The sequence below is a fragment of the Podarcis vaucheri genome (assembly GCF_965113315.1).
Source record: "Podarcis vaucheri genome assembly, chromosome: 13".
In the NCBI taxonomy this organism is placed as follows: domain Eukaryota; kingdom Metazoa; phylum Chordata; class Lepidosauria; order Squamata; family Lacertidae; genus Podarcis; species Podarcis vaucheri.
The window spans coordinates 1,403,881-1,471,971 of record NC_138751.1 but is presented as its reverse complement, the minus strand read 5'-3'; the positions used below and the strand labels follow the sequence as shown (position 1 = coordinate 1,471,971).

The window sequence follows — 68,091 nt, the reverse complement described above, 5'->3', positions numbered from 1 at the left end:
GGGGGAAAGGGGGAACCAGCCAGGTGACAGGACCCTCAGGTTACCACCACAACTCCTCCCTCAACCCCTCCTTTCTGTGATGTATGTATGATGTTTCTGGGGGGTGGTCTTGATCTACAGGGTGGCAATTTCAAAAGCTTTTATAAGGTCTTGCACACCATCTTTCTGGGTCCTTCCTCTCTCTTGCAAGTGAGGGGAACACCCTGTTGCAACAGATCAATCAAGGCCAAGCCTACAGGCTGCTGTTTTGCTCCAAGTTATCCTGGTTGGTGTCTTTGCTTTTGTCCAAGGGAGCCCTCGGATTTTCCCGTTAACAATGCTCAGAGGAAATCTGATTGTTTCTTACGAACACTGTAAAGGGTTCTTTTGTTAATAAAACAGCCTGGACGAGGGGGTGGCGATATGCGCTTCCTCCCAGAGTCTTGCTGGTCAAGCCTCATGTGTATTTTATTAATCGGAGTCCAATCCTTCCTTGCTTTTGGGAAGCAACATGTTCTCTCTTCCATGGGACAGCCCTTGAGATATTTGAAGATGGCTCTCTGATCTCCTCTCAGTCTCCTCTTGTCCAGGCTAAATATCCCCAACTCCTTCAACCGTTCCTCATCAGGCTTGGCTTCCAGACCCTTGATAATCTCAGTCACCCTCCCATTCCAGCTTGTCAATCTCCTTAAACCGTGGCACCCACACCAGATTCTAGTTGGGGTCTGGCGCGAAGCAGCCTGTAAACCCCCCCCCCTCTGAAAAACACACCTGTGCCATGGCTGCCTGCCTGGGTAGTTCCTGGAGTGGAGGGCATTGCTGAGCTGCCTTGGCCCCCTCCCTCCCCCAGAGGGCAAGAGAAGGGGTAAATTATGCAACGGCAGCTTTAATAGCAAAAAATGTACACCCTCAAAGAAAGACCCCCCCACCCCAAGGGCTGTCAAAGGCGCTGCCAAGTGCCACACCCCCCGCGCGGCCGGACGGCGTCGTAGATGAAGAGGCCCAGGAGGACGCAGAGGGCGAAGAGCAGCGCCACGGCCAGGACCACGTAGACGGCGGTGGTGACGGCGAAGGCGAAGAGGAAGACGGTGCGCTGGCAGAAGGCGGGGCGGCCGGCCGGGTCGTAGTTGGGGGGGTAGATGGTGTAGACCCACACGTTGCCTGTAGGGAGAACGGTGTAATAGAAATTTTGAGGTCTTAGATATATGTTCAATGTTCATAAGTGTACCAACCAAGCACGTACATAGATCAGCAGAGGAAGACCGACCTGAAGCCATTTTGACTCCCAAACGGACCAAATGATTTCTCTGCAAGGTCGAAGGAAAATGGAAAAGCCTCCCCATTGTCTTTTCCTTCACAAATCCTGTTTTTAAGGGTATGTCAGTGTATGAATAGGGTGTGAGCCTGTGACCTGGCTCAGGAACAAAGTATTTGTCATTACAAAAGACTGGCCAGGCTCCCCAGGGTATCCAATCAAGTGCGCATTAACAGGTAACCTGCCAGACATAAACAACGCACCCAGATTTCTGTTGTAGACCACCTTTTCTGTGATGTAGGTGTGATGTTTCTGGGGGTGGTCTTGGACTCCAGGGCGGGCAATTTAAAATGTCTATATGAGGGTGGGCACATCTGGGTTCTGGGTCCTCCTCCTCCTCCTGCGTGTGAGGGGATCACCCTGTTGCAACAGTTAATAAAGATCAGGCTTACTAGCCGCTTTGCTTCTCAATATTCCCTGCTTGGCCTCCGTTATTTTCTCCTCCCGATGGAGAAGCTGCAAAGGACTCTACAAGGGCTCTTGTGAGGGCAGATTTTCGTTTATTACAGCGGGAAAATAAGGGTCTTTCCCTGCCTTGCCCCCTCCCCCCCTGGAGATTTCGTTGGGGGGTGAACAAGGGATGGGGAGGGGCCCGTTGCTGACCTGCATCTCCTGCCTGCCCATCTGAGGCAAACCCACAATTCATTTGCGGGAGTTCCATTGAACCCTCTTCTGAACCCCCTTTCTGAGGACCCCTGTTCTGAATGGTTCATGGAGTCAGAAGGGGCACCCAAAGGCCATCCATCCCAACGGCAGCTAAAAAAGCCAATGCAATTCTGGGCTGCATCAATAGGAGTATAGCATCTAGATCAAGGGAAGTAATCGTGCCACTGTATTCTGCTCTGGTCAGACCTCACCTGGAGTACTGTGTCCAGTTCTGGGCACCACAATTCAAGAGGGACACTGACAAACTGGAACGTGTCCAGAGGAGGGCAACCAAAATGGTCAAAGGCCTGGAAACGATGCCTTATGAGGAACGGCTAAGGGAGCTGGGCATGTTTAGCCTGGAGAAGAGGAGGTTAAGGGGTGATATGATAGCCATGTTCCAAGATATAAAAGGATGTCACATAGAGGAGGGAGAAAGGTTGTTTTCTGCTGCTCCAGAGAAGCGGACACGGAGCAATGGATCCAAACTACAAGAAAGAAGATTCCACCTAAACATTCGGAAGAACTTCCTGACAGTAAGAGCTGTTGGACAGTGGAATTTGCTGCCAAGGAGTGTGGTGGAGTCTCCTACTTTGGAGGTCTTTAAGCAGAGGCTTGACAACCATATGTCAGGAGTGCTCTGATGGTGTTTCCTGCTTGGCAGGGGGTTGGACTCGATGGCCCTTGGGGTCTCTTCCAACTCTATCATTCTATGATTCTATAACCCTCCAGGATGCGGGAATCGCAGCCTAGGCATTCCGGCAGACCTCTGCTTAGTGACCTCTGCTTTTTGGGGAAAGGGCAGTCCACCCACCCATCCGCCGACTTCCACCTCATAAATACCCCCTTCTGCAGGGCAGCAGTTCCCACCAGATATGTGGGGAAGAGACAGGTGGGGGGCGACTCACCTGCCAGGAACCAGATGCAGAGGAAGAGGCAGCAGGCGGCCCGGAAGCGCTGTGCCCAGGGGTTGGGTCGGTCTGTGCCATCTCCGCAGGGCAGGCAGCTGAGCAGCAGGAGGAGGAGGACACCCGCACTCAGGACGATCAGGTAGATGGGGATGAGAGGCTGCTGGGGGCACTGGCCCAGGTAGACTGCTCCTGCAGGTGGAGGCACAGAGGGAGAGGCTCAGCACCCGGGGACCCCAGACTCTCCCCCTACGGGGCCACCTCTCCTGGTCTGCCCTGCCGAGGACCTTGAGGTCCATGAATAATCATAGTTTAGAGGTCCCTAAGGAAGTCAGATTATCCTCCCCCAGGGCCAGGGCCTTCTCAGTGGTGGCTCCGACCTGGTGGAATGCTCTGTCCCAGGAGACCAGGGCCCTGCAGGATTGAACCTCCTTCTGCAGGGCCTGTGAGACAGAGCTATTCCGCCTGGCCTTTAATTTGAATTCAGCCTGATCTTCTTTTTCCCTTCCCTCCCCCTCCACTTTTATGAAGATCACCCGCTCTGGGATCCCACAGTGAATTCTCCCCTGGTCTCCTCGCTGGCCCAAGTAGGACCAATTCAGCCAGCTAGCCCTGGGGATTATCTAATGCTTATTTCCCCTAAACTGATTATTGAATATTTTATGGTTATTCATGTTTTTATACTGTATTTTATGCTGCTTTTATAATTAAGTGTTTTAAATTTGTTGTTAGCTGCCCTGAGCCCGGTTTTTGAACGAGGAAGGGCAGAGTATAAATAAAATATTAATTATTATTATTATTATTATTATTATTATTATTATTATTACTAGCCGCAGATGTGGACCCCACTGCCACTGCTGCTTCCCAGTGCTCAGAGTTGGGAGAGACCCCCTAGTCCAAGGTATCACAGCTGCCGACCGCCCTTCGAATGCAGCCCATTGCCAGGGTGGGGAGCCAGGAGGCGGCGCCCCGTCCCAAATGGCAGCCCCAAGAGGCAGCATGGCTTAGTGGTTGGAGCGGCTGACTAGGACCTAGAAGAGACCAGGGTTCGAATCCCTCTGCTCAGCCATCAGATGCCAAAGAGAAAAATAGGTGTGACATTGCTAGGTGTGACATTGGGGTGGCGGTCTGCCTCGCAGGGTGGTTGTGGGGATTAAAAGAGGAGGGTAGAGAACCTCGTATCCCGTCTTGAGCATAAATAAAGCAAACATAATCCTATTATGGCAGCAGCAGCAGCAGCAGGAAGACTCGCACCCGGCTCCAGGATGTTTGCCAAATAATCAGAGTTGGGGGAGAGCTATGCAGGCCACATGCAAAACCCCAACCAACTAGCTGAACAGCCACCGATCAGGGAGTTTTAAAGTTGGGATTCCTTTATTGCAGGGGGTTGGACTAGATGACCCCTGGTGTTCCCTCCCTAGTCTGGCTGAGCCTCTTAGCAACACTGGCTGCTGCCCAGAGCTTCCCTGAGCTGAGCTGGAGCTGGGTGCAAAACACTTCCCTCGCTTTGAGCTCAAGGTTTTTCTGCTCTTATCGCTTTCAAGGCCGTTTCCTTTGGTTGCATCCGTACTTGCAATTCTGAGCTGTCACAGATTGCAAGATAGCTATTGATTTCCCGATGAAGGTTTTTGCACGTTGCGGAAAAACAATACAAACTGTAGAAAAAAAACCACCATTAAACACTGGTAGAAATATATCTATACCCGTGCACAAAAGCTGTTTAAAACATAATAGATGACAATAAAAACAGCACAGCTCCAGTCCTTTCTTTAAAAGCAGCCTGTTCCCCAAACAAGGAAATCTCCAAGTCTGGCTTCTCCAGGGAGAGAGAGGCCAAATCGTGGAACTGCAGAACTGGAAGGGAACCCAGGGGTCATCTAGCCCAACCCGCGTCTGCAATGCAGGAATCTTTTGCCCAAGGCAGGACTCAAACTCAGGACCCCAAGATTGTGAGCACTTAGGTAGAAACGCTTTGTGCTGCAAATCCGCTCGCCCTGCAATGCTCTCTAGCGGAATCGGATCGGGTTAATGCCGCCTTCTTTTAGTGGGGCGTGCAAGCAGCTCAATAATGCTTTTGTGCGCATGGTTTGGGGATGTTGGGGTGAGTTTCTAGAACTAAGGGGAGGCAAGGACTCAAAAAAAACTGGGGAATCACTGGTCTAGTCAGTAGCAATGCATTAGCAGGTTAATCCGGGTTAATGCATTTTAATGTTGTATTTTAATCTTGTTTATTAAGCTGTGCTTCAATCAATTGTTTTTATATTTGGTGTTAGCCGCCCTGAGCCTGGTTTTGGCTGGGGAGGGCGGGGTATAAATAAAATTTATTATTATTTATTATTATTAATCCACAGGTGCAGAGACAGACAGGCAGACAGAGATCAAGTCTCTGCGCAAGGAGAGCATTGCACATTATTTTTCCGGACTCACCTATAACAATCCCGGCAATGGTTGGGGCAGCGAACAGGATCTTCACCAGAACTGAAAGGAAGAAAAAAATCTGAAATAAGAGATTTAATGACGGATTGGTAAACGATCACCAGGTAAACGATCTCTTTAGCAGCTAATCAAAGTTTGGGTTCTCTTTTGTTGGGGGCTTCCATCTTGTTGCACCTGGTGGCAGGTGGGAGTTGTGATAGGAATTTTGAGGTCTTGGGTATATGTTAAATGTTCATAAGTGTACCAACCAAGCACGTACATAGATCAGCACAGGAAGACCGACCTGGAACCATTTTGATTCCCAAACCGAGCAAATGTTTTCTCTGCAAGGTCAAAGTGGGAAACCTCCCCATTGTCTCTTTCATCACAAATCCTGTCTTAAGGGTATGTCTGTTTATGAATAGGGTGAGGCTGTGACCTGGCTCAGGAACTAAGTATTTATCATTACAAAAGACTGGCCAGGCTCCCCAGGGTATCCAATCAAGTGACCATTAACAGGTAACCTGGCAGACAGGAGGTAAACAAGGCACTCAGATTTCTGCTGTAGACCATCCTTTCTGTGATGTATGTATGATGTTTCTGGGGGTGGTCTTGATCTACAGGGTGGCAATTTCAAAAGTCTTTATAAGGCCTTGCAGGACATTGTTCTGGGTTCCTCCTCCCTCCTTCGTGTGGGGAGTGAGGACCCTGTTGCAACAGATCAATAAAGATCAGGCTTACGAGCTGCTTTGCTTCTCAATATTCTCTGGTTGGCCTCTGTTATCTTCTACTACCAATAGGGAACCTACGTAAGGACTCTATATGGGCTCTTGGATACCCCATAAGGGGAAAAGGGCAGATTTTTGTTTACAACCGTATGGGGCTTCCATCTTGTTCCACCTGGTGGCAGGGGGGAGTCCTGTCTGACAGTCTTCAATCAAGACCAAGCCGAGTGGCTCCTGTTTTGCTCTGGGATTCCTGGCTGGGGCCCTTGTTTTTTTGTCCAAGGGAGCCCTCAGATTTCTCCGTTCACAGCAGGGAGCAGGGTCCAGGGAGAAGAATCATAGAATCCTAGAGTTGGAAGAGACCCCAAGGGCCATCGAGTCCAACCCCCTGCCAAGCAGGAAACACCATCAGAGCACTCCTGACATATGGTTGTCAAGCCTCTGCTTAAAGACCTCCAAAGCAGGAGACTCCACCACACTCCTTGGCAGCAAATTCCACTGTCAAACAGCTCTTACTGTCAGGAAGTTCTTCCTAATGTTTAGGTGGAATCTTCTTTCTTGTAGTTTGGATCCATTGCTCCGTGTCCGCTTCTCTGGAGCAGCAGAAAACAACCTTTCTCCCTCCTCTATGTGACATCCTTTGATATATTTGAACATGGCTATCATATCACCCCTTAACCTCCTCTTCTCCAGGCTAAACATGCCCAGCTCCCTTAGCCGTTCCTCATAAGGCATCGTTTCCAGGCCTTTGACCATTTTGGTTGCCCTCCTCTGGACACGTTCCAGTTGGTCAGTGTCCTTCTTGAACCTCGCATGATGGTCACTGCTCACAGACGCATCACAGGGGGTGGGCTGGATGACCGCTGGGGGAGCCCTTCCAACTTGACAATTGGCAAATTTGGGAAGGGAAGAGGCAGCGACTCACCCATCAGGACGGAGTGGAGCGTGGACTCCTCTGTGGCCTCCAAGAGGGCCGAACGGCTGCCCTCCAGCAGCGGGGTCTCCTCGGGCATGGTGTCAACAGAAGCTGTGAGCCTAGGAAATAAAAACCGGGCAGGTGGAAAGAGCAGGAGCATCTCTCTCTCCCCCCCCTCCAAGCTTTAAGTAGCCTTTGCTTCTCTCTTAGGGGCTGCTGGGACCAGGTGTGGCCTGGCCTCACCTGCACCTGGGAAAGAGATAATTGTGCTTTTGCCCTTGCAGGATCAGGCCCCGACATCCCGCCTGCAGTCAAGGGAAGGGAGGGCAGGTGAGCTGAACACTAAAAGACAATAACCTATTAAACATTAAAAACTTCCCTAAACAGGGCTGCCTTCAGGTGTCTTCTGAATGTCAGGTAGTTGTTTATTTCCTTGACATCTGGTGGGAGGGCGTTCCACAAGGCAGGCGCCACCACCGAGAAGGCCCTCTGCCTGGTTCCCTGTAACCTCACTTCTCGCAGGGAGGGAACCGCCAGAAGGCCCTCGGAGCTGGACCTCAGTGCCCGGGCAGAACGATGGGGGTGGAGATGTTCCTTCAGGTATACTGGGCCTTTGAGGCCGTTTAGGGCTTTCAAGGTCAGCACCAACACTTTGAATTGTGCTCGGAAACGTACTGGGAGCCAATGTAGGTCTTTCAGGACCTGTCTGGCTGCCGCATTCTGGATTAGTTGTAGTTTCCGAGTCACCTTCCAAGGTAGCCCCACGTAGAGCGCATTGCAGTAGTCCAAGCGAGAGATAACCAGAGCATGCACCACTCTGGCCAGACAGTCTGCAGGCAGGTAGGGTCTCATTTTGCGTACCAGATGGAGCTGGTAGACAGCTGCCCTGGACACAGATTTGACCTGTGCCTCCATGGACAGCTGTGAGTCCAAAACGACTCCTAGGCTGCACACCTGGTCCTTCAGGGGCACAGTTGCCCCATTCAGGACCAGGGAGTCCCCCACACCTGCCTGCCCCCTGTCCCCCAAAAACAGTCCTTCTGTTTTGTCAGGATTCAACCTCAATCTGTCAGCCACTATCCATCCTCCAACCGCCTCCAGACACTCACACAGGACCTTCACTGGTTCTGATTTGAAAGAGAGGTAGAGCTGGGTATCATCTGCATACTGATGAACACCCAGCCAAAAACCCCTGATAATCTCTCCCAGCGGCCGCATGTAGATGTTAAAAAGCATGGGGGAGAGGACAGACTTCAACGGAAGGATACTCTTGGCATGCTCAGAGGAACTCCCGCTGTAATTATCCCTTCCTCGGTTGTGGCCGAAGCCTGCCGTTATGCCCCCCCCACCCAGGACCCCCTCCCTGGGCCCTGCTGGCACCCTGAACTCAGCATCCAAGCTCTGCGGTGGGATTCAGGAAACCCTGTCTCTTTTCCTGCCCTAGTGCAAACTGGAGGAAGGAGCAACCAGGGGGAGGATGGGGGCAGGAATTCTGGGGGGAGTGGGGGGGGGGTTGAGCTGGGAGATGGGGCTCTGGGGCCCTTCCACCCCCGTAATTAATTTTTATTATTTTCTTTACATATTCTTTTCTTACAATTTGTCAACGCACACCCATGACATCCCTCCCTTCAGCTGGTATCCCATATGCCATCCATTCGCCTATTTTATCTTTTCATTTCCTATCCTCTACATTGCAGGAGTTCCTTCAGTCCTGCTGGTACAACTACCCTTTAAGCAAACAGTAAATTTACTCCAATTTCCTTGGAATCTCTGATCGTCCTGATCCCGAATTCTTCCGGTCGGTTTGGCTAACTCTGCGTATTCAGTCATTTTCGCCTGCCGCTCCAAACTTCTTTCGATTTCCAATTTTGGGCCAACAAAGTCCTTGCGGCAGCTGGGGCGTAAATCATCTTTTATCTTAATCTCCTTTCCCATCGAGCCGAGTAAAAGAGCATCCAGCTTTTTGGGGAAGGTATATTTTAATATTTTCTTAAATTCATTATAGACTGGGGGGCTTTTCTGGGGTCGGGGTGAGTGCGCTGGGTGCTCAAAAAACGGGGGCCCACCCTATAGAGGGTATGAGATAGGGGGCCACCCACCGCCCTGCCTAGCCACCCTAGACCCTCCAGGAGACCCCAAAGTGTGCCCAGCTCATCTGCCAAAGCTCCCCAAGCCCACACTGCAGGGTCAGGGTTTCCCCCAGGGCCGAGGGAAGAGGGTCTGCCCCTCTCTCTCTTTTACCTGCGTCTGGGGAAACTGTGCACAAAGGACCTCGCAGCCAAGAGACCCCGATTTTGTGGGGAAACCTCACCCTTCATCTGCCACCCGCAAGGACCAGCTGACTCTCCCCACTTCCTGCCTCTCCGTGGGGTGGGCATTGGGTGGGGCGGGGGACCCTGGTGACGGAGAGACCCCATGACCTCTTCCTGCCCACGCTGGCCCAGCCCAGCCCCTCTTATCATCAACCTTTGCTTGGGCTCTATCTCAGAGCAGAGGGAAAGAGGCCGGTGACGCAAGAGGACTCGGAGGCGGAAAAAAATGGTTTATTGTGGCTGCTCTGATTCGGAAGGCAGAGAGAGAGTGAGAGACGGAGGGCAAAGGTGCTCCTCTCGCTTCGACACAGAAGCACCGGATTGCAGTGAAAGAATCACAGAATCGTCATGTTGGGACCCCCGGAGGTCATCCAGCCCAACCCGCTGCAATGCCAGGAATCTCAGCTAAAAATAAATCACGGGACGGTAGAGGGGGAGGTCAGGAAGCCAGCGTGGGATCAGTGGTAGGTTTCCTGGAAAGACAAAAACAAGGCAGAGCGTGAATGTGGGGCGGAGGAAGGGGCTTTCTGTGGGGAGCGGGGCAGGCCGCAGGCTGCCCTTGCCAATGCTGGCTTTGCAAACTGGGCCCAGTCCAGCTCAGCGGCACCGCCCCTTTGAAGGACCACAGGGACACCCCTCTCTAGCTGGCCAATGGGGGCCAAGGCACAGCTACGGATCGTGTGGAGTTGGCGGGGACACCAAAGGTCATCTAGCCGAACCCGCTGAAAGGCAGGAATCGCGAACTCTGCCCCGCCCTCACTTTAAGCTCTCCATCTCGTCACTGGGACACGTTGGTTAGGGCAGCAGCAGCAGGAGGAGTTGGAAGCAAGGAGGGCACCCAGGAAGCCCCCAGAAAAGAGGGGGTCTGCCCCAAACATGCCCCATGGCTGCCTCCTCCTCCAGAGAAAGGGGGCTGCAGGAGGTTCTCCTGCGTCTCCCCCCGCCTATCTTCCTGCGAGGCCTCTGCTCACAGGGAGCCGCAATCCCACTGAGTAAATGAATAACTAAATAATAAAACCGTATTTTTCTGTGTACAGTGGTGCCCCGCACGACGAAATTAATTCGTTCCGCAATTTTTGTCGTCTAGCGAATTTTTCGTCTTGCGAAGCATGAAATCCCATAGGAATGCATTGAAAATCAATTAATGCGTTCCTATGGTCAAAAAAAGTCCAAACAAAGCCAAATTTGGTACAACAACAGTTTATTAACTGCTCTTTAAAGTCACACATACTGTAAAGAGCAGTTCAAAAATTTAAGGGAAAATAAATTAACTTTATAAACAAAACATGTCTTTGTTTTTAGTCAAAGAAAAAAAGTCGCGAGACGTTTTTGTCTTGCGAAGCAAGCCCATAGGGGAAACTCGTCTTGCGAGGCAAATCGCGAACGGAAAAAACTTTCGTCTAGCGAGTTTTTTGTATTGTGAGGCATTCGTCTTGCGGGGCACCACTGTATAAGACGCCCCCTATTTTGGGGGACTCCAAATAGAGAAAACGGGGGGAGATTGTATCCAAGGATAAGATGACCCACAATTTTGAACACTATTTTAAAATTAAAAAAACCCTGGTCTTACACACGGAAAAGTACGGTAATTGTTTTATTATTAGCTGGATATTAATTAACTAGCTTTGCATACCACCCTTCACCTGTAGATCTCAGGGTTGCGGCTGACGACATAAAGACACAAGCACAAAATACCAGAAAGAAGAACAAGTACAGACCGATAACTAACCCCCCCTCCATAACGGGGGGTTGGTCTAGAGGACCTTTGGGTTCCCCTCCAGCTCGACCGTCCTGTGGTTCCAGGAGCTCAGCGGGGCTTCCTCCGCAGGGCTGCTTGCGACTGGGCTCCCCCCCCCCCAGGTTGGGCTAGGGAGGCGGCTGCCTTGGGGGGGGGGCCTGCAGCGAACCCACCATCTTCCCATCTTCCTCGTTGCAGGTTCCGCAGACGCAGCCAAAGAGCCCGTTGAGGATCTGCAGGGCGCAGAGGCAGAACTCCACCAGGCCGGAGGCCAGGATGATGGAGAAGAGGATGACGTTGAAGCGGGTGACGCCGGGGGGGTCCCGGCAGACGTCCCACAAGCTCGTGTCAAAGAGGTAGTTTTTCTCGCTGGAAGAGAACGGGGCGGAGAAGAGATGGGAGGCCCCGTCACGCTCACAACTGTCTCCCTCGCGCAAGCCCTGCACCCCTTTCCTTCGCCCCTGAATGAGAGGCTGTGAGGGCCCCCAAACTGGATGGCGAGAAAGATTCGGGGAGGAGGAGAGGGCTATGGAGGGCTGCTAGCCCCTAGGGGGTTAAGCTTCTGGAAACCGCAGGAGGGGAAGAGTTGGTCTTGTGTTCGAATCCTGATTGCGGATCACCTGCGAGAACAAACGGGGATGCTGGACTAGGTGGGACCCAGACTTAGGATGGGAGAAAACAAGGAGGGCCACGGCAGGGCCCCACCCTGGGTTAAAGGTAAAGGGACCCCTGAGCGGTAGGTCCAGTCGTGGCCGACTCTGGGGTTGTGGCGCTCATCTCGCTTTACTGGCCAAGGGAGCCGGCATACAGCTTCTGGGTCATGTGGCCAGCAGGACGAAGCCGCTTCTGGAGAACCAGAGCAGCGCACGGAAACACCGTTTTCCTTCCCGCCGGAGCGGTACCTATTTATCTACTTGCACTTTGACGTGCTTTTGAACTGCTAGGTTGGCAGGAGCAGGGACTGAGCAATGGGAGCTCACCCCGTCGCGGGGATTCGAACCGCCAACCTTCTGATCAGCAAGCCCTAGGCTCTGGGGTTTAAACCACAGTGCCACCCGCGTCCCTGGGTTAGGAAGAGACAAAAAGAGCTTTAAGTCAGCAAAGCTGATCTTGAAGGGGCAGCCTCTCTTTGCCTCCAACGACGCTGTACATAAATCAAATACCAACAAAAAATGGCTTTGTGCCTCCAGAGCTCTTTCCTTCAAAGGGAGCCTGGTTTGCTCAGCCCCTGGAACTCCCTGCCACTTGAGACGCCCGGCGCGAGTAATGTCTCCTTTAAAATAAATCAGAAACACCGCTGTGCCTGCTCTGAAGGGTCTCCCATGTGCCGAAACTGGAGGTAGCTGAAGCCGCTCCCCACAACACCCTCCAGACCCCTCGCTCACCTGAAGTCCTCCAGGCTGCTCTCAAAGGGGCGGCCCCACTCCAGCGTCCCGTTGGCCAGGGGGTACTGACACATGGGCCCGTGAACAAGGCCCAGAGAGGAGGTGGCGACGGCGTAAACGCCTCCCAAGGCCCCCACAGCTGCGAAGATGATCGAAAGGCACATCTGGGGAGGAAATGTGGGGCGGGGGTTAGTGGCCAGCCCAGGGAAACAAGAGCCCTGAAGGTGGGACCTGGTTCTGGGTGGAGCACCAGTTCCCCCTGCTATTTAATAATAATAATTCTATTTATATCCCGCCCTCCCCAGCTGAAGTCGGGCTCAGAGCAGCCAACAACAATAAAAGCAACACAGTTCACATAAAAGCACAATCAATCAATTGAAATACATTCTAAAATCAATTCATTTAAAATCAATTCAAAATCAAATTAATGGCAACCATTGGGCTAGAGTTCTGTGAGGATTACCAAAGGAGGGGGTCAGGCTGTGCCTTGGCCAAAGGCCTGGTGGAACAGCTCCGTCTTGCAGGCCCTGCGGAAAGATGTCAAGTCCTGCAGGGCCCTAGTCTCTTGGGACAGAGCCTTCCACCAATCGGGGCCAGTACTGAAAAGGCCCTGGCTCTGGTTGAGGCCAGCCTAACCTCTCTGTGGCCCGGGACCTCCAAGATGTTTTTGTCTGAAGACCGTAAGGTCCTCTGTGGGACATACCAGGAGAGGCGGTCCTGTAGGTACGAGGGTCCTAGGCTGTATAGGGCTAATATTGTTATGAGTTTCACCCCCTAAATTCCTGGTTCCAGTAGGTGCTAGGATTTAACCCGTGCTTGGAGTTGCCAGTCCTGAGATTTAGCAAGTGTTTCCAGCATGTTCGCACTCCTGTCTCACGGATGCTGGCTTGGCCATGTCCATGGAAGAGGGCAGGATCTCGCAAGGATATGCTCTACGGGGAGCTGGTTTCTGGTACCAAGACTCTTGGCAGACCAACTCTGCACTACAAAGCTGTCTGCAAACGTGACATGAAGACTGGCAACATCAACCCCGCCATGTGGGAATCCCTTGCAGGAGATCTCAGTGCCTGGAGATGGGTAGCTAAGTCCATAGCAATGAGCAGAGAAGAAATGACCGCCATAGCGTCAGATGTGCCTCATTCCCAAAAGGAAACACGGACGGAAGCGCCTGGAATCTCACGCCGCTCGGAGACTGGGGTGGAGTGCAGCAATATATATATTTATTTGGGGAGGGGGCTTTGAAATAACAGCATGGGAGTGCAGAATGGGGAGGGTGCCGAGGTGAGAATGGAGAAAGGGGACGTTTCACGGCACTGCAGGGGGCCTGGACGAGGATGACCCGTGCGTTCCTTGCCACTCTACAGTTTTATGAGGTTTTGCCTGGGAGTTTGTGGCACTTTGCCCGCCCCCGCTCCACGCTGGCATGTGCAAACAAACAAGGGGGTGGGGAAAAGCAGAAGTTTCTGCCCCACATCTCACCCCGCAGCGGTTCCCACAGCAGCCTTTGCGCCCGGTGGCCTGGATGTGGACGGCTGGAACCATCACCTGGGGAGGGGAGAAGACCCGTCAGCTCAAGAAACGTGATCAAAATGCCCCCCCGAAACACACAGATACAACCCCCCCTGGTTTTCCTGCTTCCCCATAACCACAACATTCTCTCTCTCTCTCCCCCCCCCCCCGTTCTGAACCCACAGCCCAGCTGTTGGCACTGGGCATGAACAGGGCAGCCAGCCTGGCATTCAGATCCCATTTCTGCAGGAGACAGATCATGCCTTCTCCGGTAGTCCTCACCCACCTGCCGCAGGGGGAATTCTTAATCTGTATGGCATGTGGCCTGCTTTGCAGGGTTGGCGTGCAGCTGATTAAGAACTGTTTCTCAGCTTTACTCTACTTATCACACACACACACACACACAGTCATGAGGTGGCCGCAAAACCCACTAAAGGCAATTCTGCACTGGGGTTGGACTGGATGACCCTTGCCTTGCCCGGGGTTGGACTGGATGACCCTTGGGTCCCTCAGGCCACGATTCTCAAAACCTCTCAAGGCAGCTTGCTAGCAAAATGCAAACACCCCAGGAGGCGAAACTGCCCAGGGTCCTTCCCTTAAGGGCCGTTCATCCTGCTAGTGTCCCAGAGAGAGTTGAAGAAGGGGGAGTAGGAGAGAAAGAGCCGGGTTTCTGCACAGCCACCCCCCCCCCATATCCTCTGCCAGATTATTCCTTCTGTTGCAAAGACCGTACAGGATTCCTAAGAGCGGCTCCCTCTTGCCGTGGAACCTTACCATGACGCCCCCTCCGATGATCCCGCCCAGGTAGAGGATTTCGGGGGTCAGGTACTCTCCCCAGTGGTGGACATACTGGGTCTTCCAGTCCGGGAAGGCAAGGACGATGTTGCACACAATGCACAGGAGAGCGAAAGGCCAGAGGGCAGCCCCCAGCACACGGGAACAGGCCCCCGTGCACATGACAACGCCGAAATGGGGCTCTGCGGGGCAAGAGGCAGCCTTATACGCCCGGGGGGTGGCGGGGGTGGCACCCAGTAGACTCAAGAGGAGGAAGTGGGGAAAGTCTTTGGACTTTCTCAGCGCAATTGGCTCGTAAATGCCACCTTTGCCCCCTCGAATGCCGTCCAGCACGTGGGGTGAGCAGATAGTGGCGCTGGGGGCAAGGAGTTCCTGGCGTGGGCAGAGCCCTCTCCTCCAAAGCATGAGTCAGAGAGGCATAGAGGTGGAAGGGACCTCCAGGGGTCATCCAGTCCAACCCCCTGCAAGTGCAGGAGTCGCAGCTGATGCGATGGCCACCTGACCACTGCTTAAAAGGAAGTAGAAGCTGCCCCCTTTTGAGGTCACAGAGTGATAGAGCCGCCTTTCTCTCCTAAAATCTACATCCTGCATTACTGTAAAAAAAGAGAAAGACCTCTCACAGCAGTTTCACAAAAGGAAAAAATGACCAAGAAACATTTTCAAGGCTTTAACGTACCCAAAGTTAAAAGACTGAACACTTTCTAAGCATCTGGGACGGCTTGTCTAAACAAGGAAGTTTTTTGAGAAAGAACAGAGCAGGTTCCTGCTTGATATCATTCGTATCAACAGGCAGGGAGTTCCAGAGTGTAAATGACCCGCTTCTTACAAATGTGGAAGGGGTATTGTGCCAACTCCTCCAACCGGAGCCGTCAGTCTTGCAAGTTAAGGGCTTTTTGTGTACTAATAGTAATGCCTTGAACTTGGCCCAGTAGCAAACCGGGAGCCAGTTCAGATTTCTGGCACAGGTGTTGTGCACCGACAAGGCCTCCGTCCCGTCAGCAATCGTGCTGCAGCGTCCTGCACCAGCGGCAGCTTCCAGATCAAGAGTACGGGAAGCCCCACAGTGAGCGCACTGCAGTAGCCCAGCCTTGAAGTAACGAACACATGAATCATTGCTGAGTTGGGAAAACCCCTGAGGGCTATCTAGTGTGGGATATACAGCTGTCAGTCAAGTCCAACTTTCTGAGAGGACTAACTGCCTCTGTGTGGCAGGCAGTTTTGTCAGTTGGTTGGTTGCTGCAAGGAGCGTTAACTGGTAAGCTTCTCATGACTCACGACTATCTAGTATATAGTTTATATATACTATATACTCAAGACTATCTAGTATATAGGCTTCTCATGAGTCACAACTATCTAGTATATAGTTTATCTGTTATGTCACCTAAGCCTGCCTTCAGGAACAACTCTGTAAAACCTGAATGAATCTGATAATAAAGCAGTTTATGTTAATATGATTCAGATTCATGTGTGTTTCCTTTAAGAGGGACAAAAAGGGATTATCAACCAGGAAGGTATTGATAGGACTCCAATGAGTTAGCAACCCGCTTGATGCTGCATAAACTCAAACAGGGGACCGTTTAAACTCTGCTAAATTATATAAACGTTCCCACATCTAGTACAACCTCCTGCAACACAGGGATCCTGCGTCCTGCCCACCACCTCCAGACCACTAAGGGGATGCAAACAGGAAGCAAAGGAAGAAGAGCCAGAAGAGGCTCGAGCAAGCTAGCCAAGGCGCATCTGGCAGGGGAGTGTAAAAAAAAAAAATCAGGGTCACTAAACAGAGGGAGGAGGGTCTTCTGTGGCCACTGTCAAGGTGTTTCTGGGCGCAATTAGTACAAGGGCTAGGTAAAGGTAAAGAGACCATGACCGTTTGGTCCAGTCGTGACCGACTCTGGGGTTGTGGCACTCATCTCACTTTACTGGCCGAGGGAGCCGGCGTACAGCTTCCGGGTCATGTGGCCAGCATGACTAAGCCGCTTCTGGCGAACCAGAGAAGCGCATGGAAACGCTGTTTACCTTCCCGCCGGAGCGGGACCTATTTATCTACTTTCACTGGCGTGCTTTCGAACTGCTAGGTTGGCAGGAGCAGGGACTGAGCAACGGGAGCTCACCCCGTCGCAGGGATTCAAACCACTGACCTTCTGTTCGGCAAGCCCTAGGCTCTGTGGTTTAACCCACAGCGCCACCCACGTCCCTTAGTACAAGGGTTAAAAGCCCAGAATTAATTGGAATTCAGGTACTTGAAAATATTTATTTATTTCATAGAATTGTAGAATTGGAAGGGACTCCCAGGGTCATCTAGAAACCTAACGCAGGAATCTCAGCTAAAGCATCCATGGCAGACGGCCATCTAACCTCTGCTTAACACCCCCCAATGAAGGAGAATGTTCCACACCCCCCCCGAGTTTCCACTGTCAAACTGTTCTCACCATCAGAAAATTCTTCTTGAGGCTGCGTCGGAATCTCCTTTCTCGGAGCTTGAAGCCATCGGTTCGAGTCCTACCCTCTGGAGCAACAGAAAAGACGCTGGCATCTTCTTCCATGGGGCAGCCCTTGAGATATTTGAAGTTGCCTCTCATATCTCTTCTCCTCTTTCGCAGGCTAAACATCTCCAGCTCCCTCAACCGCTCCTCACAAGGCTTAGTTTCCAAACCCTTCATCCTCTTGGTCACCATTTTTGTTGGGGGACGCAGAGCAGCTCTGCAGCTCTTGGCTGGGGCTGTAGAGTCCACCCAGACCCTCCCCTCGAGACCCACCTCCTTCCCTGAAGACTTGGAAGGGTCCCCCATGCCCTGGCACGATGAGGTCCGCCATGCCCAGGGCACGGGCCCTGCTCCCTGCCTGCCGCGCCGGGTCCTCGCTAAGCGGCTGCCACTCTCCTTCGTCTCCCTCACGCTCAAACAGGTCTCCGGCCACCAGGACGTCCCCCAGGGAAGTGCCGCGGACCAGCAGGCTGACGTCGTTCCCCGTGTGGCCGGGGGTGGGCAGCACCTCCAGGTGACCCGCGTGGAGTGGGTAGGGGAGCCCCCGGCGCAGATCCGTGGGGAGGTAACATCCATCAGGCCGGCTGACGTCCGTGCCCACGACCAGCAGGGCCTCGGGGAAGAGGTTGAGGTTGCCTACGTGGTCCGAGTGGCCGTGGGTGCAGCTGGGGACCCAAGACCAGAGAGACGGTCCCCTCCGCTCGGGTGGTGCCGTCGCAAAGCTCCTCCGAAAAGCCCTCCTGGAGGACCAGCACCGAGTAGGGGGAGCCGGGGATCAGCCGTGCGGGGAAGGGGGCTGTCCGTGGCTTCGAAGTGGTGGAGGCCGGGGAGCAGAGAGCCATGGAGAGGGAGATCCGGAGGGGAAAGGGTCCGGGGGGGGGGGTCCTTTCTTTCTGTCTGGTGGCGGGACGGCTTGAGGGCAAAACGCCCGGCGGGTCCTGGCAAAGCAGATCCTGAAGACCTTTAAGAAACAGGATAAGGAAGAGTTAGAAGGGTCCCCCCAAAGTTCATCTAGCCCAGGGGTCAGCAACCTTTTTCAGCCGTGGGCCAGTCCACTGTCCCTCAGACCATCTGGAGGGCCGGACTATATTTGGGGGGGGGGGAATGAATTCCTATGCCCCACAAATAACCCAGAGATGCATTTTAAATAAAAGCACACATTCTACTCATGTAAAAACACGCTGATTCCCAGACCGTTGGCAGGCTGGATTGAGAAGGTGATGGGGGCCGCATCCAGCCCATGAGCCTAAGGTTACCTACCCCTGATCTAGCCCAACTGCCTGTGACACAGGGATCCTTGACCAGGGGCTGGGGCAACTTTGGCTCTGCTTGCCAACCTGGCAGAGATTTCTGAGGCTGCCCTTTGCCAGGAAAGGATCAGACAGGAAAATAATAATAATAATATTTTTTTTTATTTGTATCCCACCCTCCCCAGCTGAGGCCGGGTTCAGAGTGGCTAACATCATAAAAACAACACAATATGCATAAAAACAGACATCAATTAATTAAAATACACTAGCGTTGCTAGTGGCCCCCCAAACCCCCGGGGAAATGAGGACACAGCACCATCTATGGCAACATCAGGGGTGAAAGGATGCCAGTAGAAAGGAGACCCCCCCCCCGCCACCCACCTGGCCCGGGACAACGGACCAGGTGCGTGCAGGTGTGCCCCCCCCAGCCTCCCTGCGGCCTCCGCTGAAGCCAACACCCGTCAGGCTCATCCAAGAGGAAGAGAAGGCAGGCTGGGGCTGGTAAGAGGTGCCACCGCAATGGCCCTTTCCTCCCTTGACTTTTGGGGGCAGGAAAGGTGCCCTGAGAGGCCCGTGCCGGGAATCCGGGGCGGGGAGGAGGCGGCTGTGGCGTTGACCTCCCTCCCTGGCAACGGGAGAACGGGGCCTTCTCTGTGGTGGCTCCCCGTCTGTGGGATGCTGCTCTCCCCAGGGAGGCTCCCCTGGCGCCTTCCTTCCCCTTCCGCCAGACCTGGGCTGACCCGCCTGCGTCTCTCTCTCTCTCTGGCTCTTGCTCCTTACGCATTTCCCCCCCCCCACCTTTTTCTACCGTAAACCACCCTGGAGAGACGCAGGGGAGTTTAAGAAATAAATAATTTATTCATACCTGTCAAACCACCTTTAGCAAAGAAAAACAAAACCGAGAACCGCTAGAAAAATACGAAAATTGGGGAAAAAGAGCAATTAAATTGCAAACAGTGACAGAATTAAATACACCTGTAGACTGTTTTTTCTATTTCCCACCTCGTGACGTCACGTCCGCCGCACGCGCCGGAAGTATGCGCGCCCACGCAGGCGCCGCTCTAGCACCTCCTCCTCCTCCTCCTCTGTGCTCTTGCCGCAGCGTCTTCCTCCGCCAAGCCTGAGAGGAGGAGTGCGCATGCGCAAGTGGATTAAAAAAAAACCACCCCCACCAACCAGGCGCCGGGGCGAGGAAGGAAGCTCCGCCCACCTCCTCCTTCAGCGGCGCCCTTTGGGCACTTCCGGTCGGGGCTGTGGGCGGGGCTTGCGTCTCCCCGTCGCGGGGCAGGGGCGCCGTCGGATGACGCCGCCTGGGTCGGGCTACCGTATATGCGGATGTAGGGGCGCCGCCCGGAGGGGGCTGTTACCGTATTGGCGGCCGTGGCCAGAGAAGCCTCCGCCGGCGGTAAGTGGCGCGCCGCTGGCTGCGCTCTGCACATGCCCCGGGGGCCGCTCCTCCGGGGTTGCAGCGGGCGAGCTGGTTCCTGCATGGCCGGCGGGGGGTTGGACTAGATGGCCCCTGGGGGTCCCACGTCTGGCCGCTTGGCCGTTCCTTCTCCCCCCGGGGTTCCCGGGCACCGAGAGGCTGAGCCCGCCGCCTCTCCGTCCGGCTCCCTCGCTCAGGGGGCGGGAAGGGGCTGGGGCGCCGGGGCTGACATCCCGCTGCACCGGCCCCCCTCGTTTCCCGCTGCTAGGCTGCTTCTGTTCCGCCCCTTGAAGGAGCCCAGGGTGGCAAGCCACTTCGCAGGGCAGGGGGACCTCGGGTTACGGACGCCTCAGGTTACGGACTCCGCTAACCCAGAGATAGCACCTTGGGTTAAGAACTTTGCTTCAGGAGGAGAACAGAAATCGTGCTCCAGCAGGAGGCCCCATTAGCTAAAGTGGTGCTTCAGGTTAAGAACAGACCTGAACGAATTAAGACCTGAACGAATTAACCCGAGGTACCACTGTAATAATAATAATAACAACAACAATAATAACAATAACAATAATAATATTTTATTTATATCCCGCCCTCCCCAGCCAAAGCTGGTCTCAGAGCGGCTAACAACAGTAAAAACAACACCAGCCCTTGGCAGCCCTTCTCTGCATACCTTCCAGCTTGTCAATACAGTTGACATACAGACTCCGCTAACCCAGAAATAGTGCTTCAGGTTAAGAACTTTGCTTCAGGAGGAGAACAGAAATCGTGCTCCAGCGGCAGCGGGAGGCCCCATTAGCTAAAGTGGTGCTTCAGGTTAAGAACAGTTTCAGGCTAAGAATGGACCTCCGGAACGAATTAAGTATGTAACCAGAGGTACCACTGTAATAATTTATTATTCATACCCCACCCACCTCGCTGGGTTTCCCAACAGAATCTCAAAAACACGATAAAACGTCAAACATTTAAAACTTCCCTAACAGGGCTGCCTAGTGAGGGAGAGATTGTGGGCAAGTACAGTGGATGCTCAGGTTGCGAACGTGATCCATGCGGGATGCACGTTTGCAACCCGCAGCGTCTGCAACCCACAGCAGCGCGTCTGCACACGCGCAGGTTGCAGTTCAGTGCTTCTGTGCATGCACAAAGCGTGATTTATCACTTCTGCTCATGCATGACCGCCAAAACCCGGAAGTGACCCATTCTGGTACTTCTGGGTTTCGGCGGTCCACAACCCAAAAAAACGCAACCTGAAGCATCTGTAACCCGAGGTATGACTACATTGCAGTTCAGCATTGGGGGTCTCTGGCCTGCAATGCGTAAAACTACTTCCATTTGTTACCCAGATTACCATCTCCATATCTTCTTGGCTTTCCTCAGCTGCCTCTGTTTCTTTTCCGTGCTCCAAAAAATAATGAGTTCACAGTTAGGTTTTGTTATGTCGGTTTTGTTTCTTAGCATGTACTTCTTACGTGTCCACAGAAATCTCCATGAAAATCAGTTGGCAAAGCAATAGTAGCGGGGAACGCAGCAATACGTCTCCAGGGAGGGCGTTACGCCAACGGGGAGCCACCACCAAAAAGGCTTCGCTATGGGTTGGCCAATGTTGGGGGCTGGGAGGGTTGAGGCAGAAGTCTGCCTGGAGCGAGGGATGCCGGTGACCAGAGCAGATCTTTGTGGTCTTTCCACCCGCAGGGGCAGCCGTTGAGCCAAGATGGCGGAAGAGAAGAAGATGAAGTTGAGCAACATGCAGCTGCCCACCGAGTCCATGAAGGTCATGGCCGAGTCGATGGGCATTGGGCAGGTTCCTGAGGAGACCTGCCAGATGCTGGCGGACGAAGTCAGCTATCGCATCAAGGAGATTGCTCAGGTCGGTACCTCTTCCCGCAGGACGGAGTTCAACTGCGGAACTCCCTTCCACAGGAGGCAAGACTGGCCACCAACTCAGATAGCTTTATAATAATAATAATAATTTATACCCTCCCTTCCCCAGCCAAGACTGGGCTCAGGGCGTCTAACAACCGATTGATTGAAATACAACTTAAAAACAAGATTAAAGTACAACATTAAAACATTAAAATGCAGCCTCATTTCAACAGAAACTCAAATCAAAAACTTTTTGGGGATGAAAACATCAGGTCTTCACCAAGGCTAGCTTTGAAAGAGGATGAGCAAACCAACCAACCCCTGTGTTGCAAAATAGGAATCAGCAATATCAAAAGCAACACGATGGCCAGAAACAATTACAAGGTGGAAAACTTTATGGAATAATTCAAAACATCAAAACTAAGAAAATGAAGTCCCTGCAAGTCCTGTTTTGTTGAATTCTTCATCATGCATGAGCCCTGTTCCGGAGTACTTTTCATTCTCATGTATATTATATCTATTAAAAAAAAAGATTGGTTAATGATGAAATTACATATCTTTCTACTTACGAGTGTTGAACTAATTGGCTGATGAAGAATTCAACGAAACATGTCAAAATATTGTTCTAAACATGACATGTTAATAGGCTTAGAGTAAAAAATGTAAGCAATAACAAAACCAATAAAGAAAGAAGGAAAAATCAGAATTTAACAAAAATAACTTATTATAGAATGCAAGGGGGGAAAGGTAGAAAGAAATATAAAGAAGTCAAATTGCTGTGGAGGGAAGTAGAGGACGGGGGGGGGGGGTTATAATTAAGTGTATAACTATGCAGCTGTTGTAATCTAGGAATTATATTTTATGTGAGGGAATCATTGGGAATTTTGGTTATTATGTATATATGTTAAGTTGCAATAAAGATCTTTGAAAATTTAAAAGAGAATTCAACGAAGCTGTAGTTGTTATCCGTAAACACTGTTGCAGAGTTCAGAGTTGGACATCAGAATTGGACATTTGCTGATTATACAAAGCTGTTCACAGCTTGCTTTCCGCCGGGTAAAGTCTGGCCCCGTGATTCACTTAAGGACTTGCAGAGACTTTCAGGGACTTCAGCTTGTTAGTTTGGATGTTTGGAATTATTCCCTAAAGTTTTTCACATTGTGATTGTTTCTGGCCATCGTGTTGCTTTTGAAAGATGACAGAGAAGAGGGCTTGGAAGGGCTACCAGCCACGATGGCTACGCTCTGACGCCAAGTTTGGAGGCAGTAAATGCTCTTCTCATGCTCACGTAAAGATTCGGGGGACCCCAAAGGTTTGTGGGGCTGTGCGATTCATCTCCGCTCACCCTGCTTGACTTCCAACTGCGCAGGGCCCAGAAAGCGTCAGTGTGACATCGGTTGATTGGCAGGCGGTTGCCCTGCAGGGTTTGGGGAGGTGGGGAGGTAGGGGAAGAGGGAGCTTTGGCCTCCCCTCTTTGAGGCGCACCCAACCCTTTGCCCGGTCTCTCTTTTTCCCTCTGCAACTTCCACCCTCTCAGGATGCCTTGAAGTTCATGCGCATGGGCAAACGCCGGACCCTCACGACGGGGGACATCGACTTGGCCCTAAAGTTGAAGAATGTGGAGGTGAGTGTTGGGGTGGGGCGGGCAATTTCGGCAGGGCTGGGGGTGTTTGTGTGGAAGCAGAGCCAACTTCTTGAGCTGCGTGTTCCTGCCTTGCAGGGGGTTGGACTAGATGACCCGTGGGGTCCCTTCCAACTGTGATTGTGTGTTCATTGCTGCCTCAGAGAAATTGGCATAGTGGCTAAGGGGTGATCCCACCTCTATCTGGGGGTTGTTTTTATTAAACATACAGGTGAAACTTGAAAAATTAGAATGCCGTGGGAAAGTTAATATATCTCAGTAATTCAGCTTAAAAGGTGAAATATATTAAATAAATTAAATATATTAAATATATTTAAATAGCTTAAATATATTAAAACTAATATATGAGATAGATTCGTGACATGCAAAGCGAGATACATCAAGCCTTTATTTGTTATAATTGTGATGATCATGGCGTACAGCTGATGGAAACCCCAAATTAACAATCTCAGAAAATTATACAGTGGTGCCCCGCAAGACGAATGCCTCGCAAGACGGAAAACTCACTAGACGAAAGAGTTTTCCGTTTTGGAGGTGCTTCGCAAAACGAATTTCCTATGGGTTTGCTTCGCAAGACGACAATGTCTTGCGAGTTCCTGCTGGTTTTCCCCCCCTCCCCCCTTTTCCTAAGCCGCTAAGCCGCTTATCAGCTGATCCGATCAGCAGATAAGCCGCTAATAGCGCTAATCCACTAATCCGTCAATGGGCTTGCTTCGCAAGACGAAAAAACCGCTAGACGAAGAGAATCACAGAACGGATTCTTTTCGTCTTGTGAGGCACCACTGTAATATTGTGAAAAGGTGCAGTAGCTATTCAATCCATAACCCCTGCAATGGGTTCCTGAGCCTTTAAATGGTCTCTCCGTCTGGTTCAGTAGGAGGCGCAATCACGGGGAAGGCTGCTGACCTGACAGTTGTGCAGAAAGCCACCCGTGAGACCCTCCATAAGGAGGGAAAGCCTCAAAAGGTAATTTCCCACAATATTCTAATTCTTCGAGTTTCCATCGCAGCCACATGGGTGCCAAATTCCTTACATTTGGCGGCATCTGTAAACGGACAAGACCCTTTTGCTTATTTCACTGCCTCTTTCGTTGTGTCAGTTGTGTTTTCATGCTCCATGTACAATTGTGTCCGTTTCATTCTCCCCAGATTTTGACCCTGTTCTCGAAAGCTCCTTGTGTTGAACCTTTCCCATCATTATTTGCTTTTTCTCCTGGTCCGTGTCATAGGAAAGAACTAAAAATAAATGAGCGATCCTAGATTCATAGAATTGCAAAGCTGGGAGGGACCCTGAGGGTCATCTAGTCCAACCCCCTGCAGTGCAGGATTATTTTGCCCAACGTGGTGCTTGAACCCTCAACCCTGAGATTGAGAGTCTCCTGCTCTACCAGCTAAGTCAGGGTTGTGTGCCAGGCAGCATTTTGAGTTGGATTCAGGGAGGGAGGCAGCAGGGCCTTATCCAGGGCGGCCCCTTTTGTGTCCTTGAACCACTTTCTTCCTCTGTTTCCGCCACAGCCGCTGTACGGCTTCCACGCCCAGGAGTTCATCCCCTTCCGCTACGCCAGCGGTGGGGGGCGCGAGCTGCACTTCTACGAGGAGAAAGAGGTGGACCTAAGCGACATCATCAACACCCCCTTGCCTCGCGTGCCCCTCGACGTCTGCCTCAAAGGTGAGGGGCGGGTGGGAGCCCAGGGGCCGTGTGGCGCTCAGATCCAGGGTGGGCTCGGAGAAGGTGGGTGCCCTCTGCTGGCAAAGCAGCGTTCATGCAGGAGGAGAGGGCGATGGAGGGCAAGCAGCCACAAGGTTTTAATGTTGTATTTTAATCTTGTTTTTATTATTGGTTGTTAGCCGCCCTGAGCCCAGGCTTGGCTGGGGAGGGCGGGGTATAAATAAAACTTATTATTATTATTATTATTATTATTATTATTATTATTGATGGCTACTCACTGCCCTCCACTGTAGTGATCAGGCGGGATGGCTAGGAGGAATTATAAAAAATATGGAGCAAGCCATTTGTGCCAGCAATGAAAGCATTGATTTGGTTTGAGCCATTCTGAGAAGATTTCTGATCAATCCACGCCTCTGCATCCCTGTCCAATTTCTCTTGCTTGGCAAGTCACGTACACAGACCAGTGGCTTCACCGGGCGTCCTCCGTACATGAAGATAGTAGGTTACTTTGATGTAGTAGTTACTGTATTTTTTGCTCTAAAAGACTCACTTTTCCCCTCCTAAAAAGTAAGGGGAAATGTGTGTGCGTCTTATGGAGCGAATGCAGGCTGCGCAGTTATCCCAGAAGCCAGAACAGCAAGAGGGATTTCTGCTTTCACTGCGCAGCGATCCCTCTTGCTGTTCTGGCTTCTGGGATTCAGAATATTTTTTTTCTTGTTTTCCTTCTCCAAAAACTGGGTGCGTCTTGTGGTCTGGTCCGTCTTATAGAGCGAAAAATACAGTAGATCTTAAGGGCCAGGAAGAGAGTTCACAAGGATACTGCCATCCTTGTTATTATAATCCTTGTTGTTATTCATGTTTTTATACTGTATTTTATGCTGCTTTTATAATTAAGTGTTTTAAATTTGTTGCTAGCTGTCCTGAGCCCAGTTTTTGAACCAGGAAGGGCAGGGTAGAAAATAAATTTTATCATTATTATTATTCTTGACCCTTGGCAGTCCCTTCTGGCCCTGGTGTGAGGGACCTTAGAATTGTAGACTTCGAAAGTACCCCAAAGGTCATCCAGCCCAATCCCCTGCAATGCAGCGATCTTTGAAGAGGTGTTTTCCAAGTGTCTAGGAGAAGCGACTCTTGAGATCCGCGCTGGGATCCTCAAGCTTGTGGGTCGGCAGCTGAGCAAAAGCGTGCGGAGGTTTGCCTCTCTCTTTGTCTCTGAGGTTTCTTTTCCCTTCTCTCGTAGCCCACTGGCTGAGCATCGAGGGGGTCCAGCCCGCCATCCCGGAAAACCCACCCCCAGGTGAGTCGCCTGCTTTGGTTGATGCCGTGAATCTGATGGGGCACTTTCTTTTTTAAAAAAATCATTTTTATTAAGTTTTCCACTTTAACAATCCAATCCAATCACATTAAATATTCCAAGTTATACATATACATATCCAATAATCCAAATATTCTGCCAAATTATATATTTTTTAATGGGACTTCCCATGTTAGGAGTGTTCTCTCTGTTTGGTGCACGTTAGGAAGTCAATAAACGAAACTTCATTTACACAAAGAAGAAGCAGACCCTGACCTCAATCCATCTTTTCCCCTTCCTCTCCAGCCCCGAAGGAGCAGCAGAAAACAGAGGCCACCGAACCCCTCAAGGCAACGAAACCAGGACAGGAGGAGGACGGCGCCCTCAGGGGCAAAGGGCAGACCACCGCAGCCCCCGATGGCAAAGGTCAGGTCCTGGCAGGGCAGTGCTGCTCTGTATTTTGATAAATGTTTGCCCATTTATTTTTTTGATGGAGTTACCAGCTTGGTGGATCAGGGGAACGCTGTGCATGTAGTATATCTTGATTTCAAGAAGGCTCTTGTCACAGTCCCCTGTGATATTCTTGCAGAGAAGCTGCCAAAATGTGGACTGGGCAAGGTACCGTATTTTTCACTCCATAAGACACACTTTTTTCTTCCTAAAAAGTAAGGGGAAATGTCTGTGCATCTAATGGAGCGAATGCGTAGTCCCTGGAGCCAAATTGCCCAGGGGTGAAAAGCAGATCATGCTCTCTTTTTTTGAAAGAGGGAAGGGGGTATTGAAAGGAAGCAGCTGATCGGCAAGCGATCAGGGAGGGAGATAAGGGACGCTAGAGATAAAGGAGGCTGCCTGGGAGGGGGGAGGTAAAGACAGCAAACTTGCAAGGAGAGGAGACAGGAAGATTAAAGCAATGAGGAGAGAAATTAGAAGAAAAGGGGGAGCAAAAAACTGCTCCAGCTAAGGAAAAGACACTAAGGCAAACAAGAGGGAAGGGAGTGTTGAAAGGAAACAGCTGATCTGTGCTATCGGGAGAGAGATAAGGGAAGCTAGCAATAAAGGAGGCTGCCTGGGAGGGGGGAGGCAAAAGCCCATGGATCCTCAGGATTTTTGCACTGGGTCACCCCAAATTCACCATCAGTTCACATAGCATGTCCATGGCTACAGCCTGCACCAAAAAAATCACGCACCCACTGTTGCCTGGGACCGCAATGGCGCAAAAGCCTGGTTACAAAGCACAGATCCACATGGATCCTCAGGATTTTAAAGACTTTCAGAGACTTTAAGAGTTCATTTTGAACTTGTTGTTGTTTGAAGGAATTCTGTAAAGATTGCCTATTAGGTATGTATATGGTCGTCGTGTTGCCTAAACTTTGTTGACCTGCGTAAGGAAGCTGGAGGGGTCAGCCAGATGGAGACGTCCGTTGTCAACCAACCTGGCGCCCACAGATCTCCAGCTGGTCAATTGGACCTTCACCAGCCGCCAAACCCTTTGCTGCCCCTCTGTGACCCTGCCTTCTTTCCCTCCCTGCCAGGCAAAGAGAAGAAAGGCCCCCTTTTGGAGGGAGCCCCCCTGAAGCTGAAGCCCCGGAGCATCCATGAGCTCTCCGTCGAGCAGCAGCTGTACTACAAGGAGATCACGGAGGCCTGCGTGGGCTCCTGCGAGGCAAAGCGGGCGGTGAGAAACCGTGGAAGGGAACCCCCGAGATCCTCTAGTCCAGTCCCATGGCAGCAGTCGCAGGAGTTGGGGACCTGCTCCTGCCCAGAGGAAAGCCGGCTCTGAATCCAAGCTCAGCTGGCTTAGGGTACAGGAAGAGCCTGGCAGCAGGATCAGGCCAGCGGTTGCCCATCTGGCCCAGAACCCTCTTCTTGCAGTGGCCAGCCAGGTGCCCGTTATGGGAAACAGGCAGCAGGATCTGAGCATGTGCACCCTCTCCTCTCCTGTTGTTGCCAGCAACTGGGATTCAGAGTGTCTGCTGTTGTGGCAGAGCCCTCGCTCCTTCATTCATTTGCCTAATCCTCTTTTAAAGCCAGTTGGTGGCTGTCCCAGCCTGCTGTGGCAGGGAGTTCCACAGCTTAACCCTGCGCTGCATTAATAATAATAATAATAATAATAATAATAATAATAATAATAATAATTTATTTGTACCCCATCTATCTGGCTGTGTTTCCCCAGCCACTCTGGGCGGCTTCCAACAAAGACCAAAAATACACTAAAATGTCACACATTAAAAACTTCCCAGATGTCTTCTGAATGTCAGGTAGTTGTTTATTTCCTTGACATCTGCTGGAAGGGCGTTCCACAGGGCGGGCGCCACCACCGAGAAGGCCCTCTGCCTGGTTCCCTGTAACTTGGCTTCTCGCAGGGAGGGAACCGCCAGAAGGCCCTCGGAGCTGGACCTCAGTGTCTGGGCAGAAGGATGGGGGTGGAGACGCTCCTTCAGGTCTACTGGACCTTTGAGGCCATTTAGGGCTTTCAAGGTCAGCACCAACACTTTGAATTGTTCTTGGAAAGGTACTGGGAGCCAGTGTAGGTCTTTCAAGAAGTGCTTTTATTTGTCCTGAATCTTCTTAGCTCTCCCTCCACCACCGCAGTGCCTTGGAGAAGGGGGAGTGAGGGGCTCGTTTGGCCAGTTTATACAGTAGTATCTCTTTGTGAGTCTGCCCCACTTGGCATCCATTTCGTGGAACGACCGCAGCAAACCTGGAAGTACCAGGATGGGTTACTTCTGGGTTTGCCGCTCGCCCAAAATAGCGCTTTGTCGAGCGTCCAGTTCTCCGGAACGGATCCCGGACTCAAAACAAGGTGCCACTTTAATCCCACCCTGGAGCCCTCCTGCTGGTGACTTGAACTACAACTCCCAGCAGCCAGTATGCCCAGCACTGATGCATCATGGGAAGTGGAGTCTTTTTGAGGCCGGTGGCTGGAAACCACAGGAAAGGAGACTATTGCTCTGTTGCTCGGAGTTCCTTTTGGGGTGTCTGGTTATGAGACCAGGATGCTGGCCAAGTGTCCTACGATTCCCACGTGGAGCCTCCATGGACAAAGCCAGTCTACCTCAGAATGGCAGAGAACAAGAGTGGGAGGAGGCTGCTCATCCTCCTTGGGGGCTTTCTTCCCTTTGGGGCAATGGGTCAGCCACTGTGAGGATGCCAGTGGCCTGATCCGGCTGCAACGCCCCCTCCCTGATTCCTGACGTTCTGCCTTTTTTCTGCAGGAGGCTCTTCAGAGCATCGCCACAGACCCCGGCTTGTACCAGATGCTGCCTCGCTTCAGCACGTTCATCTCCGAAGGGGTAAGGGGTTTGAAAAGTCTTTCGGAACCAGATTAAAACTCTCACCCGCTTCCTAAGCATCCAGACCGGCTTGCCTAGGCGAAGCATATTCTCAGTAGGCGCCGAAAAGAGTACAGCGAGGGCGCCTGTGCTTGATGCCAAGAGGCAGGGAGTCCAGGCACCGCCACACTAAACGATCAAGTTCTTGCAAATGTGGAATGGGTGTCGCACGGCACCTGTGGCAGTGCCCCTCCTGCTGTTGAGTTGGGCGCATGTGGAGTTAGGCGATCATGCAAGTAAACGGGTCTCGAGCTTTTAAAGGGCTTTGTATCCTGATAGCGAGGCAGGTGGGTTAAACCACACAGCCTAGGACTTGCCGATCAGAAGGTTGGCGGTTCGAATCCCCGCAACAGGGTGAGCTCCCGTTGCTCGGTCCCTGCTCCTGCCCACCTAGCAGTTCGAAAGCACGTCAAAGTGCAAGTAGATAAATAGGGACCGCTTTATAGCGGGAAGGTAAACGGCATTTCTGTATGCTGCTCTGGTTCGCCAGAAGCGGCTTAGTCCTGCTGGCCACATGACCCGGAAGCTGTATGCCAGCTCCCTTGGCCAGTAAAGCGAGATGAGCGCCGCAACCCCAGAGTCGGCCACGACTGGACCTAATGGTCAGGGGTCCCTTTACCTTTTATCCTGATAGTAGCAGCAGCACCTTGAACCTGGCCCTGTATCGGATCAGACCCCTCAGCAACAAAGGCACACAGTGCAGGCAAGGCCTCCTTGCTCCTGTCAGCAATCGGGCTGCAGCATCCCACACCTACTGCGGCCTCCGGGTCAGGCGCGAAAGAAGCCCTGCATTCGAGGGCACATTTTATTTTTTTTTAAAAAAATTTTTTACTGAGTTTTTGATAATGTTATACATATTGTCAGGGTTGCTTCCAGATCCTAGCTCACAGAGGATCACGCCAGCCAGCGATCATTAAGTAAAAGTCTTTATTGAGTTACAGTTCCCATTCTCAAGCTGCTGCGTGCAACTCTACGTCTTATGCTTAGATCGGCGAAGCTCCGTCTGAGTCTCCGCCCCTTGCGCACCAACTTAATATCCTAGCCCTGCTCCACCTTTTCCGCCTGACAGTTCTCCTCTGGGTCCCTCTGCCCCCCTGGGTCTCTTCCTTCCGGGATTCTTCTGACGCTGACCCCCCGGACCCTTCTGTCTCCTTGCGCCGGGCTTTAGGACCTGGCTCCCTTTCCGGGCTGCCTACTGCGCCACCTTCCTGTGCATTTGAACTTGGCGCGCGCGCCCAACCTTCCACTTTCCGTCTAACCGTCACTTCGCTCCCCGATGAAGGTGTGGCCACTCCTGACTCGTGCCCTCCCTCCTGTTGTGAGCTGCCAGCGCTTGATCCCTGGCGCCCTTCCTCATCCCTGCTCTCTGGCGGTGACGCTGGTCCCGATTTCCAACTGCTCCCCTCTGAGTCCCCTCTGGCTCTATCTTCCTGGGGTGTCCCCCTAGTCTCCCCCCTTGCCCTGGCCACTGGTGCTCCTTTTTGTGAATCTTCTGATTCACTGGAAAGACTCGGAGATCTCGGGTCGTCGTCATCACTCATCTTTTCTTCTGCCTCCTCCCCCTCGCTCTCTGTTTCCTCCCTTTCCCTCGCCTCTGCTCCTGAACCCCTGACACATATGAAACAAAACCATTTCAAACATTAAAATACAAGGTTCTTTCAAACCTCCTTCCCTCCCTGCATGGGTTCCATGTTTAAATTTAAATTTGTTGCATCTTTTACCTTTACTAATCCATTATATAACCATAGTGACCATAAATAGTTCCACATTACAAGTGTCCTTACATCCCTGCCAAAGATTTTAACTGTTTACAGTGGTCTTTTAAACAAATTACAAATTTACTTCCGTCTTTAGAAAACACTTGATCTTTCTGGTTTCGGACCTTCCCCGTCAGTTTCACCATCTCTGCCTTCTCCATCAGTTTCATCTGCCATTCTTCTTTCATTGGTACTTCTCCTTCCTTCCATCTCTGGGCTAGTAGCATTCTCGCTGCTGCCGTTGCATACATTAAAAGTCTTTTATCTTCTTTTGGAAACTCTATTATACCTAGTAAAAAGGCTTCTGGTTTTTTGACAAATGCATTTCTAAACATTTTTTGTTCCATAAGACGCCCCTAGCTTTTAGAGGAGGAAAACAAGAAAAAAAAATTCTGAATGAAACCGTGGATATATCATTTTTGTGGTTCAGGCTGTAGCCATGGACATGCTATGTGATCTGATGGTGAATTTGGGGTGACCCAGTGCTAAAATCCTGAGGATCCATGGGCTTTTACCTCCCCCTTTATCTCTCTCCCAATCCCACTGATCAGCTGTTTCCTTTCAACACTCCCTTCCCTCTTGTTTGCCTTAGTGTCTTTTCCTTAGCTGGAGAGTTTTCCCCTCCTCCTTTTCTTCTAATTTCTCTCTTTATTGCTTTAGTCTTCCTGTTTTCTCCCCTTTGCAAGTTTGCTGTCTTTACCTTCCCCCTCCAGGCAGCCTCCTTTATCTCTAGCATCCCTTATCTCCCTCCCAATCGGCAAGCGATCAGCAGCTTTGTTTCAACACCCACTTCCCTGCTTCAAAATAAGAAGCATGATCTGCTTTTCGCCCCTGGGCAGTTCAGTTCCAGGGACCACACATTTGCTCCGTAAGAGGCACAGACATTTCCCCTTACTTTTTAGGAAGAAAAAAGTGCGTCTTATGGAGCGAAAAATACGGTATGCCATTTCCCAGAAAGCCTTTACCAATGTACATGTCCACCATATATGGAAAAAGGTGCCTAGAGGCGTAACTCTGTAGCTGCCGGCTGCCTTTCCAGTCTGATCTGGAGCCCCTCACCTGAGGCCCCTGTCTCCCCATCCCTCCCTCCAGGTGCGGGTGAACGTGGTACAGAACAACCTGGCTCTGCTGATCTACCTGATGCGGATGGTGAAGGCCCTGATGGACAACCCCACCCTCTACCTGGAGAAATACGTGAGCCCCTCTCTCTTCTCTCTCTCTCTCAGGGATGGAGGGACCATTAAGCAAAATAAGCCCCTTCTTAGGGCATCAGAGTAAGGGGGAAACCACAGACAGGGTCCATGGGCCATGTGGTGCAGCTGAACCAGGTTCCCCTGGGGGGGGGGCGGGGGAGAAAAAGGCTGAACTTTATAAAATAAGTGTAGAATATATTGAGCATGCCTCATCCAAACCCTCTGGTATACAGTAGTACTTTACGAACTTAATCCGTTCCAGAAGTCTTAAGAATGCTGCAAACCCAGAAGTAGGTGTTTTGGTTTGTGAACTTTGCTTTGGAATAAGAACATGTTCCGCTTCCTGTTGAGTGTGTTCCATTTGTAAATAGAGTCCCCCGCTGCTATGGGAAAGCATGCCTTGGTTTAAGAACGCTTTGGTTTAAGAACGCTTTCCCATAGCAGCCGGGGACTCTATTTACACTCAACAGGAAGCGGAACGTGTTCTTATTCCAAGGCAAAGTTCACAAACCAAAACACCTACTTCCGGGTTTGCAGCATTCTTAATCCAAGCTGTTCATAAACTAAGCTGTTCTTAAACCAAGGTACCACTGTATTTGCCTTGGTGTATTTTTAACAAGAACGGTCACAAATGGCTCCGCTGAGCGTTCCTTTTCTCAGCTAGAAGTCCCAGCAGAGCAACTAGGCAAGCCGGACACCTGTTCTCGACAAAGTACAGAAGCAGGTGTGTTACGTAAGATTAGTTTTGAGGATCCGATCAAGGTGAAAATTACCCTAACCCACACATTCTTTTATAAGCAGTTGTTAACAGTCTTCCACAGGTTTACCATACCCCTTGAGTCAATCCCCCATCTCCCACTACCCTTCTGAGAAAAATCCCACCCCACCCTCCCACTATATACAAGGGTCTGGTGACTTCTGTTTCAGGGTATCTGAAGAAGTGTGCATGCACACGAAAGCTTTTACCCAGAGCAAACTTAGTTGGTCCATAAGGTGCTACTGGACAATTTAAAAAAACATTTTCATTCTTTTATAAATTATATTTATTATCTGAATAAATACAAAATGTAGCAGGCTATTAATATTTATGTAGCAAAATGTAGCAGGCTATTAATATTTACGTATCAACTCATTCCAGATAATCGCCATACAGCGGTACCTCTGGATGCGAACGGGATCCGTTCTGGAGCCCTGTTTGCATCCTGAGTAGAACGTAAGACATGACTGTGTGTGGGGGGGTCGCGTTTTGCCGCTTCTGCACAAGTGTGTGACGTCATTTTGAGCGTCTGCGCGTGCGCGAGTGGCGAAACTTGGAAGTAACGTGCTCCGTTACTTCTGGGTCGCCGTGGAGCGTAACTTGAAAACGCTCAACCTGAAGCACATTTGTATTGGGACGCGGGTGGCGCTGTGGGTTAAACCACAGAGTCTAGGGCTTGCTGATCAGAAGGTCGGCGGTTCGAATCCCCGCAACGGGGTGAGCTCCCATTGCTCGGTCCCTGCTCCTGCCAACCTAGCAGTTCGAAAGCACGTCAAAGTGCAAGTAGATCAATAGGTACCACTCCGGCGGGGAGGTAAACGGCGTTTCCGTGCACTGCTCTGGTTCGCCAAAGTGGCTTAGTCCTGCTGGCCACATGACCCAGAAGCTGTATGCCGGCTCCCTCGGCCAGTAAAGCAAGATGAGCGCCGCAACCCCAGAGTCGGCCACGACTGAACCTAATGGTCAGGGGTCCCTTTACCTTTACCTATGACTGTATTGGTCCAAAAAAAGTCTCTGTCTGCAAGCAGCTCGGGTTTTTATTATCCTTTGAATTAGGTATATACAGGGGCACCAAAATCTCTTTGAGTGCGAAAGGTCTTAATCCAGCCCTGCTCTCTCTGGGGGGCTGGGGGCCACTGGGCAGGTGCGTGAGCCTCTCCCTGCTGCTAGCGGGTCTTAGCCTCTGGCTGAAACGGCCCTTCCTCTTCCTCGTCCAGCCCTGGGTGGGGGGTGTCTTGGGGTGCCCCAGAGTGAATCGGGAGCGGGCGCTGACCTTAACGCCACGGGCATCTTTTCTTCCCCACCCCCTGGCAGCTCCACGAACTGATCCCGGCCGTCATGACCTGCATCGTCAGCCGCCAGCTGTGTCTTCGGCCGGACGTGGACAACCACTGGGCGCTGCGGGACTTTGCCGCCCGGCTCATTGCCCAGATCTGCAAGAACTTCAGCACCACCACAAACAACATTCAGTCGCGCATCACCAAGACCTTCACCAAGGTGCATTTTAACGCCGGAACACGCGGGCCTCCAATGGAGCTGAGCGTGGGAAGGTTGAGTTGGACTGGGGAACTCCCTGCCACTGCAGGCAGCGAGGGGCACCGTCTTGGATGGCTTTAAAAGAGGGTCGGGGAATTCATGGCAGGGCTATCGAGGGCTCCCAGGACGTTTCTGAGCACTATTCAAAGTGTTGGGGCTGACCTTTAAAGCCTTAAACAGCCTCAGCCCAGTATACTTGAAGGAGTGTCTCCACCCCCCATTGTTCAGACACTGAGGTCCAGCTCCGAGGGCCTTCTGGTGGTTCCCTCCCTGCGAAAAGTGAGATTGCAGGGAACCAGGCACAGGGCCTTCTTGGTGGTGGCTCCCACCCTGTGGCACACCCTCCCACCAGATGTCAAGGAGATAAAGAACTATCTGACTTTTAGAAGACATCTGAAGGCAGCCCTGTTCAGGGAAGTCTTTTATGTTTTATGGTGTTTTTAATATTCTGTTGGGAGCAGCCCTGAAGGACCAGCCGGGGAGCCATTTTGGACTCACAGCTGTCCCTGGAGGCGCAGGTTAATTCTGTATCCAGGGCAGCTGTCTACCAGCTCCATCTGGTACGCAGGATGAGACCCTCCCTGCCTGTGGACTGCCTCGTCAGAGTGGTGCATGCTCTGGTTATCTCCCGCTTGGACTACTGCCATGCGCTCTACGTGGGGCTACCTTTGAAGGTGACCCGGAAACTACAACTAATCCAGAATGTGGCAGCCAGACTGGGGACTGGGAGCGGCCACCGAGACCACATAACACCAGTCCAGAAAGACCTACATTGGCTCCCAGGACGTTTCCGAGCACAATTCAAAGTGTTGGTGCTGACCTTGAAAGCCCTAAACGGCCTCAAAGGCCCAGTAGACCTGAAGGAGCGTCTCCACCCCCATCGTTCAGCCCAGACACTGAGGTCCAGCTCCGAGGGCCTTCTGGCGGTTCCCTCCCTGCGAGAAGCCAAGTCACAGGGAACCAGGCAGAGGGCCTTCTCGGTAGTGGCGCCCGCCCTGTGGAACGCCCTCCCATCAGATGTCAAGGAGATAAAGAACTATCTGACTTTTAGAAGACATCTGAAGGCAGCCCTGCTTGGGGAAGTCTTTTATGTTTTATGGTGTTTTTAATATTCTGTTGGGAGCCGTCCAAAGTGGCTGGGGAGGCCCGGCCAGATGGGTGAGGTATGTCATTCATAATAATAATAATAATAATAATAATAATAATAATAATAATAATAATTGTTGTCAGGATGCCTCTGCTTTGCCTCCCCAGTCGGGGGCAGCAATGCTTCTGAATCCCACTTCCTGTAAAACGCAGGAGGGGAGAGTTGCTCTTGTGTTCGAATCCTGCTGCAGCTTTCCTATAATAGGCACTGGTTGGCCGCTGTGAGAACAGGATTCTAAATGAGCCCCCTTCGGCCTGATCCACCAGCCAGGCTCTGATTCTGTTCATATAATAAATAACAATAATAATAACTTTTATCCGTATCCCGCTCTCCCCAGCCAAGACCAGGCTCAGGGCGGCTAACACCAGATATAAAAGCAATTGATTAAAATACAACTTAAAAACAATATTAAAACACAACGTTAAAACGCAGCCTCATTTCAGCAGAAACTCTAAAACTTTTTTGGGGATGAAAACGTCAAGTCTTCACCAAGGTTAACTATCGAGACTGGTCCTAAAGGTAAAGGGTAAAGGGACCCCTGACCATTAGGTCCAGTCGTGGCCGACTCTGGGGTTGCGGCGCTCATCTCGCTTTACTGGCCGAAGGAGCCGGCGTACAGCTTCCGGGTCATGTGGCCAGCAGGACTAAGCCGCTTCTGGCCAACCAGAGCAGCGCACGGAAATGCCGTTTACCTTCCCGTCGGAGTGGTACCTATTTATCTACTTGCACTTTGACGTGCTTTCGAACTGCTAGGTTGGCAGGAGCAGGGACCGAGAAACAGGAGCTCACCCTGTCACGGGATTCGAACCGCTGACCTTCTGATCGGCAAGCCCTAGGCTCTGTGGTTTAACCCACAGCGCCACCCGCGTCCCTTCCAGACTGGTCCTACATGGGCCAGAAAAAAGCCAGGGAAGACCCCAAATAGGAGTTCCATCACAGGAAAGGAGAAAGGATAGAGGGGAAGGGGATCAAATTGGCTCCAAGCCAAAGACCAGGCGGGACAACTCTGTCTTGCAGGCCCTGCGGAAAGAAATCAGATCAAAATATGCATTTTGGGAGTCCGCTCCTCTCCCCCTGACTCCTCTCTCTCTCTCTCTCTTCTTCCCCCACTAGAGCTGGGTGGACGAGAAGACCCCCTGGACCACGCGCTACGGCTCCATCGCAGGGCTGGCTGAGCTGGGGCACGACGTGAGTAGCCTCAGAGCTGGCTATGGGCACAGCAGGGGCATCCCGGGGGCAGTCGCTGGGCCTCACTCTCTCTCCTCCTGCCTCCCCAGGTCATCAAGACCCTCATCCTGCCCCGGCTGCAGGTGGAGGGGGAGAGGGTCCGCTCCGTCCTCGAGGGGCCGGTCGTCAGCAACATCGACAAGATCGGGGCCGACCACGTCCAGAGCCTCCTCTTGGTAAGGGGGCAGCCAGCGGGGGTGTGTGGGGCTGCTGCCGAATGGCTTGCGTGCGTACAGAGAAAAAGCTGGTCCCAAGCACATGGAGAAGATGTGGGGAGGAAAATATAGGTCACCCATGTGGGGTAATTGATCGGCTGGAGCCCTAGATCCAAAGTGTGGGGCTGGACAAATCTCTCCAGCAAGAGGGGAGCTCCCAGAAAAGTATTAAGGTCACAGAATCACACAGCACAGTGATGAAGCATGAGGAATACAGTAGGATTGTTTGGAAGTTACACCAAGGGTCATCTAGTCCAACCCCCTGCAACGCGAGAATCTTTTGAACCCACAACCCTGAGATTAAGAGTCTCATGCTCTGCCAACTTAGCTGCCCCCTATATAGGCAGTTGGATCCTTTAAACATCCCACTTAGTCCACTGCCCTTCTCTGCCCCTCTGGCAACGAACGGACCACACCGTTAGGAAGTTTAAACGCTTTACTTACAAACTTCAAAGGTCAGATTCATGCGTTAGTGCATGCAGCAAGGAGAAGAGCATGGGTGGGAAATTCAGAAAAATATTTCTGAGCGCATGGTCTGGGCAGTGCATCACTCTCCTCCTGTGCAACTTCCTTGCGCTTGAATCCTGCTTGTGGGCTTGCCAAGGGCGTCTAGTTGGCATCTGTGAGGGCAGGACGGTGGAATAGGCGGGTCCCCTTTTTGCCCGACCAGCTTCTGGGCTCTTCTGCTCTTCCGATGGAACTTCCACATCCAGGGGCAGTCTTTCTCGATTCCCGGGCTCTTAGTGGCTTACGGCTGCCGGGCTTGGGTGGTTCTTCTGAAGTCTCTCCTACGTCCTCCCCCCACCGCAGAAACACTGTGCTCCGGTCCTGGCGAAGCTGCGCCCCCAGCCCGACAACCAGGAGGCCTACCGGGCGGAGTACGGGGCGCTGGGCACCCTCCTGTGCACCCACGTGGTCAAGGCTCGTGCCCAGGCAGCCATGCAGGCGCAGCAGGTGAACCGGACCACCCTCACCATCACCCAGGTAAGGGGGGGGCAGAACCCCCACCCCCAAGCACCCACGGGCTCCGGGTCTCTCCCTGGGCGGCCCCACTCATGGCTGCGGTTCCCCTCTCCCTTCATAATAAATTTTATTAATTTTATTTAAATAAATTTTAAATATTTAAATTTTATTTAAAGAGGCAGCCCTGTTTAGGGAAGCTTTTAATGTTTAATAGGTTATTGTATTTTAGTGTTTTGTTGGAAGCCGCCCAGAGTGGCTGGGGGGACCCAGCCAGATGGGCGGGTATAAATAATAAAATTTTATTATTACTATTATTATTATTATCATTATTATTATAAGGGCCTGGAACAAGGGCCTGGGGTCTGTGGTGTGCATGCCTAGGATGCATTAGGAAGACTGGGTGCCATCTGTGCATGTGCAGAGTGCATTTGCCCCACCGCTGAAGAAACTCGCACTTGGTAGTGGCGTCCGCCCTGTGGAACTCCCTCCCACCAGATGGGAAAAAACACCTACCAGACATCTGAAGGCAGCCCTGTTTAGGGAAGCTTTTCATATCTGAAGGGCTGTTGTATTTTAACATTTTGTTGGAAGCCGCCCAGAGTGGCTGGGGAAACCCAGTGAGATGGGCGGGGTATAAATAAAAAAATATTATTACAGTGGTACCTCGGGTTAAGTACTTAATTCGTTCCGGAGGTCCGTACTTAACCTGAAACTGATCTTAACCTGAAGCACCACTTTAGCTAATGGGGCCTCCTGCTGCCACCGCGCCACCAGAGCACAATTTCTGTTCTCATCCTGAAGCAAAGTTCTTAATCTGAAGCACTATTTCTGGGTTAGCAGAATGTGTAACCTGAAGTGTATGTAACCTGAAGCATATGTAACCCGAGGTACCACTGTATTATTATTATTATTATTATTATTATTATTATTATTATTATTATTATTATTATTATTAATTTCTCCCCAGCCAAACACCAGCTATAAAACAATTGATTGAAATACAGTTTAAAAAACAAGATTAAAATCTAACCCCCCCTGTGATCCTCTCTCTCTGTCTCTCTTTCTCTCCGCAGCCTCGCCCCACGCTGACCCTGTCCCAGGCCCCCCAGGGGGGCTCCGGCAGCGCCTCGCGGGCCCCCAGCATCATCAAGATGCCCGGCTCCCTTGCCCTCCCCATGCAGACGCTGGTCTCTGCCCGGCCGGCCACCCCCACCCAGCCCTCCCCGCCGCCCACCAAGTTCATCGTCATGTCCTCCTCGGCCTCCGGGACGCCCACCTCCCAGCAGGTGATCACGCTCAGCGGGGGCCCCGCCTGCACCTCCACCTCCCCCGTCACCACCACCGTGCCCAGCACCCAGCCCCTGGTCAAGCTGGTCTCCGGCGGGCAGGCCACCCCCAGCCCCCCCGTCTCCGGCAGCGTCCAGAAGTACATCGTGGTCTCGCTGCCCGCCGCCGCCGAGGGCAAAGGAGCGGGGGCCGCCCAGCTCTCGCCCTCCTCCTCGGGGGCCGGCGGCTTGGCCCTGGCGGGGGGCATCAAGCAGGAGCACGGCGAGAGCCCCCCGCCCCCCGGGAGCAGTGCCAGCACCTCGGCCGCCACCGCCTTCCTGGCCAAGGCCAACGGGGCACAGGGCTTGGTGCCGGAGTCCCCGCAGACGCCCTCCCTGTGAGGGGGGCCGGGCACGTCCCTGGATCGCAAGACGGCTGGGGGGCCGCAAGACAGCACCTCCCCTTGCCCACTGCGTGCCAAGGAAGGGGGGCGACGGCGGCATCTCAACAGCCTCTGCGTGACGTTAAGTCTATTCCCTCCCCACCTTTGGAGCAACTTGGGGGGCAGAGGAGAAGGAATCGAGACTCTGTGTTGTTTTTTTCTTCCTGCGAGCAGCAGGGCCAAATTGGGGTGTGTGTGTGTGTGTGTTTGTGAACATTGGGGGGGGGTCCCACGTTTGGTGTTGTAGAAAAAGCCCCCCCTGTCCTTTCGTCTGTGTCGCAGAACTGTAAATAGATACTCTTTTAAGTTCCAATAAACTCGACTCTTCTACCTGTCTGTGAGAGTGGTGTTCGCCCTGTTCCCTTGTGGGATCCCCCCCCCCCAAATCTAGGACACAGTAAAAGGAACCCCCTTCCTCTTGAAAGGCCTGGGGAGATGGTGACGGCCAGCTGGTCTTGGCAGGGTAGGCCCCACCCAAAGCAGGCAGCTGTGAGTGCGGCAGATGCATCTCCCATCAGAGAGTCCTAGACTTGGAAGGGACCCCGAGGGTCATCCAGCCCAACCCCGAAATAATAACGCAGGAATTGCAGCACGGGAATCCCCAGCAGGGGTCTCTGCTGAGAAACCTCCAAGGAAGGAGAGCCCCCCTTTTTTTGAGGGCGCCCGGCCCTCTCTCCTACCTTCAGAAAGTTCTTTCTAACATCTACTTGGAGAATCTCGCTGGGGTGGAGGACACTGCAGGGAGCCCAGTTCTCCATCTGCTGCTGCCGTGTGCATATGAAGCCCTTGCTTTTGCTGCATCCTGGCGCTTTCTTGGCACGCCAGTCCAGGGCGTGGGGGATCCGGGCTCCCCAACTGGTTCTGCCAGCTTCCCGTTGGGGCTCCCTGGTAGGTCTGGATGTGGGCCTGCCCCTCTCTGCAAGCTCCAGCCTGCGCCTCCCGCAAAGAGGAAGCTGCGCTGGACCCGCCGGGAGGAAGCAGGTAAGAGGCCTCACCTTTGCCCACCTGTTGGGAGGTGAGGGGAGGAGGAGAAGTCCCTTGGGTGGGACCAGAGGCAGAGCGCCAGGCCTGGGAAAAGGGCTTGTGTAAAAGCAGCCATGCCAAAAAAGAGCCTGGGGCAGAAGCGAGAAAGGGGTGCCTCTGGAAGAACTTTCTGAGGGCCAGATTGACAGAAGTTGGTGGCCTCTCCTTCCTGGGTTCTTAAAGAAGGGTTTGGGTGGCCAGGGATTCCCGCAGCGCATGGGGTTGGACTAGATGGCCCCTGGAGGTGCCTTGCAGCTCTGTAATTCCAGGGTTGATTTTGAAGCGCCACAGGTTGGACGCCCTCGCTGCCTCCGGAGATGGCGAGTGCCACCACTTTTGGCTGGCAAGGGTCCTCTAGTAGTCCAGCCCCCTGCGACGCACGGTGCCCCTCGCCTCCTCCTGTCGAAGAGGGGCAGGATCCAGCTTGCCTTTCCCACGGATCCCTTCCTAGCCCCGCACCAAGGCCGTTTTTCGGAGGCGAGGCTTCCAGGACGCGCGAGTACCCGGGCGCACGGCGGCAGCAGCCTCCGCTCCCCACAAACACGCGGACACGTCTGGGGCTCACTTCGCGACTTCTTTACTGACCCGGGCGGGCGAGACCCCCCCTGGCCGGCTGACGGGGGGCGTCCGGCTGCACAGCTCCCGGAGCTGCTGGGGGAGCAGCGTCGCCTGTCCGCCCTCGCCCAGGACGCAGGGGAGCCAGCGCGCGTCGTAGACCACCTGCCCTCGAGGGCCGCCGCCGCAGCTCCCTTTGGGGACTTCGCCCTTGGAGTCCGTGCGCAGGATCAGGATCTTGGAGGGGCAGGGCGCGCGCAGGCGGCGCTCCCGAGGGGACGGCGAGCGGCTCGCCACCTGCTGCCCCGAGCGCCGGTGCCGCCCCGACGCCTCCTCCAACTCCTCCGGTTGCTGCTGCTGCTCCCGCCGCCGGGCGCTGCTCGACGGCTCGGGGCGCTTCCCGTCGGTCCCGTCCCGCCTGGAGACCCGACGGCTCAATCCGCTGCCGCCGCCGCCGCCGTCGAGGGCTCGGCTGGAGCTATGTCTGTGCGTCTGGGGAGCCGCCTCTGGACGAGAGGAGGCGCGGTGGGTGCTGCGCGCGTTCTTGGGGCGTCCACCTTCTGCAAATTGGGGGGAGAGAGGAAGAAGAGGGTGAGGCCCCAAGGAGGAGGGTCCCCAAATTGCTGCTCCCTCTCTGTGCGCCCCGTCCCAATTTGGGGCCTCTCTGGACGCCCCGATCTGCGGACCTTTCCGTGCGCCAGAGGCATTCGGCCGTTCCAGTACCCAAAGTCACACCGGCCCACCGAGGGGAGATTTTTATTTCATGAGATTTTTTTTGGAACTGCCTGTTTGTAGGAAACGGCGACAGCAACGCCCTCGAGCGCTTTACCAGAAAAATATACCGTTACCCAGGGAAACGGGGAATAATTTGCAACCCGACTTTAATGCGCGCAGGACAGAATGCAATTTCTAAGTACCTGGCGCCGGAAGTAGTGCCGTTGAAGGCTCCTGCCTGGTGTCAAAACGCAGGGAGTTCCGAAGTTGTATGTACTGCCACACTAAAATATAGATTTCGTGCAAGGGAAGCCCCTCCAAGGGAGCATTGCAGGAAGGCACTCTGCACATGCTTGAGAGCAGTCTGCCCTATGCGCCTAACTCCAGCTGCTACTGGGCTGAGTTCTGCTGGGGTTGCAAGCGGAGGAAGCAGGGGCTGGTGTTTTCCTGCCTCAAGCACAACAGCAAAGACTCTCTCTCTCTCTCTCTCTCTCTCTCTCTCTCTCTCTCTCTCTGTGTGTGTGTGTGTGTGTGTGCATAGCAGCCAAAGTCAGCCAAGTCTTGGAGATCCCAGGCCACAGGGAGGTCAGACTGGCCTCAGCCAGAGCCAGGGCTTTTTCAGCTGTGGCTCCAATCTGGTGGAACGCTCTGTCACAAGAGACCAGGGCCCTGCGGGACTTGATATCTTTCTGCAGGGCTTGCAAGACGGAGCTGTTCCACCAGGCCTTTGGCCAAGGCACAGTCTGACCCCCTCCTCACAGAACTCTAGCCCAATGGTTGCCATTAATTTGATTTGAATTGATTTTAGAATGAATTGATTTTAGAATGTATTTCAATTAATTGACCGTGATTTTATGTAAACTGTGTTACTTTTACTGTTGTTAGTTGCTCTGAGCCCAGCTTCAGCAGCTGGGGAGGGCGGGATATTAATAATAATAATAATAATAATAATAATAATAATAATAATAATAATAAAATTATCATCATCATCATCTGAGCTAGAGAATCCTGCAAGCAGCGGGTTTTCTTTCCCTTTCCCTTACTTTTTAAATGCAACTATTAAAATTCATTTTCTCAACACCCCAAAACCAGTCGCCTGAGGTGGCCACCTCACTCTGCTGAATGGGAGGGCTGGCCCTCTTGGGTGCAAGTGACTCTGCCCCCCAGCCACGAGTGTAGCCAGGAATCTTGTTAGGTGGGGCAGGACTTTTGTTGGAGGGGGGGGAGAACCAATGTGGTTGGTAAGTTAATTAAGTGTTTCTATTGTTTTGCTGAAGACAGGAGGGCCTGGCGTGCTCTGGTCCAGGGGGTCACGAGGAGTCGGACACGACTAAACGACTAAACAAACAAAATTGTTTTGTTTGATGGGGGGGTGGCTGCCCCCTGCCTCCCCCCCCGGCTACACCCATGCCATCTCCAAGCTGCCCGGCCCTTAAATCCAGTTGTTCCTTGACTCTTGATTTGCACCCTGTCTTGGACCTAAAAGCAGAGAGGGAAGAGAATCTCCCACCCCACACACCGTGGGGCTCCCGGTACCACCTCCAGCTGAAAGGGGGGGCTGTAGCCTTGGGTTCAGCCCCCCACCCCTGACAACACACCCAGCTAGGCCTGGCAAACCCCAGAGAACCACTGCTGCTGCCGGCCCGTGCAAACAGTGCTGATCTAGACGCACCCAAGGGGGTCTTGGATTATCCGTGGGTTGGGGACATCCTCATCTGGGATGGGGCGAAGAGACAGGAGGAGCCTCAGATCCGCTTTAAACTGCAGTGCAGACAAGCCCCGGAAGTTTGGGAAGGGGCTTCTCTTGGCGGGAAGATGGGCAAAGGGAGGGAGCCTGGAAGAAGCTGCCTGGTGCTCCAACTCCCCTCACCCCCTACCAGCTCGTGGTTGAGGGAGGTGGGAATTGCAGTCCAGGCAACACCCGAGAGCCCAAAGTCAAAGAACAGGGCCCTACGCCCACTGGCTGGCCGCAGCTCTCCTTGGGTTGCCAATCTGCCTGCAGATGCCGTCAGGACTCGAACTCAGGGCCTGCTGCAGACAGAGCAACACAGGCCATCCTGGACTGTGCAGAGTCCAGGCAAAGATCCATTGTGGGGTCCCTGCAGAGTCTGGGGGAGAGCATCTTTCAGGGGCTGTGATGTGAATGGGGATCTTGGTCCAAGGCTGCCCTGCGTTGTTCCTCCCCCCCCCCGCCTCTGGTGGCTCCCCAAGTTTTCTCATCCCACAAAAAAATGACTCCCCGACCTCGGCTGCTTGTCGGCTCCAGCGCCTCTTTCTCCTCCTGCTCCTGCTTCTCTCTCTTGCGCTTGCTCCGGGGAACCTCTTTGCTGCTGAAGGGCGGCGGAGGCAGGCAGAGCTGGGGTGTGTGTGAGAAATAATAATATTAATAATAATTCCTGGTTTCCCCAGCCACTCTCGGTGGCTCCCAACAGAATAATAATAGCGATCAAAGATCAAACATTAAAAACTTCCCTAAACAGCGCTGCCTTCAGGTGTCTTCTGAAAGTCAGATCGTTGTTGATGTGGGTGTTCCAGGCAGGCGCCACCACCAAGGAGGCCCTCTGCCTGGTTCCCTGTGACCTCACTTCTCCTGACCAAGGCGGTTCCAGTCCCATGATGAGGCCTGAATCCTGACTCAAAGGGATCCAGATGGTCCGCATCCTCCAGGTGTGCCTGGAGTCGCTCAGCAACCACCCGCTCAATCACCTTGCCCAAGAATGGAAGATTTGAGACTGGGTCTGGGAAGACAGAGGAAAGCATTCCCCACCCCACAGAGCCCATCGCCCAGCCCCTCCCTGCTCACTTTTATGAGGCCAGGCCAGCAGGTCCAGTGAGCGGGGCATCAGTCCCAGCTTCAGGTGGGCCAGCTGGGCTTGGGTCGTTCCTGCATTTCAGGGGGTTGGTCTAGATGACCCTTAGGGGTCCCTCCCAAAATCTACAGGTCTACAATTCTTGAATTTCCTGCCCCAGAGCCAGAGGGAGGAGGTCAGGGGTGGGTTCCGGCACCCCTAGCTGGCCACTGTTGGCAGCTGGAGACTTAATATTTGGGGATGTTAACGGAGAAATCTAAGGGCTCCCTTGGACAAAAAAACAAGGACACCAGCCAGGAATCCCAGAGCAAAACAGGAGCCAGTAGGCTTGGTCTTGATTGAAGACTGTCAGGACAGGACTCCCACCTGCCACCAGGTGCAACAAGGTGGAAGCCCAGAACAAAAGAGAACCCAAACTTTTATTAGCAGCTAATCACCATGTTAAAGGTAATGGGACCCCTGACCATTAGGTCCAGTCGTGACCGACTCTGGGGTTGCGGCACTCATCTCGCTTTACTGGCCGAGGGAGCCGGAGTACAGCTTCCGGGTCTTGTGGCCAGCATGACTAAGCCGCTTCTGGCGAACCAGAGCAGTGCACGGAAACACTGTTTACCTTCCTGCCAGAGCGGTACCTATTTATCTACTTGCACTGGCATGCTTTCGAACTGCTAGGTTGGCAGGAGCAGGGACTCAGCAACGGGAGCTCACCCCGTCACGGGGATTCGAACCGCTGACTTTCTGATCGGCAAGCCCAAGAGGCTGTCTAGGACCATGAAGGTTGGCATGCCAACTGGGAAGGGCTCCTGTAGACGTGTTGGCATGCTCAAGGGATTATGGCTGCCCTGTATCAAACCACCCCCCTTTGATAGTTCTTCCTTCATAGAGGAAAATAAAAGTGGAACGGTACGGATCCGATGCACGGGTGATTTTCTATGAATTTATAACAGAAGTGTCGCGTATGTCATGTGTGAATGTGTGTGAGTGTGTCAAGTTTGTACAAACTGAATGATTGGGGGGTGTTTTTTACTGCAACACCTGTGAGCCTGTACATAGAGACATTTATCAGTGAATTCTTACATTTGGTATCGTGCAGCAAAGGCCCTTTGAATAGATAGGAAGAAACTGTGATGAAGTGTTTTGTGGGGACAAGTCACAAAAGTCACAAAAGTGATTGTGCTGGTTTTGGTAGTGGGCTGCAGGTGCATATCTGCTGGAGGGGCAACCCCCCCCCACCTATGCATAAATTCCTGCAACAGGGGGCTCTGGCTTAGTAGGGGATTACTTCCCCCGCAAACCCCTCGCCTGTCCTCACCAGAGCAATGACGTTGTTGGCTACGCAGAGCAAGACCAGGCCGCCCAGAAACTTGATGGCCAAGTCCCCGACCTCCTGGCAGGAGCTGTGTTTGGAAGACATGGCAGGAGGTGGGCTGCCATTGCAGACTGAGGACCAAGAAACCAGCCGGTGGGGGGGGGGCAGGGAGGAGAAGCCATTGTGAGCTCACAGTAGGAGAGGAGGGGGCAGCGAAGGCCTGGCATTGTGTGGGGTCTTCCATCCCTGCCCTATAAGCTCCCCGTTGACCCGCGAAAGGCAAACTCTCAGGAATTTTTAAGGAATTGACAGGCTGCGTTGATTCCTGTGTTGCGGGTTGGGATGGATGGCCTTTAGGGGGTCTCCCTTCCCACTCAGCAATTCCGGGATTAGATTTCAAAAGAATAAAAGCCAAATCTGCCTCCTATTTTTTCTTCTTCCTGTTTTATTCTGTCGCTTTGGGGGCTGCTTCTTCTTCTTTTCGAATTTGCATTTTATTTCTTTGTTAACATTCTTATATTACATCGGTAAACGTTGTCCTATTACATTACAGGACTTACTGTAATATAATTTCCAACATGTATACAAAAATGATATACAAATTTTATGTACCTAGAAAGAAAATGAAAAACAAAAAAGAGAAAAAACAAAAACCAATTCCCCCCCAAATCATATACATACCAACACACTAGACTTCCCGTCTTTTCCATTGTATATTCCTTTTTTTGCAAATGAATGTACGATACAATACGATTATCTTTATTGTCATTGTCCCATACAGAACAATGAAACTGAAAAATCTACATAAGACATTCAAAAACCCCTAAAAACTCTGAAACCCCATTTTAAAATACAATATACTGCTATAGAGACTCCTTATACTGGGTTTAAAACCAGAATTGCATTTGGGTAGAAACTGTTTCTCAGGCGGCTAGTCCTAAGAGAATGTACTCTTATTATTGTATATTTCTTGACATATTATCTAATACATTCCTAGATCAATAGGTGCTCTTAGTCCTGTTTCTCAACTCAGTCTCCCTCCAATGTCAGTCGAATGCTAGCTATGCAAATCTGCCTCCTAACCTGTCTATTTGTTCCCTTTCCCCCCTACCCCCATAATTCTGACCCGGGGGTCCCTCGTCCCTCCTCCAAGGGCTGGAGCCCCCTGCCCTGTGTGTCCCCCCCCCCTTGCTTCCTCTCTAGGTCGCCATGCCTTCCAGGCTGAAGTTCTTCCGGGGACAGCGCTACCAGCACCTGAAGAAGCGCTGCCTGCAGCAGCAGACCCTCTTTGAGGACCCCGAGTTCCCGGCCACAAACGCCTCCCTCTTCTACCGCAGAGACCCTCTGCAGGGAGTCTCCTGGAAGCGCCCTGGGGTGAGCAGGAGACAGGGGCGCCTAGTGGTAGGAGCGCTGGAGAGGCCAGGGTTCGCATTCCCCCACTCGGCCCTCGTGAAGCTCCCTTGGGGGCCGGTCCCCGCCTGGCTTACCTCGCAGGGATTATTGAGAAGGGGAGCCCCCCCGAATCATGGAATTGCAGAGTCTCAAGGGACCCTCAGAGGCCCTCTAGTCCAACCCCGTGTGCAGTGCAGGAATCTTTTGCCCGGCGTGGGGCTCGAACCCACAGCCTTGAGATTAAGGAGTCTGCCAACTGAGCTATCCTGTGTTAGGAGGAAAAAGTGGGTTGGGAATTAAATGAATACATAAATACGGGGTCTTGGGGTGGGGTTGGTGAATCCTACTGTACCCAAAGGACTTCAGCTCAGCAGATCCCCATAGACTTGGGGTCCCCTCCACGGGCAGGGTGTGTCCTTGACCCCAAAGGGGTAGGAGAGAGTGGGGGCCTGGGCAGATGTGGGGGACTCCCTGGTTCTGAATGGGGTCACTGTGCCCCTGAAGGACCAGGTGCGCAGCCTGGGAGTCATTTTGGACTCACCACTGTCCATGGAGGCGCAGGTCAGTTCTGTGTCCAGGGCAGCTGTCTACCAGCTCCATCTGGTACGCAGGATGAGACCCTCCCTGCCCGCAGACTGTCTGGCCAGAGTGGCGCATGCTCTGGTTATCTCCCGCTTGGACTACTGCAATGCGCTCTACGTGGGGCTACCTTTGAAGGTGACCCAGAAACTGCAACTAATCCAGAATGCGGCAGCTAGACTGGTGACTGGGAGCGGCCACCGGGACCACATAACACATACACTGGCTCCCAGTACGTTTCCGAGCACAATTCAGAGTGTTGGTGCTGACCTTCAAAGCCCTAAATGGCCTCAAAGGCCCAGTAGACCTGAAGGAGCGTCTCCACCTCCATCGTTCTGCCTGGACACTGAGGTCCAGCTCCGAGGGCCTTCTGGCGGTTCCCTCCCTGCGAGAAGTGAGGTTACAGGGAACCAGGCAGAGGGCCTTCTCGGTGGTGGCGCCCGCCCTGTGGAACGCTCTCCTTTCAGATGTCAAAGAGAACAACTACCAGACTTCTAGAAGACATCTGAAGGCAGCCCTGTTTAGGGAAGCTTTTAATGTTTGATGTATTATGGTATTTTATTATTTTGTTGGAATCCGCCCAGAGTGGCTGGGGAAACCCAGCCAGATGGGCGGGGTATAAATAATAATTATTATTATTATTATTATTATTATTATTATTATTATTATTATTTTATATAAAGCGCGAAAGGCAGGAGTGTCATTTCCCACATTGCCAGGGTTGGACTAGATGCCTCTAGGTGCCCCTTCCAGCGCTATGATTCTGTGCGCTGCTGCCTCTGGCTTCTGCTGCTTCAGCCGCAGACCTGGCAGGGCTGTTTCTCAGGGGGAGGTGGGTGGGGAGAAGCCCCTTGGCTCTGCCAGGTCCTGCCCTATAATGGGGGGCGTTTGGGGTTCCAATGTCCAGAAAGCCTCTCTCCCTCCTTTGGCCAGGAGCTGTGCGCTGACCCCCGGCTCTTTGTGGACGGCATCAGCCCCAGGGACCTGCACCAGGGCAGCCTCGGGAACTGCTGGTTTGTGGCGGCTGCCTCCTGCCTGGCCAGCGAGCCCAGCGTCTGGAAGAAGGTAGGGGCCCCTCCTCTGCCCACCCCCTTCCCCCCTTCTCTGCCCCCTCTCTGCCCAAGCAGACACCAGCCTCTCTCTCGTTTGCAAGCGGGATCTAGCCATGATGTGAACCGGGGCTGGTTGGTTCAGGCCAGGGTGCCTCTGGTCATGTGCAGAGTGCCCGAAAGAGAGATGCAGCCCTGTCCAGAGGGCTGCCCTCTTCTGAGGGGTGCCAGGGTGCCAGGCCTGCTGTGCCCAAGCAGAATCCAGTTCTTCTCTTTTTATTTTTTAAAATTAATTTATTTAACATAATTATTACAAAATATAAGCTAAATATTGCAAATACATACATATATATTTCAGATAAGCACACATATATAAAAAAAGAGAAGAGAAGAAAAAAGAAGAAAAAATAAAGAGAAACTCGCTCTTTTTTTAAAAAAACAAAACAAACCCAGAACCTAGCTGTGATTCTGGCTTCTTTGAGTGCCTCTGGGCATGTGCAAAGTGGCAAGGATCCATTCAGGGTTCGGTCAGCCAGCCAGCTACAAATCCACCTAACAGCTGCCTGGCCGCACTCCCATTTTACCAGCTTCCTCGCGAGAATATCCTGGGGGACGTTGTCAAAAGCCTTCCTGAAATCAAGATAAACTATGTCTTCAGCATTCCCCTGATCCACTCGTTTTGTATCTCAGCCTTTCTCTTTGGCCTCCTCCTGCCGGAGTCCAAAGCCCTTCCTGCTTCTCTTCCCTCAGGTCATCCCCAACCCCCGGGAGCAGGATTGGGACCCTGGCCGGCCCCACGCCTACGGCGGCATCTTCCGCTTCCGCTTCTGGCGCTGGGGCAGCTGGACGGAGGTTGTGGTGGACGACCGGCTGCCCTGCCGCCAGGGACAGCTCCTCTTCTGCCGCTCGGCCGAGCCCCGCGAGTTCTGGAGCGCCCTCCTGGAGAAGGCCTACGCCAAGTGGGTGGGGCAAAATGGGTGGGGATTGGGTGGGGGGGGTCTTCTCAAGGGCGTAAGGAGAGACCTGCTACTGGATCAGGCCACCTGGTTCAGCTTCCTGGCCTCAAAATAGCGGAAGGACCCCAGGATCCTAGGTAGCGAGATATATTGGCAAAACCTATTGGTGTTTTGCAACTTTCCGACTCGTTGCAGGACCTCAGCCAGACCTAGCAGAGTCAACGCAGAATCCACGGAAGCAATTGGCGACTTGGCTGCAGACAGGATAGACGGAGCAGGAACCAGGAACTTGTAGTTAGGTGTTTATTATATACAGCGGACTATTTACAGGAACACCGGGACGCGGGTGGCGCTGTGGGTTTGGCAGACAGCCAGAAGGTCATGTGAAGGCGTAAGTCTGCCTGGTGATAACAGAGACATGGAGACAGCTCCCTGATTGGTCAAGCTCTCTCAAGGGAGCGATAATTAATGGCCTACTAACAGGAATGTGTTAGTTTAAAAGGAAAATTATCTGGAGGCATAAATCCAAGTTTGGGTAAAAGTACTTTTGGTGATGGGGATGCAGGTGGCGCTGTGGGTTAAACCACAGATCCTAGGACTTGCCGATCAGAAGGTCGGCGGTTCGAATCCCCGCAATGACAGGGTGAGCTCCCATTGCTTGGTCCCTGCTCCTGCCAACCTAGAAGTTCGAAAGCACGTCAAAGTGCAAGTAGATAAATAGGTACCGCTCCGGCGGGAAGGTAAACGGCGTTTCCGTGCGCTGCTCTGGTTCACCAGAAGCAGCTTAGTCCTGCTGGCCACATGACCCGGAAGCTGGACGCCGGCTCCCTCAGCCAATAAAGCGAGATGAGCGCCGCAACCCCAGAGTCGGTCACAACTGGACCTAATGGTCAGGGGTCCCTTGACCTTTACCTATTTACAGGAACAGAACACGGACCTTTTGCTAGCTCTCTTTGACACGACTCACAACTCCTACACTCACTGACACACTGAACCACTGAACCCTGAACTAACACATTCCTGTTAGTAGGCCATTAATTATCGCTCCCTTGAGAGAGCTTGACCAATCAGGGAGCTGTCTTCATGTCTCTGTTATCACCAGGCAGACTTACTCCTTCACATGACCTTCTGGCTGTCTGCCAGACCTTCATTGACTCTGTGTGAGTAGCTACACGTACATAGTTTCCCAACAAAATAGACTGCCTCTGCTGGATCCGGCCAATGGGGGCCCATCTAGTGGCCAAGTGGGTGCCTCAGTGGGGAAGCCTGTGGTCAGGATTCGAACACAAGAGCGCTCCCCCGTCCCGCGATTTTCTGCAACTGTGATTCAGAAGCTTTGACTGTGGACGCAGAGCAATAATCGATAGCTCTTTCCTCCCCCATGAATTTGTGTGATCCTTTTTTAAAGGCATCCAGGTTGGCTCTTGTAGCAGGGAGTTCCGCAGTCGCAACGCAGGAATCGCGGCTCAAGAACCCCTGACGGACAGCCGTCAGATCTCATGTGGCTCTTTTTATAATATTCCAGAGTACTTTAAAAAAATCTAATCTAGAAAAACAAACAGGAGAAGGGGGAAAGGAAAAATAGAAAAAGATGAAATAGCTTCTGATTCTCTGTCTGCCAGCTAAATATACTAAAATATTCACTCAAATTAATATCCAGCTATTCTATTTTCTATCAACCATTATTTTTTGCCAGTTATTATTATTTATTATTATTTAATTTTATTTATACCCCGCCCTCCCCGACCAAGACCGGCCACAGGGCAGCTAACACCCGGTATAAAAACAATTGATTAAAATACAACTTAAAAACAAGATTAAAATACTACTTAAAATGCAGCCACATTTCAGCGGAAGCCCAGATCGAAAACTGTTTGTGGGGAGAAAACGGCAAATCTTCGCCAAGGCCAACTCTCCAGACTGGTCTTATGTGGGCCAGAAAAGTCAGCGAAGTCCCCAAATAGGGGTTCCATCACCGAAGGAAAAGGAAGTTAATTTAAAGTCTGCTTTTAGTCTTAATCAATGTCAATAGTGGGCTTCGCAAGTGTGGGGAGGGCGGCTGGGATTCTCAGACCCTCCTCCTGACAGACTCTCCATTGGGGCAGCTGGCTGGCTGTATTCCCCCCCCCCAGGGCTGTGTGGTCGAATGGTTAGAGCAGTGTTTCCCAACCGGTGTTCCGCGGCACACTAGTGTGCCGTGAGACACCGGCTGGTGTGCCGTGGGAGGGAGGCGGGCGAGTCGGGCGGCGAGAGGCGGTGGCGGCGAGGATCCGCGTCGAGCCGGGGGCGGCTCCGCGGTGGTGGTGCCGAGCGGCGGGGCAGCGCGCGCAAAAGGGAGGAGCGCGAGACAGCGGAGGAGGAGGAGGCCGGCATGTCCGGGCAGCAGCAGCAACAGCAGCAGCAGCAGCAGCAACTCCCGGCGACGGCTCCTCCTCCGCCCACTATCGCCGCCACCACCACAACAGCCGCCGCCGCCTCAGCTGCCGCCGTCCCTCAGTCCCTCGCTCTGCTGCCTCCTCCCACCCCGGCAAGGGGAAGGGAAAAAACGTTCACTTTTGTGCGTCCCTCCCGGCGTGACGCTGCGCGCTGACGTCACGGGGCGGGGCTTTAATGGTGGTGTGCCGCGAGATTTTTTTCCGGTAAACAGGTGTGCCGTTGCCCAAAAACGTTTGGGAAACACTGGGTTAGAGCACCTGCTCTGACGATGGGCCTTGTTCCTTTGCCCAAAAGACCGGTCATTGGGGAGTGACCAGCCCACCCCGGCCCCAACTTCAGCATTGGGGGGTCCCCCTCCCTGCTAACCACTGGGCATTCCAGCCCACCCACCCTCTTTCCCCTCTCCTCCCCAGGCTGAATGGGTGCTACGAGGCCCTGGAGGGCGGCAACACGGCCGAGGCGCTGGTGGACTTTTCGGGGGGGATTTCGGAGCCCCTGGCGCTGGACGAGGGGGGCTTCGGCACGGACCCCGAGAAGCGGAAGGAGCTCTTCCAGCAGCTGAAGAAAGCCCACGCCCGGGCGGCTCTCGTCAGCTGCTCCATCCGGGTGAGAAAAGAGGCCGAGGCGAAGGAGAGGCAGCGCGGCGCAGTGGTTAGAGCGCTGAAAGAGACCAGCGTTCGAATAATCCCAATTCTCGCTTGGTGTGACCCTGAAAGCCGGACTCTGTCTCTTGGCTTTCCTCGCAGGGCTGTTGTTGGGGACTGAATGAGGAAGGGGAGAGAGAGAGAGGGAAAGGGTTGGGATATCAGTGCAATAAATAAATTAAATAAAGATAAACTGGCCATTAGAAGTAAAAAGAGAAGCAGGGGAGAAGCATTCTTTCTCTCCCCCCCCCCATTTTTTTTCCTGCTTTTCAGATATATACATTTCACTGATTTTACAATCCTTTTGACATTTCAGAACTTGACTTCCTTCCCCTCTTTCTGCGGCTCCTTAAATTTATTTTTTTAATATCTTCTGCATATCCAAATTCACTTAACTCGCTCGTTTATCTTCTTCCAATATTTACTCTTACGTAACTGCAGGTTATTACAATAATCCTACCAGTGTTTTTTTTTATATCTGTTTGCAATTTACCTGTAAATAATTCAATAAACCATTTCCACTCTTTTATATAAAAAAGTTCGTTATCTGGATTTCTTATTCTTCCAGTAAGTTTTGCCATTTCTGCATATTTTTGTATCCATTCTTCCTTTTGCTGGGAATTCTCCTTTCCCTTTTTGGGCAAATAACATTCTTGCCGCTGTAGTAGCAGACATGAATAAGTTTCTGTACAATTTAGGCAGTTCCACCCCTATAATTCCCAGATGAAAAGCTTCTGGGTTTTGTTTGTTTTTTAACAAATGTTGCTTTAAACATCTTTTTCAATTCATTGTATATCGTTTCCCAGTAAGCTTTAACTTTACTGCAAGACCGCCCATTATGATAGAAAGTAACATTCTCTTTTTTAAAAAAGATATTTATTAAAAGTTTTTAAAATATAACAAGAAAAATGAAAAATAAACATACAAAATAAAAAAACAGTTAAAAACACACATTAATTTTCAATAACATAACTTCCATACACTTATTTCCTCGGACCTCCTCATACCTCCCTTCTTTGTATTCCAGTTCGATTTGTTAGTTCAGCAAATCCTTACCATTAAACTTTTACCCATTTGTAAAACCTCTTTTTTTTCATATCTCTTAAAGCATTACAGCTGGAAACCCCTTAGTTTCTATCCAACATCCTTCTAACATTCATTAATTTTACAATGTTTCTGTAAGTAGTCTTTGAATTTCTTCCAGTCTTCTTTCACCGACTCTTCTCCCTGGTCTCGGATTCTGCCAGTCATTTCTGCCAATTCCATGTAGTCAATCAGATAGAAAGTAACATTCTTGCTGCTGTAGTTGCAGACATGAATTAAGTTTCTATACAATTTAGGTAGTTCTGTCGCTATAATTCCCAAGAGAAATAACATTTACGAATGTTATTTTGAACATCTTTTTCGTTGCATTGTATATCGTTTCCCAGGAAGCCTTAACCTTCCTGCAAGACCACCACAGGGCGTTCTTCGTCTTGCATGGCCGTTCTCTCAATCTGTGTTTGCTGTGTGTCCCCCCCATAGTCCCTCCTGGGCGAGGGGCCCGAGGCCGAGCTGCCCTGCGGCCTGGTCAGGGGCCACGCCTACGGGGTCACGGCGGTCAGGACCGTCCACCTGCGCAGGAGGAACCTGCTGGAGCTCTTCAAGGTCAAAAAGCTGCAGCTGATTCGCATGCGGAACCCCTGGGGGACGGTGGAATGGAACGGGGCCTGGAGCGACAAGTAAGGGGGCACGCGGGAAGGCTGCCTTTGGGGTGGGGGGAGAAGTCAGCCCCCTTAGTCACAGAATTATGGACCTGTAGAGATAGGAGGGGGCACCAGTGGTCATCTACTCCAACCCCTCAATGCAGGAATCTAGGGGAGAAGTCAGCCCCCTTAGTTGAAGAATTATGGATCTGTGGAGGTAGGGGACCCCAGTGGTCATCTAGTCCAACCCCCACAATGCATGAATCTGGGGGGAGCAGCCAGCCCCCTTAGTCGCAGAATTATGGACCTGTAGAGATAGGAGGGGATCCCGGCGGTCATCTAGTCCAACCCCCACAATGCAAGAATCTAGGGGGAGCAGCCAGCCCCCTTAGTCACAGAATAATGGGCCTGTAGAGAAAGAAGGGGGCACCAGCAGTCATCTAGTCCAACCCCCACAATGCAAGAATCGCAGTTGAAGAATCCCTAAAGAGATGGTTGCCTGATCTCTGCTGAAAAACCTCCAGCAAATCTTAGAAGGTAGAGTGGGAAGGGGAACCCAAAGGTCATCCAGCCCAACCCCATGCAATGCAATGTGGTGGGGTCCCCCTGGAGGGGAAAGGAGACCGGGTGGGCTCTGGGGGGCTGTTAGAGAGGGTCCTGCTCGAGGGGCGGAGGCTTTTGACCTGTCTCACTTCAAACCTCCCCCCCCCACACTTCAAAGGTCCCCAGAATGGCAGAAGGTGAGCCAGCGAAACCGGAAGCAAATGGGGGTAACCGTCCGGGACGATGGCGAATTCTGGTAAGTTGGGGTTTGGGGGGGGTCTGCATTGGTCTCTCTGTGATTGTGGTGCCCCTCAGGGTCCGATCCTGCAAGACTCCATTTCAGGGGTCAGCTGCAGGTTTCTAGGACAGGCATAGGCAAACTCTGGCCCTCCAGATGTTTGGGAACACAATTCCCATCATCCCTAGCTAACAGGACCAGTGGTCAGGGATGATGGGAACTGTAGTCCCAAACATCTGGAGGGCCGGAGTTTGCCTATGCCTGCTCTAGGATGTGGAAAGACCCCAAGGCAGGCTGACCCCTCTTTCCCTCTCCATGGGGCAGCCCCTGCAGCCCCACTCCCAGCCTGCCAAGACCAGACTCGTGACAGCTGATGGATTGATGGATTGATTGACTGACGGATAGTATTTCTGTTCCGGTTCAAATGAGTCCCAGAGCAGCTCACAAGCAACAAATAAATGCACAACGTCAGTAATTGCAACCGATAAAACACTATATTAGCAAACCAGCAAACTAAAATATAGCTGGACGTCACAATTGGAGCATGACACACCACCTGATTAGCAAACCAATAAGGCGTTTATAATCTCTGAAGCGATTTTCACTAAATTGCAGCTAAAAAATAAGCTGCAAAGTCTACACACCCCAATGTTTCATAATCTTTTGCTCTCTTTGGTTCATTGAGAGAGTGTCTCTAAGGAGCTCCAGGCGGCTCGAGTAAGTGAGCCAAGCCACACACACGCACCGGAAGGTTGAAGGAGAATATTTCCGACCTCGCCAGTCCCTGCCCGACTCTTCTTCCCTGTCTCCCTGACTTTCCCGGCAGGATGAGCTTTGAGGACTTCTGCGCCCATTTCACAGACGTCGTCATCTGCCGCCGCATGAACACGGCGAGGCTGAGCTGCCGGCGGAGCTGGGTGGAGGGTCTGCAGTTTGGGGAGTGGGACCCCCAGAAGAGGCGGGCAGGGGGCTGCCTCAACCACAGGGACACCTTCCTGGAGAACCCCCAGGTGATTGGGGGAAAGCGATGGACCTTCTGGGACCCCATATTTCGAAAACCTCATCAGTTTCGGTTGTTTGCAAGCTGAGAATAAGGGCGAGAGGCTGAGTTCTCCTCTTTTTAGCGTTTTATTTCTTTTGCTTTAAATGCCCTTGCTTTTCCATTTTTGCTGCGATTCCGGCATTGCAAGGCGGGTTGGACTAGGGAGGTGCACAGCACAAAAATGCAAGATAAAAAACACAAAATACCGTATTGGCCCGAATATAAGCCGCACCCGAATATAAGCCACACCTTTAAAATTCAAGGGGGGGGGGAGGAAAAAAGACAATACCCGAATATAAGCCACTGCCTTAAAATTCTGCAGGCACTCACACCTGTTCCGTTTTACCGTCTGTCTGTTTCAGCAGAGATATCGTAAGAGCCCATTTTTGCAAGGTTGCAAATTTAAGCCACACTTTAACTTTTCACGGTCGGAATTTGGGGGGGGGGGAAAGGTGAGGCTTATATTCAGGCCGATACAGTCCTACCTCTTCTTGCGAATGCTTCATGTTGCATTTTTTTCAACCCGGAAGTGTTTATTTCTGGGTTTCGCTGTGTGCGCATGCACAAGCATTCTGCGTGGTTCGCGCATGTGCAGAAGCACTCTATCGCGCTTTGCAGATGCGCAGAAGTGCTGCTCTGGTTACGGTGCGAACCGCAACCCCAGAACGGATCATGTCCACAACCACAGGTACCACTGTACGGTACATAATAAAAATAAAAATAAGAACAAGAACACACACACACACACATATACACACACACATATACATACACACATATACATATATATATATGTGTGTGTGTGTGTGTGTGTGTGTATGTATACATATTAACAGATATACCGTATTTTTTGCACCATAACACTCTCTTTTTTCCTCCTAGAAAGCAAGGGGAAATGTCTGTGCGTGTTATGGAGGAAATGCCTACGGGTGGCATGCCTATGGATTTTCCTCCTCTAAAAACTATGTGCGTGTTATGGTCGAGTGCGTGTTATAGAGCGAAAAATATGGTATATACCATATAAGCAGTCAAAACAATAGGCTGACCTTTTCTCTCTTCTCCCCCCAGTTCTTCTTCGACGTGTCTGGGGTTCGAGACTCGGTCCTGATCTCATTGCAGCAGGAAGACACCCGTCAGCTCCGGGGGTCTGGCTCCGGGGGGCACAACCTCCCCATTGGCTTCGAGCTCTTCAGCGTGAGTCCAAGCACCTCATGGGGGGGGCGCTTGGGGGGGGGAGTAGGGCAGGTCATTAAAAACTTTTTTAAAAAAAATGCCTGCTCCAAAGGTCTTAGCCCAGCTTTGCCTGGGGAAGGTGGGATATAAATAAAATCATCATCATCATCATCATCATCTTGCTACACTAGGGATTATCTAGCTATATCTGAAATTTCACACATATCAGTTAATATCTTGACCCTGCTCGGCTGAATTGAAATTTCAGCCTTCATGACTTGGGAAAATGGCCAAGTAAACAGCTATTTTCATAGAGGAGGGTCAAGATATTAACTGATATGCGTGAAATTTCAGATATAGCTAGATAATCTCTAGTGCAGTGTTTCCCAACCGGTGTTCCGCGGCACACTAGTGTGCCGCGAGATGTTGCCTGGAGGGAGGCGGGCGAGTCCAAAAAAGGTTGGGAAACACTGAAGTTTCTCTTTCAAAAAGGAAACGTGGGTTAAAGTGGCGCCGCCGCCTCCCACTCACTTTCCTGCTCTGGCTTCCCTAACAGTTTTCCGAGTTGCGTCACTGGATCCAGCCCCCTTTTCCACAGGTGACACGGGGCTGGAGGGAGGGAAAGAGGGCTTTACGTCGCGCACAAAGGCAGCCTCCTAGAAGCGCTCTGGGCCGGCGCTGTTTCGCCGAAGGCGCCGGAGGACCCCCACCCTCAGCTCCTTCAGAAAGGAAGCCCCGCCCCTCGGCTCCCTACGCCGCCAGGCAGCTCAACTGACTGACGAGGACGTTCTGCGGCGGCGGCCGCCGCACAACCACCACAGTTGCTGGCAGCGTCCGCAGCGCAATAAGTAACAGCGCCTGGTGCTGCCAACTCTTTCTCTCTCTCTCCCGCCCCCCCCGCCCCAAGCTCTCGCACGCCCCGCGTCAACATCGCCGCGCGCAGCTTCCCGAGCTCGAGGCCAGCCGCTGCACGCACGCACCGGCTCGTCATCAGCTCCGGTTGTTGCCTTTCTCCGCCAAGGTCGGTGGACCCCGAGCCTAGGCTTCCTTCCCGCACCCCGCTTTCCGAAGACCGCACACCAGTTGGGCCAGTACATATTCCCCTCCCGTGACTGGAGCGGAATAGCCCTTTCTCTTCTTCCCCAACCCTTGTCGTTGGAGGAGTCCCTCAGTCCCTTGCTTTGCTGCCTCCTCCCCCCCCACCCCCAAAGCTTGGAGGTTCCCCGGCAAGGGGGAGGGGAAAAAATTGAAACTTACACTTCCGTGCGTCCCTCCCGGCGTGACGCTGCGCGCTGACGTCACGGGGCTGTAATGGTGGTGTGCCTCAAGATTTTTTTCATCAAACAAGTGTGCCTTTGTCCAAAAAAGGTTGGGAAACACTGCTCTAGTGTAGTAAGATAAGACCTTTGGAGGAGGCATTTTCAAAACAAAGCTTTTAATGAACCGCCCCCTGGGGGGGAGGCCTTGCCTGACTTGGCAGGGGAGGGGCTGAGGAGGGGGGCCTTGGCGCTGCCATTTGAACTGCAGAGTTGGAAGGGACCCCCAGGACTCATCTGCCCCAACGGAGGCTTTTGAGCAGAGACCAGCTGGCCACCCCCAGGGGATTCTTGAGCGGCGATTCCTGCCTTTCCGGGATTGGGCTGGATGACCTCTGGGGTCCCCTCCCCGTTCCATGTAATTCCCTTCCTCGCAGGTGGAGCAGAACCGGACTTGGCGCCTGCATCGCATCCCGCCCCGAATGGCCGGCTCCACCTACATCAACTCCCGCAGCGTCTTGCTCCGGGCGGAGGTGCCCGGGGGCCGCTATGCCCTCCTGCCCACGACCTTCGACCCCGGCCAAAGCAGCGCCTTCCTCCTGCGCATCTACAGCGAGCGCCCGGCCAGGCTGCGGTGAGCGGGGCCCCTCCAACCCCAGCCTCCCTCTCCCTCTGAGCATCTGCAGAGTGCATTCGCCTCGCCTGACGGGCCTCTTCGCAGCAGCCCCTTTCAGCTTGGCAACTTGAGATTTCACGATGGTGACAAGTGTTCCTCTGGGCATGGGCAGAGTGCCTTTCCCTCGCTACAGATGGAGCGGATTGCCTGATAACATAAAGACAGAGGGTGGTGTCTCTCCTCCAGGGGGGTTCTCTCCTTCGCTGTGTATTTAATTTTAAAACACCCACCAGCCCCAAAAACTATTCCTGGGAGCTCACGTGCCCCTCGCAGACCCCTGGTTCCCGGCGTTGTTGGGAAACTGCAGTTAGCGGGTGGGTGGGCTTTGGACGAAGGGGCCCTAAGCAGGGATGGCAGGGGGTGGACTGGATGACCCCTAGGAGACCCTAGGATCTATCTTCCTGTAAGGCTATTCCCCCCCCCCATATTTAAATTGCATTTTAACCTGTATTTTAAATTGGTTGTTTTTTTCCTATTATGTTTTCACTGTAATTTTATTGGTGTTAGCCGCCCTGAGCCTGGCTCTGGCCGGGGCGGGCGGGGTATAAATAAAATTTATTATTATTATTATTATATTAGAATAAAAATACACTTCTTTCCCTCCCTCTCTGCCCCCCAGGGCTGTCAACCGCAATGACCCCCCGCCTCCACGTTGCAGCTGCTGCTCCGGATCCCACCAGCTCATCACCTCCGTCTGTGTCCATCGGGCCGTGGGGCTGGCACTCCCCAACTCCAGCAAAGGTGAGCTTGCAGCGACTCCCGCCTTGCAGCGGGTTGGGCTAGATGACCCCTGAGGGTCCCTCCCAACTCTGCAGTTCTGTGATTCTGCAGAAAGACCCTCCCCTCTCCCAAATGCCTTGCCAAAAGGCACAGGGTGAATTCAAGGGGGAGGTGGCAGCTGTGTCTGTGAGCTGTGTTGCGGAGCCTCCACATTCAGGGATAGTCTACCTTTGCCCAGGGGGGTTGCTGGCGAGGGAGGGGCTCTTGAGGAAGGCCTGGGCCCTGGGCAAGGGGTCCCACAAGAGGCCTGGGGGCAAATGACTGGGCTGTGTCCCCCCCTCCCTCTCTCTCTCCAGCCCCAGATGTCTACGTGAAGGTCTGCTCCGAAGGCCAGGCGGTGCGATCCTGCCTCCACAAGGCCACCTCCAGCCCTGACTTCAACTTCAAGGCCGTCTTCTGCCGCCGGCGCCCGCAGAAGCCCATCCGCATTGAGGTGGGTGGAATTGGGGGGGGGGGACACACGGGCAGCAACATGATCTCCCAAGGAAGGATTGGACCCGGGTTAATACAATACACACGAGGCTTGGCCAGCAAGACTCTGGCAGGCAGTGCGAATAATCATCTGCCACACCCTGGCCCAAGTCCCTTTTATTAACAAAAGAACTTTTAACACAGCGCTTGTAAGAACCAGTCAGATATCATAGAATCCTAGAATCCTAGAGTTGGAAGAGACCCCAAGGGCCATCGAGTCCAACCCCCTGCCAAGCAGGAAACACCATCAGAGCACTCCTGACATATGGTTGTCAAGCCTCTGCTTAAAGACCTCCAAAGGAGGAGACTCCACCACACTCCTGGGCAGCAAATTCCACTGTCAAACAGCTCTTACTGTCAGGAAGTTCTTCCTAATGTTTAGGTGGAATCTTCTTTCTTGTAGTTTGGATCCATTGCTCCGTGTCCGCTTCTCTGGAGCAGCAGAAAACAACCTTTCTCCCTCCTCTATGTGACATCCTTTTATATCTTTGAACATGGCTATCATATCACCCCTTAACCTCCTCTTCTCCAGGCTAAACATGCCCAGCTCCCTTAGCCGTTCCTCATAAGGCAATGTCCTCTGAGCACTAAAAAAAAACCCCTACCAAGTTAAAACTAGAAAGAACTAATTTGAGCATGCATACATTTTGGGTAAGTAAAACAGGAATCAAGGAGGATTTAGCAAACCCTGGAGGTCATAAACAGGCAGTAAACAGGAAAGGAAGGATGGCAAGGAAAGATAGTATTTACCAAGCCAGAGGGTTACGTATGCGGAGGTATTTTTCTTTCAATTCACAACACGCTGTAAATTACAAATCTGTTTCCCGTAACTTCTCTTAATCTACCACCTCACATTCCTCTCCTTTTGTTCCCCGCTCCACAGGTGTGGGCCAGGCAGTTCCTTCGCAGCACCCGGCTGGGGTACGTCAAAGTCTTGGCTGCGGAGACCCCCCCGGACGCCGGCGGTGGGCAGGTGCTGCGGCTGCAAGGGGGACCCCCTGCCTGTCCCCCAGGCTCCATCCTCGTGGAGACCTCCACCAGCTCCGACCTCCTAGCTCTGTGAGCTCGGCCCAGGAGCCCTTTGTGGGCGCCAGGGAGCGCATTGGGTCCCCGCCTAGGGGTGGGCGTGTTAGGATATAGTTCCATTCCACCTGAAAAGGGTACAGGCATGATATTCGTGTATCACATGCCTGTTTACGTCCAGCACCGTCTGCTGGGAACTTCCGTTGTGTATTGCTTTTGCTATACTGCTCTTTTGCCGGAGACGAAGGGATGCAGACATGTTTTCCTTTTACAGATAGGTAGCCATAGTCAAAATAAAGAAATTCCTTCCAGTAGCACCTTAAAGACCAACTAAGTTAGTTCTTGGTATGAGCTTTCGTGTGCATGCACACTTCTTCAGAGACACATCTGAAGAAGTGTGCATGCACACGAAAGCTCATACCAAAAACTAACTTAGTTGGTCTTTAAGGTGCCACTGGAAGGAATTTTTTTATGTTTTCCTTTGTTCCTGAACTATGCTGAATAAATGCTGTAAATAATGCTTACATCTGCCTCTGTCCGCCTCATCCGCTGTGTGATGGTTTACACACTCTGCTGACAGTGTGCGCACAAGTCTCTAAGCGTATCTGAGGCTCGTGTCGCTGGCTGACTGATGCTGTTCCACGGGAGACCGGTGATCGTCCGGAGCAAGCTGGGGGCCTGCCTGATGCCCCCTTCTCCCTGGCAGTATCCCAGCAACATGGTTTCGGTCCCAGGTCCATGGTGCTTACAGGAGAGTAAGACTGCTGATGGATGCAATCCGATCCTGGCAGCGACAGAGGTATGTGAAGCGAGGCTTTTCTGTGCCGTGGCAGAGACCTGTAGGCACACACGCAAGGACCGCTGTCCTTCTGCTCAAGAAGAAGTCGTGCTGCTTGTTGTCATTGATTTCTGTCACATTCCCAAAGCAAGGAAGGATTGGACCCTGATTACCGTATTTTTTGCACCATAACACTCACTTTTTTCCTCCTAGAAAGTAAGGGGAAATGTCTGTGCGTGTTATGGAGCGAATGCCTGCGGGTGGCAGGGGGGGATCTGCTGCAGTCGTGAGCAGAGGATCCATGGTTCCCCTTCCTTCCCTCCTCCGTGGTTACAAAGCACGGATCCACATGGATCCTCAGGATTTTTGCATTGGGCTACTCCAAACTCACTGTCAGATCCTGTCTGTGGCCACAGCATGAACCACAAAAATCATATATCCACTATTTCATGTAGAATATTTTTTTCTTGTTTTCCTCCTCTAAAAACTATGTGCGTGTTATGGTCTGGTGCGTGTTATAGAGCGAAAAATACGGTAATAGAATACACACGAGGCTTGACCAGCAAGACTCTGGGAGGAGGTGCCAGTAATAATAATCCGTCTCCACCCTCCGGCCTAGGTCGTTTTATTCACAAAAGAACTTTTTACACAGTGTCTGTAAGAACCAATCAGATTTCCTCTGAGCATTTCAAAAATGTGGGGACAAAGTCAGATCACAGTAATCCTTGTAACTACAGAAACGATTTCCTACTTGAGCATGCATAGTAGTTCAGAGTAAATAAAATAGAAAGCAAGGAGGAATGCTTTTAGGAAATCCAGAGGTCATAAACAGCAGTAAACAGTATTTACCATTTCCTTGTGAACTCTCTTCCTGGCCCTTAAGGTCTATCTAAAGATTAACAAAACCAAAGAAGGGTACATCAAAGAAGCTACCTACTATCTTTATGATCCAGGACGCCTGATGAAGCAACTGGCCTGTGTTTAGAATTATGATACGTGCCTGTCAGGCAGAGAAATAAGACAGAGATGCAGAGGCGTGGATTTATCAGAAATCATATCAAAGTGCTGACATAAAATAGCTTGCTCCATATTTTTTATAATTCCTCATAGCGATCCCACCTGATCACTACAATTTCCGCAGACGCTTCTTGAAATTTCACTTTATAACGTGCACGTAAAACGGAGAGGACGGTTGCATCAGCCGAAGACAAGCGAAAGGTGGGGAACAAAATGGGAAAAGAGGCACACGGGACGAGTCCGGTTGCGCACGGGTGGAAACGAAAGGAAACTCTCACCGTGGATTTCTGTCCCGACAAGGTCCAAGGAAAGGCTGTTGATTGTCAAGTCTAGTTCCCGGGACCTTCCAAGGGAGACCGTTTTCCTCTCGGATGCTGCAAACGGAAAAGGGAAGCTATAAACATTAACGAAACCTCTCTTTGCTGGGCACCAGGAACTTAGCTGTGAAGCTTTTAGCTTCTGGAACGTCTTTGCTGCTTTCAAATGCTGGTGGTGAAAGTGCCGCACTTCAGATTTTATATTCTGCTTTAATAAAGTCTTCTAAACCCTGCAGGATCTGTAAAAACTCAGCTGCACTACTCAGCGTAAAGAGTAGAACATTAACAGAGTTTGAACCCGGGAGGATGTTGGCTTTGTGGCTGGGGGCTGGAGAGTGGCTGGCTGGGGGCAGGGTCACCCCCCCGGAAAGAGCAGGTTTTTGGGGAGCTTTTCCTTCACAAATCCTGCCTTAAGGGTATGTCTGTGTATGAATAGGGTGAGCCTGTGACCTGGCTCAGGAACTAAGCATTTGTCACCACAAAAGACTGGCCAGGCTCCCCAGGGTATCCAATCAAGTGACCATTAACAGGTAACCTGCCAGACAGGAGGTAAACAAGGCACTCAGATTTCTGCTGTAGACCGCCTTTTCTGGGATGTAGGTATGATGTTTCTGGGGGTGGTCTTGAACTCCAGGGCGGGCAATTTAAAATGTCTATATAAGGGCGGGCACACCTTGGTTCAGGGTCCTCCTCCTTCTCCTGCGTGTGAAGGGGGCACCCTGTTGCAACAGTTCAATAAAGATCAGACTAGCTGCTTTGCTTCTCAATATTCTCTGCTTGGCCTCTGTTCTTTTCTCCGACCGATGGAGAACCTGCAAAGGACTCCATAAGGGCTCTTGTGTCCCCCAGAAGGGAATAAGGGCAGATTTTCATTTATTACAGAGGGAACCTACATAAGGACTTTATACGGGTTCTTGGGTTCCCCATAAGGGACAAAGGAGCAGGGTTTTTTCTATTACAGCTGGGAAGACCACTCCTATGGGGGGAGGTCCTTAGACAATTCCTCCAGGAGGCAGAAGCCCACCTGGTGGGGCCGGCTTACTCCCAGTCCTATAAAAGTGGGTGCCTCTTCCGTGGCTGGGGTGGGGTGGGGGTCTCAGTCTGCCTGTACTCAGAGGCCAGCACAATTTTCACACGACTGACGCCTCACTTCCTCCTCCTTTCTGTGGCTGCATGTGCTTTGCCATTGCTAAATCTTCCACCCAAATCTCCAGCCCTCAGGGGAGAGAGGCTTTCTGGACTTGCTTGTGTGTGGCTCTTGTGGCTGCAGCCGGGCTTTGCTCTGATCCCTGAAGCCACCAGAGACCCCCAGCAGCAGAGGATATGATCCACCAGGGGCTGCTTCTGCTCCTGCTGGTCCTGGGTGGAGGTGAGTGAAAGGGCGAGGCAGAGGAAGGAAGGAAGGAAGGAAGGAAGGAAGGAAGGAAGGAAGGAAGGAAGGAAGGAAGGAAGGAAGGAAGGAAGGAAGGAAGCTCTGGTGGGGAACGGAAGGGGAGCCCTCCTGGATCAGGCCAAAGTCATCCACCTAGTCCAGAATCCTGTTCCCACGGTGGCCAAAGACCCCTCAGAACCTAGGAAGCTAGGTAGACTTCCTCTGGCCCTGGAGGTTCCATAATGCGACCCCGTCAGTGATGGGTGGGGTATAATAATAAAAAGATGGTGTTATGGAAATGACATGGGGGCGGCCACATCTTTAAAATTCATAGAAAATCCATACTTTAACCGACACTCCTCATTCCAACGCCATTTTGACCCTTAAAGAAAGGTGGGTTTGGGCTCCACATCCCTCCATGAACAGGGCTCCCCGCCTTAATTCCCCAAGTGTGAGAGCACAGACATGGCCCCCCCACCCAGGGAGTGACCAGGGGGGTGTTAACGGAGAACTCTGAGGGCTCCCTTGGCCAAAAGCAAGGACACCAGCCAGGAATCCCAGAGCAAAACAGCAGCCACTCGGCTTGGTCTTGATTGAAGTCTGTCGCCACAGGACTCCCACCTGCCACCAGGTGCAACAAGGTGGAAGCCCCCAACAAAAGAGAACCCAAACTTTGATTAGCTGCTCATCCCCATGTTACACCCCCAAACGACATCACTCATACATCACGGTTACATCATGAAAGGGGAGGTCTGGTGGCCGTAATCTGAGCATCCTGGACCCTGCCCCATGGTTCCCCTTGCCCTCCGCCAAACACCCATCAAGTGGAACAAAAGAGATCTTTACATTTCCCTGTTTCCCAGCCAAGTTAATAGTGCCCTTTTGTTACTTCTGGAATGGCTACCTGTCTGGCACTCAGGTAGCAGGATGCCAGGGATTATCCCTCAGGCAGAGGGGCTGCTGAGGAGCTGAGCTCACCGGTCTATAGGAATTTCTGAGGTTTTCCCAGTGAGCCAGTACAGAGATCCATTGATCAGTGAATTCTTACATTTGGTATCGTGCAGCAGAGGCCCTTTGAATAGGCAGGAAGAAACTGTGTTGAAGTGTTTTGTGGGGACAAATCACAAAAGTCACAAAAGTGATTGTGCTGATTTTGGTAGTGGGCCGCATGTGCAGGATATCTGCTGGAGGGGCAACCCCACCCCCCAATCTATACATAAATTCCTGCAACAGGGGCAACCATAGACATCTGCGGAGGCAGTTGAGCAAGTCTGGTGTTCTGAAAGCCCATCTCCAGACAAGTCCTGAGGGCAAGGAGATGTCAAGAGTTTTATTTGTCTTCCAGTGATGGATACTTTCCCAGTGATGGGAAAGGTGTCTGATAAAGTGATCTCATGTTGAACTTGCATCACCCTTCTAGACCCCTCCCCATTTGTGACATGCCAGTGATGTACTGATGATGTATCCATGATGCCCCTCGAAGTGTATTCTGGGGGAAAGAGGGAAGTTTTAAAAGAGGACGTCACCCCCTGCTCAGGGTTCTTATTCCTGGGGGGACCTGTTGCGCAACAATAAGGACCATGGTCTACTGACCGCTGTTTTGCTCCAAATTACTTGGCTGGAACTTCCTTCTTTCACTGGCCACATGGACCCGAGACAAGCTGGGCTGTTGAGTGGTCTCTCACCCCAGATTTTTTCCCATAACAATCCAAACTATGAGGGAGATAACCAGGACAAGCAGCCAAGCTATGTTGAATTGGGAGAATTAAGGGAGGGGGAGAGCAGTTAGGGAACACTTCAATAGACAGCGTGGAAGCATCTGTCCCTCGGGACGTGACAACGTTTGGGCCGGTTCTGTTGGGGAGGGGGAAAGGAGGAGGAGCCCGAGGGAGAAACTCCATCATGCAGTAAAGGCTGCAATTCTTTGTCTGTTCTCGAAGCGACTCAATAAAGCACACTGTATTTTTCCATGTATAAGACGAGCTTTTTTGACCCAAAAAATGAGGTTCAAAATCTAGGCTCATCTTATACACGGGTAGTGCTGAGGGGGGACGTGCAAATTTTTTTTAGCACAAGCCTGAGATTGTAAGCGGTGATTGGCTCCTTCTAATCATGTGAGTCAAAAACCCTTGCGCACCCTAGTTTTCTTATAC

At 52.1% G+C, this 68,091-nt stretch overlaps 5 protein-coding genes across 7 annotated transcripts; 2 read left to right on the top strand and 3 right to left on the bottom strand.

Moving 5' to 3' along the window:
* Positions 1-919: 919 nt before the first annotated feature.
* Positions 920-10,178, bottom strand: LOC309517548 (transmembrane protein 272-like; the record flags this gene model as incomplete). Its single annotated transcript, XM_082196769.1, has 5 exons — positions 9,145-10,178; positions 6,913-7,022; positions 5,275-5,325; positions 2,848-3,039; positions 920-1,140 (listed from the first exon to the last, which is right to left on the bottom strand). The coding sequence occupies exons 1-5, from the start codon at positions 9,363-9,365 to the stop codon at positions 920-922; spliced, it is 795 nt and encodes a 264-aa protein (XP_082052895.1). The 5' UTR covers positions 9,366-10,178.
* An 888-nt stretch (positions 10,179-11,066) lies between these two features.
* LOC309518025 (transmembrane 4 L6 family member 5-like) lies at positions 11,067-17,792 on the bottom strand. 2 transcript variants are annotated; one of them, XM_082197796.1, is made up of 4 exons: positions 17,075-17,792; positions 13,818-13,883; positions 12,339-12,502; positions 11,067-11,322 (listed from the first exon to the last, which is right to left on the bottom strand). In XM_082197796.1, exons 1-4 carry the CDS (start codon positions 17,702-17,704, stop codon positions 11,082-11,084), a joined length of 1,101 nt encoding a protein of 366 aa, XP_082053922.1. In that variant the 5' UTR covers positions 17,705-17,792; the 3' UTR covers positions 11,067-11,081. The 2 variants fall into 2 exon arrangements, with proteins under 2 accessions (XP_082053922.1, XP_082053923.1); XM_082197797.1 differs by lacking the exon at positions 17,075-17,792 and adding an exon at positions 14,622-15,105.
* A 1,840-nt stretch (positions 17,793-19,632) lies between these two features.
* Positions 19,633-40,430, top strand: TAF6 (TATA-box binding protein associated factor 6). Of its 2 annotated transcripts, XM_082197643.1 has the most exons (14): positions 19,633-19,783; positions 21,491-21,665; positions 23,199-23,285; positions 24,818-24,971; positions 26,212-26,268; positions 26,572-26,691; positions 27,798-27,940; positions 29,481-29,558; positions 32,447-32,548; positions 34,619-34,801; positions 37,101-37,175; positions 37,265-37,390; positions 38,240-38,413; positions 39,466-40,430. In XM_082197643.1, the coding sequence occupies exons 2-14, from the start codon at positions 21,510-21,512 to the stop codon at positions 40,057-40,059; spliced, it is 2,049 nt and encodes a 682-aa protein (XP_082053769.1). In that variant the 5' UTR covers positions 19,633-19,783; positions 21,491-21,509; the 3' UTR covers positions 40,060-40,430. The 2 variants fall into 2 exon arrangements, with proteins under 2 accessions (XP_082053769.1, XP_082053770.1); XM_082197644.1 differs by lacking the exon at positions 19,633-19,783 and having other exon boundaries at positions 21,397-21,665.
* Positions 40,431-41,678: 1,248 nt separating this feature from the next.
* On the bottom strand, positions 41,679-46,648 carry LOC309518075 (uncharacterized protein). The gene is made up of 3 exons (XM_082197894.1): positions 46,515-46,648; positions 44,637-44,748; positions 41,679-42,238 (listed from the first exon to the last, which is right to left on the bottom strand). The coding sequence occupies exons 1-3, from the start codon at positions 46,614-46,616 to the stop codon at positions 41,685-41,687; spliced, it is 768 nt and encodes a 255-aa protein (XP_082054020.1). The 5' UTR covers positions 46,617-46,648; the 3' UTR covers positions 41,679-41,684.
* Positions 46,649-47,679: 1,031 nt separating this feature from the next.
* Positions 47,680-62,710, top strand: LOC309517967 (calpain-5-like). Its single transcript, XM_082197679.1, has 12 exons — positions 47,680-47,885; positions 49,416-49,547; positions 50,282-50,490; positions 53,337-53,529; positions 55,092-55,288; positions 55,974-56,051; positions 56,860-57,043; positions 58,144-58,269; positions 59,942-60,138; positions 60,800-60,921; positions 61,257-61,393; positions 62,315-62,710. The coding sequence occupies exons 1-12, from the start codon at positions 47,721-47,723 to the stop codon at positions 62,492-62,494; spliced, it is 1,920 nt and encodes a 639-aa protein (XP_082053805.1). The 5' UTR covers positions 47,680-47,720; the 3' UTR covers positions 62,495-62,710.
* Positions 62,711-68,091: the final 5,381 nt, after the last annotated feature.

Coding starts and splice junctions, on each gene's coding strand:
- TAF6 (XM_082197643.1), top strand. CDS start 21,510: ATGGCGGAAGAGAAGAAGATGAAGTTGAGCAACATGCAGCTGCCCACC. Junction 23,286..24,817: donor TAAAGTTGAAGAATGTGGAG/GTGAGTGTTGGG, acceptor TTTCCGCCACAG/CCGCTGTACGGCTTCCACGC. Junction 26,692..27,797: donor CGCAGCCCCCGATGGCAAAG/GTCAGGTCCTGG, acceptor CCTCCCTGCCAG/GCAAAGAGAAGAAAGGCCCC.
- LOC309518075 (XM_082197894.1), bottom strand. CDS start 46,616: ATGTCTTCCAAACACAGCTCCTGCCAGGAGGTCGGGGACTTGGCCATC. Junction 44,749..46,514: donor CCAACAACGTCATTGCTCTG/GTGAGGACAGGC, acceptor CACACACCCCAG/CTCTGCCTGCCTCCGCCGCC. Junction 42,239..44,636: donor GGAGCCGACAAGCAGCCGAG/GTCGGGGAGTCA, acceptor CCCAATTTGCAG/AAGGTGGACGCCCCAAGAAC.
- LOC309517967 (XM_082197679.1), top strand. CDS start 47,721: ATGCCTTCCAGGCTGAAGTTCTTCCGGGGACAGCGCTACCAGCACCTG. Junction 47,886..49,415: donor TCTCCTGGAAGCGCCCTGGG/GTGAGCAGGAGA, acceptor TCCTTTGGCCAG/GAGCTGTGCGCTGACCCCCG. Junction 57,044..58,143: donor CCTTCCTGGAGAACCCCCAG/GTGATTGGGGGA, acceptor TTCTCCCCCCAG/TTCTTCTTCGACGTGTCTGG.
- LOC309518025 (XM_082197796.1), bottom strand. CDS start 17,704: ATGGATGTTACCTCCCCACGGATCTGCGCCGGGGGCTCCCCTACCCAC. Junction 12,503..13,817: donor GCTGTGGGAACCGCTGCGGG/GTGAGATGTGGG, acceptor TTTCCTCCCCAG/ATGTGCCTTTCGATCATCTT. Junction 11,323..12,338: donor AGCAGCCTGGAGGACTTCAG/GTGAGCGAGGGG, acceptor GTTCTCTTCCAG/CGAGAAAAACTACCTCTTTG.